At 50.4% G+C, this 70,745-nt stretch overlaps 3 protein-coding genes, 2 long non-coding RNA genes and 1 pseudogene across 6 annotated transcripts; 1 reads left to right on the top strand and 5 right to left on the bottom strand.

The window, feature by feature from the left end:
• Positions 1-23,408: 23,408 nt before the first annotated feature.
• Positions 23,409-24,529, bottom strand: LOC109768806 (uncharacterized). The gene has a single exon (XM_020327534.4). The coding sequence runs from the start codon at positions 24,471-24,473 to the stop codon at positions 23,691-23,693; it is 783 nt and encodes a 260-aa protein (XP_020183123.1). The 5' UTR covers positions 24,474-24,529; the 3' UTR covers positions 23,409-23,690.
• Positions 24,530-28,613: 4,084 nt separating this feature from the next.
• On the top strand, positions 28,614-31,449 carry LOC109768807 (uncharacterized). Of its 2 annotated transcripts, XR_002234182.4 has the most exons (4): positions 28,614-29,174; positions 29,511-29,733; positions 30,596-30,681; positions 30,992-31,449. It is a non-coding gene; the product is annotated as an uncharacterized lncRNA (long non-coding RNA). The 2 variants fall into 2 exon arrangements; XR_002234181.4 differs by having other exon boundaries at positions 29,511-30,681.
• A 2,941-nt stretch (positions 31,450-34,390) lies between these two features.
• Positions 34,391-37,290, bottom strand: LOC109768818 (uncharacterized). Its single transcript, XR_002234183.3, has 3 exons — positions 36,506-37,290; positions 36,194-36,316; positions 34,391-36,006 (listed from the first exon to the last, which is right to left on the bottom strand). It is a non-coding gene; the product is annotated as an uncharacterized lncRNA (long non-coding RNA).
• An 87-nt stretch (positions 37,291-37,377) lies between these two features.
• Positions 37,378-46,255, bottom strand: LOC109768814 (uncharacterized; annotated as a pseudogene).
• A 9,162-nt stretch (positions 46,256-55,417) lies between these two features.
• Positions 55,418-56,645, bottom strand: LOC109768808 (uncharacterized). The gene has a single exon (XM_073508226.1). It carries the CDS (start codon positions 56,584-56,586, stop codon positions 55,738-55,740), a length of 849 nt encoding a protein of 282 aa, XP_073364327.1. The 5' UTR covers positions 56,587-56,645; the 3' UTR covers positions 55,418-55,737.
• Positions 56,646-60,868: 4,223 nt separating this feature from the next.
• LOC109768809 (uncharacterized) lies at positions 60,869-63,580 on the bottom strand. The gene is made up of 8 exons (XM_020327536.4): positions 63,262-63,580; positions 63,025-63,145; positions 62,877-62,932; positions 62,743-62,790; positions 62,552-62,649; positions 61,757-61,826; positions 61,576-61,686; positions 60,869-61,126 (listed from the first exon to the last, which is right to left on the bottom strand). The coding sequence occupies exons 1-8, from the start codon at positions 63,349-63,351 to the stop codon at positions 61,076-61,078; spliced, it is 645 nt and encodes a 214-aa protein (XP_020183125.1). The 5' UTR covers positions 63,352-63,580; the 3' UTR covers positions 60,869-61,075.
• Positions 63,581-70,745: the final 7,165 nt, after the last annotated feature.

The following is a 70,745-nucleotide window of genomic DNA, read 5'->3' as shown; positions in this document are numbered from 1 at the left end:
GAAGTACGACTTCTGCCAGAGCTTCACCGACTGGATCAGCGTGATGGCAGGGAAGGGGTTGTCGGCTGCCGACCTCCGCATCGCGATGAAGGCGCCGCTCTGAGCCGGCACGCCCTGCATCCGGGTGCCGAGCTTGGATTGGAAGAATTCCCCCCAGAGCTCGAGGGTGGGAAGAACGCCGAGAAAGCCCTCGCACAAACTGACGAAGGCAGACAGCAGCACCACCGTGTTTGGAGTGAGGTGGTGCGGCTGGAGCTGATAGAATTCAAGGAAGGAGCGGAAGAAGGCGCTAGCTGGCAGGCCGAGGCCGTGCAAGAAATGCGAGCGGAAGAGTACCCGCTCGCCTTCCTCCGGCGCCGGCGTGATCTCTTTCTTCGGCGCGAGACGGACCTGCACCTGGTCCTCGCCGGGCAACCGCCGCATCTCGCGGAGGAAGTCGATGTGGTCCACGTGGACGTTCGAGCCGTCCCAGTCTCCGCCGTGCTGCATGACGGCGAGAAGCTGACAAAAAGGACGCGGCGGCGGTGAAATCACGGCTCCGCGGCGGCGAAGCTGCGGAGAAGTGCGAGTCTGGGACGGCGCGGCGGCGAGAGGCTGCTGCGATGGAGAGAAGGAAGAAGAAGATGGCGGAGCAAGGGAGAGCGGGCGAGCGTCTGGCGCTCCCCCTCCTCCCCCTACTTATAGGCTCGTGCGGCGAAGCCAAGGAGGCGAGGCGTGGGGCGGAACGTGGGATTAACTGCACCCACTCCCCCACGTCCCGCGATTATCGCGCCCTAACAACGTGCGGAAACTACCGTCGGAAGGCGAGCAGACCGCTTTGGGCCACAGAAAATCCACGCTTGGGCCTAGGCATGGGAGTGGTAGGCCCCGGCCTGCGGCGGCGTCCCATCGCGCGTGGGCTGGCAGGCTTTTTTTAGCCGGAAGGTGCCATGTGGCGCGCGGGCGGCGAGCGGCCGGCCCGCGGCCCGGCGAGCGCACCGGCTGGCTCCCGCCTTCAGACTTCAAAAATTTCGCCAAGATGGCGCACCCAACCAAAGCCGGCTCCTAGCTGCTAGCTCTTCAAGATAAGAAGCTGACCGAGCTTCTCGACCTCCTCTCAGCCTCGAAGCCCAACCAGCTTCGGGGACTACTGTCGGAGTAAATGGCCACGGGTAGCCTAACCGACTCCCCCTGGCTCTTCAAAAAATTACCAGGCCAATCGAGCCTTCAAGCATCCAGAGCACAGGGCCGCCTTCCCCTGGACGGCTATCACCCGGGCCGACTACCGGAAGGCGACCCAGCCTCAAAAACCTTCCCGAAGAGAACCACAAGATGGCCGACTCCAGGAAGCCGGCCCCAAGAGGACCGACTCCCAGAAGCCGGCCACGAAGAGGACTGACTCCCAGAAGCCAGCCAAGACTGCACCCTCAAGGGCTGCACCCACATAACGGTGATGAGACGGGGCGTTGTCGGAGTAAATGGCCACGAGTAGCCTAACCGACTCCCCCGGGCTCTTCGAAAAATTATCAGGCCATTCAAGCCTTCAAGCATACAAAGCATAGGGCCGCCTTCCCCCGACCGGCTACCCCCAGGGCCGACTCCCAGAAGGCGACCCAGCCTCAGAAACCTCCCCCAAGAAAGATACGAGATAGCCGGCCCCAAGAGGACCGACTCCCAGAAGCCGGCCATGAAGAAAGCCGACTCCCAGAAGCCGGCCAAGACTGCACCCGCTAAGACTGTACCCACATAATGGCGATAGGATGGAGTGTGGCCGCAGTACAACCCACTACCCCCGAATCCCGGAACAGGCATGGCCACAGGGCGCCGTACGGGCCAGCCATCCCCCGTCCGGCGCGGCACTGTAGCCATGTTGGCCTCGATGTCACCCACGACAGGCGCCAGTACGGCCCGCAGGCACCGGGCCCCTTTTGCCAGAGAGACACCCAAAGGCGGCCTGGCCTCCTCTAGTCAGCCAGGGGTGTGGCCGGCTCCCAATAGCCGGCTACCTCCCTCCCTCGAAGCATGCGCCCCATTAAGGAGACAAGACAAGGTAAGGCTACAGTGAGAGCTCGCAAGGCGGCGACACTGTAGCCACGCTTACCTCAACAAAGCCCTCGTCATCAGAAGCGAGGCAACAGTAACCAGCCGCCGACAAAGCCCCCAAGTGGTGGGGCCGGCGTGCCGGCCAAGAAGCCGGCAGCCGGCGGGACCCACCAGTCGGCGGGCCCCAATGACCGGCGGAGAAGCCGGCGAGCATAGACACTGACGGCGGGGACCCGCGCCCAGCTAGGTTACCATTGTACCCCTGGGGGTAGGCCTATATAAACCCCCCGGGACACCCATGCAAAGGGTTGATCTCGTAGAGTTACACACACCACATAGAGAGAAAAGGAGAGCTAGCCTTGCCCTTCTTCTCCCTCTAACCCGACAGCTCAAGGAGCACTTGTAGCTACTTGTCTTGATCTAGTGATCATGCGGAGACCCCGCAGAGCAGGACTAGGGGTGTTATCTCCATGGAGAGCCCCGAACCTGGGTAAGATTCGCCGGCGTGCATGTCTTCGCCTCATCCCGTTTCTAGGCACCGGCGACGTCTTACTGGCTCCCACAATGATAAGCCACCCGTTGGCATATGTCGCACCTACCACCCGACATTTGGCGCCCACCGTGGGGCCAGGTGCACCATCGTCCGGAGACCTGTTCTGGACGGGAACCCTTTTCCTCCCCCGCGAGCGCAGCCAGCCTGCTGCGCCCAACGACGCTTGCCCCGACGCGCTGCAAGGCGTCGACGACGCCTGCGCAGCGAGCTGCCTCGCTGATCTGCTCGGCGAGACTCGCATCTCCGACGGGCCCGCGTCCGACGCGGGCACGGACTACCCCGAGAGTCGCCTTGTCAGTCTCCTCGACCAACTTCACGTCTCCAGCGAGCCTGCTGTAGACTCGGAGTCGGTCGGCTCCACCGACCCGATGCTCGTCGACTCCGACATGGCGTTGCTCGACGCCTACCCCTCCGACGTGGTAGTCTTCAACGACCTTCTCCCTCGAGCTGACAGCGGCAGCAGCGCTGTCACTGATGTGCTGGTCATCAGCCACGTCGCTGACTCGGGCGAGAACGCCCACGATGCCCTACAAGCGGCGATGCATGATTTGACCGTCCGCATCCCGGCCGATGCCCACGCCGAGACCCTGGAGGCACGTCGCCTTGCCCTCATCGCGGAGGGTCAGAAGATAGCCTCCATGAGACGCCTCACCGAGGCTCACCAGCGCGAAGTTGACCGCGCCGCCTTCGGTACGCCGCCTCATGGCGGGCCGAGCCGAGCCGGCCTCGTCAAGAAGCGCGGCGCGGCCATAGCCAGCATGCTGGGGGCAGACCGCCCCGTCTACGCCACACCGCTCGAGAATCTGCGAGCCGCTCAGGCGGCCGCTGAAGAGCTAAATGGGCTGGGGGCTGATGAGCTCCCCTACATGACAAGGCGCATCCAGCAGCTGATCGACGCGGCCACAGAACGGCATGAAGCCGGCGCCCGCGCTGAGAGTCCTCCCCCATGCCGAGAGCATGCCGCGACATCCCGGTCGCCGACTGCGAGCGGCGCCCGCGCAAGGAAAGACAAGGAGCCGGCTGCTAGCCGCAGCCGGACTCGGATCACCATCGAGCGCGACGCGGAAGGCCGCCCTCGAGCAGTGGAGCGCCAAGGAAATCCGCCTCCTCCCCCACCTCGAGGGGAGAGATATCCCACCCCGCCGCCTGTCATGCATCCGACTCTTGGTGGCCGACTAGGCCACCGCGAAGGAGTCGGCGAGAATGATGCCCGCCACCGGATGGACCGCCTAGCTCGATCCATGGCGCTAGAAGAAGAAGACGATGCCGGCCCGCCATGCTTCCCCAAAGGGTTCTCGCTCCCCAGAGACACGCCCAAGTACAATGGCTCTGTGAAGCCGGAAGATTGGCTCATCGACTACTCTACTGCTGTCAGCATAGCAAACGGCAACAGGCGCGTAGCCATGAAGTACGTCCCTCTCATGTTGCAAGGCACGGCACGCACCTGGCTCAACAGCCTCAAGCCCTACAGCGTCAACAGCTGGCTGGACTTCACGGAAGTCTTCGTCCGCAACTTCACTAGCACGTACAAGCGGCCTCCCAAGCCCCGCCAGCTCTCCCTATGCGTCCAAGGGCCCAACGAGTCGACCCGCGACTACCTCACGCGGTGGGCCGAGTTCCGCAACCTGCGAGGGGGTGCACGAGGTTCAAGCCATCGAATACTTCACCGCCGGGTGCCGAGAGGGCACCCTCCTCAAGCACCGACTCCTCTACGACGAGCCGGCTACCCTCGACGAGCTGCTGATCATTGCGGGCAAGTACGCCATGGCCGATTCCTCGATGAAAACCGAGCTCCGAGTAGACGCCTCTGGGAAGGTGCTCGCTCCGGCTTCCAAGACGCCGGCTGGCGACTCCAATCGGCGCCCCTACCAGAACGACCACAAGCGCAAGGCCCCCATGCCACCTTCCACCAGTCGGCAGGTAGCCACAGTCGAAGACGAGCAGCCCGAAGAACGGCCCGCTCCCAAGAAGAAGGGCGGCAGGCCGGCTTGGCAGCCGGCCTTCTCCTACGAGCAGACCCTCGATGCCCCCTGCAAGTTCCACAGCGGCGCGAAGCCATCCAACCATACGACTCGAAAGTGCCACTGGCTCACACGGATCTCCAAGGGCGAGGGGCTGGTGCCGCCTCCGCCTCCAGCCCCCCAGCAGCCGGCTGCTCGACCAGCAGTCGAAGCCATTCAAGATGAGTTCCCTGATGAGCACGCCGCCTACGTCGTCTTCACAAGCCAGGTTGAAGACAAGCGCAGCCGGCGCCGACAGCACCAAGAGGTCAACGCAGTCGCCTCCAGCAACCCGGAGTTCATGCATTGGTCCGAAAGGCCTATCAATTGGAGCCGGGCCGATCACCCAGAGGTGATGCCGTCCCCTGGCTCCTACGCATTAGTGTTGGATGTCACCCTCGCAACGGAGAGGCGAGCTGCCCGATTCTCCCGCGTTCTGATTGATGGCGGAAGCAGTATCAACATACTGTACCGCGATACCATGGAGAAGTTGAACCTCAAGGCAAAGCAGCTCATGCCAAGCCGGACCGTGTTCCATGGCATCGTACCCGGCCTGTCCTGTTCCCCGATCGGCAAGATCAAGTTGGATGTTCTCTTCGGGGACAAGGATCACTTTCGCTGAGAAGCAATCTGGTTCGAGGTAGTGGATCTGGAGAGCCCTTACCACGCCTTGCTTGGCCGACCTGCTCTGGCCAAGTTCATGGTTGTGCCCCACTACGCCTACCTGAAGATGAAGATGCCGAGCTCGAAGGGGATCATCACTGTAGCCGGCGACTACAAGAAGTCCATCGAGTGCGCTGCAGCCAGCAGTTGGCTGGCCGAGTCCCTCGTAGTGGCAGAAGAGAAGAAGATGCTGGAGCGAGTTGTGGCCATGGCCGGCAAGCAGCCGACCTTGTCCCCCAACCCCAAGGATTATGATGCGCAGGGCTCCTTCCAGCCGGCCAAGGAGACAAAGAAGATACCTCTGGACCCGTAGAACCCGGAAAGGTTTGCAGTCATTGGTGCAAACCTGGACAGTAAATAGGAAGGCGAGCTCGTCGACTTCCTCCGTGAGAATCGAGACATCTTTGCATGGTCCCCAAAGGACATGCCGGGTGTTCCGAAGGATTTCGTCGAGCACAAATTACGCGTCCGAGCCGACGCGAAGCCGGTCAAGCAGCCTCTCCGCTGACTGTCAGAAGAGAAGAGAAGAATCGTAGGAGAAGAGATAGCCTGGCTCCTTGCCGCCGGCTTTATTATGGAAGTATTTTTTCCAGAGTGGCTTGCCCACCCAGTCTTGGTGTTGAAGAAGAACAACAAATCGCGTATGTGTATAGACTACACCAGCCTCAACAAGGCCTGCCCCAAAGATCCGTTTGCTTTGCCACGGATTGATCAAGTGATAGACTCCACAGCCGGATGCGATCTGTTGAGTTTTTTGGATGCCTACTCAGGATACCACCAGATCAAGTTGGACCCAGCAGACCGCTTGAAGACTTCCTTCATCACACCATTCGGAGCTTTCTGTTACCTGACTATGACATTCGGCTTGAGGAATGCCGGTGCCACTTTTCAGCGTTGCATGCAGAAATGCCTCCTCAAGCAACTCGGCAGAAATGCCCACGTCTACGTAGACGATATTGTGGTGAAGACAGAGAAGCGCGACACCATGCTGGAGGACCTCAAAGAAACATTTGCCAACTTGCGCTGATTCCAGATCAAGTTCAACCCCGAGAAATGCGTGTTCGGAGTACCAGCCGGCCAGCTTCTAGGCTTTCTGGTCTCCGAACGCGGCATTGAGTGCAACCCTGTGAAGATCAAGGCCATTGAGAGAATGGAGATTCCCACCAAGTTGCGAGACGTGCAGAAGTTCACTGGGTGCCTGGCCTCCCTGAACCGCTTTATCAGCCGGCTAGGAGAGAAGGCTCTCCCCCTGTACCGACTCATGAAGAAATTCACTCATTTCGAGTGGAATGACCAAGCAGACCAAGCCTTCCATGAGTTGAAGAAAATGCTAACCACTCCACCTGTCCTGGCGGCGCCGACTGAGAAGGAGCCCATGCTCCTCTACATTGCCGCAACTAGCCGAGTGGTCAGTACAGTCGTCGTGGTCCAGCGCCCAGAAGAAGGCCGAGCCCAGCTAGTCTAGAGGCCGGTATATTATCTAAGCGAAGTACTATCCAGCTCAAAGCAAAACTACCCGCACTACCAGAATATGTGCTATGGAGTGTACTTCGCCGCCAAGAAGCTGAAGCCCTACTTTCAAGAGCATCCCATCACGGTCGTATGCACCGCCCCGCTTGCTGAGATCATAGGCAGTCGGGATGCATCCGGCTGGGTGGCTAAATGGGCCATTGCGCTGGCGCCTTACACAATCTTCTACCAGCCCCGCACCGCCATCAAGTCCCAAGCATTGGCCGACTTCCTCGTCGACTGGGCCGAGACCCAGTACCTACCGCCGGCTCCCGACTCTACCCATTGGCGGATGCACTTCGACGGGTCCAAGATGCGCACCGGCTTGGGAGCCGGCATCGTCCTCACCTCTCCCAAGGGCGACAAACTCAGATACACGCTGCAAATCCACTTCGCCGCCTCCAACAACGTGGCCGAGTACGAGGCGCTCATACACGGGCTCCTGCTAGCCAAAGAGCTTGGCATACGCCGGATCCTGTGTTATGGCGACTCAGACTTGGTGGTCCAGCAGTCATCTGGCGATTGGGACGTCAAGGATGCAAACATGGCGAGCTATCGATTCCTCGTCCAGCAGATCAGTGGGTACTTCGAAGGGTGCGAGTTCCTTCGCGTGCCACGGGCCGACAACGACCAGGCAGATGCCCTGGCACGGATCGGCTCCACCCGACAGGCTATACCAACCGGTGTCTCTCTCCAGCGCCTCCTCAAACCGTCTATTAAGCCGTCTCCAGAGTCGGATTCTATCTTCGTACTGTCCGCCCCCGATGGAGCCGGATCCGACTGGAGGAACCCAGCAGGCGGCTCAGGGACTTCGACAAGCGGCCCGGGGACTGCCGTAGTCGCACCCGGCTCGGGGACTGCAGCAGTCGGCCCGGGGACTGCAGCAACACAAGAAGCGGTGGCCGACTCCAACTCTCCACCACCCAACCCACCCACCCGAGTCACAGTGGCCGTACTAACAGTAGAAGAAGTCACAGCTCCATCATGGGCCCAGCCCATCCTCAACTTCCTAGTCAACAGAGAGCTGCCGACTGATGAGATCTCGGCAAGATTAGTGCAACGCCGAGCCGGAGCATATGCAATAATAAACAGAGAGCTTGTCAAGCGCAGCGTCACTGGAGTCTTCCAGCGCTGCGTCGAGCCAGAGAAAGGTGTGGCAATCCTCAAGGATATCCACCAAGGCGAATGCGGCCACCACGCAGCCTCAAGATCACTCGTGGCCAAAGCTTTCCGCCATGGTTTCTTTTGGCCGACTGCTTTGGAAGATGCCAAAGAGATAGTCAAAAGCTGCAAAGGATGCCAAGTCTTCAGTTCCAAGCAACACCTGCCGGCTTCTGCACTCAAGACCATCCCCCTCACCTGGCCCTTCGCCGTCTGGGGGCTGGACATGGTCGGCCCATTCAAGACAGCCCGCGGCGGCTTGACACATTTGCTTGTCGCCGTGGACAAATTTACCAAGTGGATCGAAGCGAAGCCGATCAAGAAGCTGAACGGGCCGACTGCCGTGACATTCATTGCCGACATCACTACTCGGTACGGCGTGCCGCACAGCATCATCACCGACAACGGCACAAATTTTGCCAAAGGAGCACTGGCACGTTTCTGCGCGATGCAGGGTATCCGACTGGACTTAGCGTCCGTTGCCCACCCGCAGTCAAACGGCCAGGTCGAGCGAGCAAATGGACTCATCCTCTCCGGCATCAAGCCCCGACTGGTCGTACCACTAGAGCGATCGGCCGGCTGCTGGCTCGATGAGCTGCCGGCTGTCCTCTGGAGTCTGCGTACTACCCCAAACAAGTCAACCGGCTTCACTCCGTTCTTCCTTGTATATGGTGCCGAGGCTGTCGTCCCAACTGACATCGAGTTCGACTCGCCTCGGGTCACCATGTACACGGAGGCGGAGGCCAAGGAAGCGCGAGAAGACGGCGCCGACCTGCTGGAAGAAGGCCGGCTGTTAGCACTCAGCCGGTCCGCCATCTACCAGCAGGGTTTGCGCCGTTACCACAACCGAAAGGTCAAGCCAAGATCTTTCCAAGAGGGCAACCTTGTGCTTCGGCTGATCCAGCGAACAGCCGGCCAGCACAAGCTCTCGGGCCCTTGGGAAGGCCCTTTCGTCATCAGCAAAGCACTAGGCAACGACTCCTACTACCTGATTGACGCACAAAAACCAAGAGCACGCAAGAGGGACGATTCCAGCAAGGAGTCGGAGCGACCATGGAACGCAAACCTCCTGAGAAGATTTTACAGTTGAAAGCAGTATGTATCATGCTACCTTTTTGTATTAAGTACGAAACAACGGGTCCCCCGAGGAGCACTCGGGGACTGCCATCCTTTATCTATGAATGACAAGCGTCATACTCATGAATGTATTATTACATTTGATTTTCTGTCTGGCACCGGGTTCGACTAGTCAGCCCGGGGACTGGCTGCCTTAAGTTATATTAAAAGTTCTACCTGAAGTCAGACAAGTAGTGTGCCGGCACCCGAGCCTTCTCTTGTTGAAAGTCGCAGCTCGAAGAACCGACTGTCCGACTGGCAAGAGCCAAAGGCAGAAAGGATGCCCACACGAAAAAGGCTAAGGACTAACGAACTTATATAACGCAAGACGGCCCCCAACCACGCCTACCAGCTGTCAAAATAGCCGGCTGGCCGGCCTCCCAGTCACTTCGCCAAAATCCAACAAAGCTAGAGTACTTGCCCTCCCAACTGGCCAAGCACTTCTCCAGCCACAGATTGCAGAGCAACTGTCCGACTGGGGAGGCGGCAACCAAGGAAGGGCGGCAAAGGAAACATCAGAAGGATGAAAAGCAAAGAACAAGGGAAAGCCAAACGCATGCATAATTATATTTACACATAAGGCCCCCAACAGGTTGGCAATCAATATAGTTCGAATACACCACGAGTGGGTGGAATTGTGCAAACCTAACAAAATACTGTTCCAAGAGTGGTAAAACAGGAAAATAGAGGCAGCAGACTAGACTAAGGGCGCAGTGTGGGAGCCGGGTTGGTCGGTGGAGACGGCGCCACCGGCTGGAGGAGTGGCCGGCTGGTGGGTCTCGGCTTGATCATCGCCGGCTGCAGGCGGTGCACCCGCGCGTGCCTTGTTGCTGGAGGCACGGTCAAGCTGAGGCTGACCGGCCGCTCCACCATCTGGCCCGGCGTCTTCACCCTCCTCCTCCTCCTCCTCGCCCTCGTCGCTGGAGTCGATCTCCTCCGCCGAGTCCTCGCCGTCTGCCAGGTTCAGCCCGAACCACTCCTCCGGCTGGGCAACACCGTTGTCGTCCACCTCAGGAGCGAAGGCGCTGGTGTCGGTGTAGTCGGCGATCGCCGAAGCCCACTGGATGATAGCCGGCCGCGCCGGCTCCAGCTCCGTCTCGGCCTCCTGCCGCCAGGTGGCCACCTGGTCCAGACTCAGCTCGGGATACCAGGCCTTGGCGAACTCCAGCGCCCGCCTGGCGCCGGACCGAGGCATCGAAGCCTTCCAGGCCTCGAAGCGGCCGACCGCCACCTCCAGCAAGTCGGCAGTCCGACTGGGGGTGCGGGGAAGCACTTCACCAGGCCAGAGAGCGGCCAACACCTGCGCCCCAACACGCTGAAGCCGGCGGAGCATGCGATGAGCCGGCTGGAGGCGGGCCTGGATCGCCAAGAGCTGCTCCTCCAGCGACCGGCGAGCGTTTGGCGCGATCTCGGCGCCAACCTGCCTCCGTGCCTCGCGGTGGGCCTCGACGACCTGGTTGGCGGCGGTAGAGTAGCCAGGGAAGTACTCTGCGCAAAGAAGAAAGAGAAAGAAGAGAAAAACACCAAGTCAGAAATGAGTTAAAGCGGCAAGCGACAAGCAAGGACGAAGAGGAAGGCGGCCTACCGTCAACCAAGTCCTCGATCTGGCCATAGCCGTTGATCAGGTTCTGCTTCTCTTCGGCCCAGCTGGCCGCCTCTGTCTCATACTCGGCTTGGAGGGCGGCCTCGCTGTCCTGCACCGCCTTCAGGGCCGCCTTGTGGCTCTCCGCCTGGTCGGCCAACCTCTTGGCTAGGCGGTCACGCTCCTGTGCCAAGGCGGCAAACTCGGCCTCCTTAGCGCGGGAGGGCGGCCTGAGTCCCGCCCAGCTATTCCCTCAGACTAGCGTTGGCCGCTGCAGAGATGGCAGAAAAGAAAGAAGCAATAAGGGAGAAGTCTTCAAGGAAGATCCGACCCGACTGCTCAGCAGTCGGCCCGAATCTTGGGGACTACACCTAGTGGGTGCGCTGACGCGCCCCCACATGAGATAAAAGACGAAGCACTTACCCCGGCTCTCAGATAGGTCAACAGTCTTCTGGGTCAGCTCCCGAGCCTGGGAGTTGAAGGCAGCCGCGCGGAGGTTGTGGTAGTCCTGCAAGTCAGGCAGAGGAGCGAATGAGAACAAGAATGGCAAAACAAGGCCCGCTAGGAAGTTCCAAGCCGCCTGCTCTGCAGCCGACTCGGAACTCGGGGACTACACCCAGTAGGTGCGCTGACGCGCCCCCACGGAAGAAACTTAAATCAAAAAAGCAAAGACAAGAAGACTAACCCGAATGGCCGCCCGCGTCGCCAGGAACTCGTCATTATATTTCCTCAGCGCCGCAGCCTGGGCCTGAAGCCGGCTCCGGACATCCTGCGCTGCCACGTTCACCACAGCCGTCCCTCCACCCGGCGTCCACCCCGAGCTGGCGCTGGCCGCCTCCATGTCCCGGGCCGACGAGCTGGAGCCCGCGGCCTTCTGCGGCTCCGATGCGGCCTTCCCCATGCGCTGGCGCAAGGGCGACTGGACCACCAGATCCATCCTTGCGGCCGGCTCTCCCTCGGCCGACTGCGCAGGCGGCAAGTTAGGTCGGCCGCCTTGGGTCGCCCCAGTCGGCGGGGCCGGTGCCGCTTCCCTCTCCAAGACGTCGACGTCGTCCTCCCTCTCCACTCCCGGCTGGTCGCTGCCGGCTTCCTCTGATGCGCAGAGGGGTGACGAGCAAGGCCCCCTCCGCCATCGCCGCGGCCGCAGCCTCCGCTTGGGCCTTGGCCGCTGCGTCGGCGCGCGCCTTCGCCGCCTCCTCCTCCTGTGCCGCCTTGGCGGCAGCCGCCCTCAACTCCTCCGCCTCCCGCTCCTCCCGCGCCTCCCGCGCGTTTCGCTCCGTCGCCGCCTGAAGCTCGGCATGGGGGTCCACGCGGCGGGTGGTGCTCCCGGATCCTCCCGGCGATCCAACGACGGAGGCGGCAGCAACCCGCTCGAGCGACAGCGGAGCCCTGATTTTTTGAGGAAGGACAAGGATTCAGAAACCACCAAAGAAAAGAAGAAAGAATGCACGAAGGAGTATACACTTACGCCGACAACGTCTGCGGCTGCTTCACCACCTTGCGGAAGCGAGCCGCCTTCGCGGCCGCCTCATCCCGCCTGGTCGCCGCTGCCCCGCCCTTGGGCTTCTTTGGCCGACTGCCGAACAAGCCCGACGCGGCACGACGCTTCTGCCCGCCGCCCCGAGCAGGCGGCACGGCGGAGGAACCCGCGCCGTGGCCAGACGCCGGCTGGCGGCGTGGGACGACTTCCGCCTCGTCGTCATCCGGCCAGTCGTCGAAGCTGGCTCCAAGCCCGGAGCCGCCTGCCTCGCCGTCGGCTTGGCCGCCACCTGCCTCAGTGTTGTATCCATGGCGGCCGCCCCCAAGTCGGTGTCCTCCAGGTCGTGCTCCGCCCGGTCGGGGAGGAATCGGCGCTCCGCCTCTGACCCGGCTGCAGGTCGAAGGAGAGGGCTCTGCCGAGACATGCCGACTGGTCAGAGTTGGCCACAAGGAACTCGGCGACAAAACTAAGAGAAGAAAGGGAAAAAGAGAACATACCATGGGCGGCGAATGAGCCCGGGAATATGGCTCCTTGCCAAACTGCCATTCTGCGGAGAGCTTGCAGTTCGCAAGGTAATTCACCATATGGGCCACCTCGTCGTGCGGCATGTCCTTGGTGCACATCCGACTCGGATCGAGCTGGCCGCTCATCTGACAGATCGGGTGAGGGCGGCTCTGAAGCGGAAGCACCCGGCGCGCGACGAAGGCGGCCAGCAAGTCGGACCCAGTCAGGCCCTCCGACTGGATCATCACCCGCAGTCGGGCGACGGCTGCGGCTCCAGCCGGCGTCAGTGTCACGGCCCGATAGGACCACTGAGGCCGCCTACCCGCCGGCGGGCCAGCTACATAAGCCGGCAAGTTGACGTAGTCGCCTTGCGGGGCGACGTTCTTCACGTAGAAGTATGACTTCTGCCAGAGCTTCACCGACTGGATTAACGTGATGACGGGGAAGGGGTTGTACGCTGCCACCCTCCGCATCGCGATGAAGGCGCCACTCTGGGCCGGCACGCCCCCAGAGCTCAAGGGTGGGGAGAACGCCAAGATAGCCTTCGCACAAGGTGACGAAGGCGGACAGCAGCACCACCGTGTTCGGGGTGAGGTGGTGCGGCTGGAGTTGATAGAATTCAAGGAAGGAACGGAAGAAAGCACTCGCGGGCAAGCCGATGCCGCGCAGGAAATGTGAGCGGAAGACCACCCGCTCGCCTTCCTCCGGCTCCGGCGTGATCTCCTTCTCAGGCGCGAGACGGACCTGCACCTTGTCCGCGCCGGGCAGCCGCCGCGTCTTGCGGAGGAACTCGACGTGGTCCATATGGACGTTGGAGCCGTCCCAGTCCCCGCCGTACTGCATAGCGGCGTGAGGCCGGCAAGAATGAGCGCGGCGGCGGAGAAAAGAATGGTGGGACGGCGCGGCGGCGAGGCGCTGCCGTGAGGGAAAGCAGGAGGAAGAAGATGGCGGAGAGGAGAGGAGCGTGCGAGCGTCTGCCGCTTCCCCTCCTCCCCCTACTTATAGCCTCGTGCGGCGAAGCTGAGGAGGCAAGGCGTGGGGTGGGACGTGGGATTAACTGCACCCACTCCCCCACGTCCCGCGATTATTGCGCCCTAAAGACGTGCGGAAACCGCCACTGGAAGACGGGCGGACGGCTTTGGGCCGCAAAGAATCCGCGCCTGGGCCTAGGCGTAGGAGTGGTGGGCCCTTGACCTTCGGCGATGTCTTGTCGCGCGCGTGGGTTGGCAGGCTCTCTTCAGCCAGGGGACACCACGTGGTTCGCAGGCGGCGAGCGGCCGGTCTGCAGCCCGGCGCACGCGCCAACAGACTCCCGCCTTCCGACTTTAAAAGAATTTTCCAAGACGGCGCGCCCAACCGAAGCCGGCTCCCAGCTGCTGGCTCGTCAAGATAAGAAGCTGACCGAGCTTCTCGACCTCCACTCAACCTCGAAGCCCAATCAGCTTCGGGGACTACTGTCGGAGTAAATGGCCACGGGTAGCCTAACCGACTCCCCCCGGCTCTTCGAAAAATTATCAGGCCATTCAAGCCTTCAAGCATACAAAGCATAGGGCCGCCTTCCCCCGGCCGGCTACCCCCAGGGCCGACTCCCAGAAGGCGACCCAGCCTCATAAACCTCCCCCAAGAAAGATACGAGATAGCCGACTCCAGGGAGCCGGCCCCAAGAGGACCGACTCCCAGAAGCCGGCCATGAAGAAAGCTGACTCCCAGAAGCCGGCCAAGACTGCACCCGCTAAGACTGTACCCACATAATGGCGATAGGATGGAGCGTGGCCGCAGTACAGCCCACTACCCCCGAATCCCGGAACAGGCATGGCCACAGGGCGCCGTACGGGCCAGCCATCCCCCGTCCGGCGCAGCACTGTAGCCATGTTGGCCTCGATGTCACCCACGACAGGCGCCAGTACGGCCCGCAGGCAGCGGGCCCCTTTTGCCAGAGAGACACCCAAAGGCGGCCTGGCCTCCTCTAGTCGGCCAGGGGTGTGGCCGGCTCCCAATAGCCGGCTACCTCCCTCCCTCGAAGCATGCGCCCCATTAAGGAGACAAGATGAGGTAAGGCTATAGTGAGAGCTCGCAAGGCGGCGACACTATAGCCACGCTTACCTCGACAAAGCCCTCATCATCAGAAGCGAGGCAACTGTAACCAGCCGCCGACAAAGCCCCCAAGTGGTGGGGCCGGCGTGCCGGCCAAAAAGCCGGCAGCCGGCGGGACCCACCAGCCGGCGGGCCCCAATGACCGGCGGAGAAGCCGGCGAGCATAGACACTGACGGCGGGGACCCGCGCCCAGCCAGGTTACCATTGTACCCCTGGGGGTAGGCCTATATAAACCCCCCGGGACACCCATGCAAAGGGTTGATCTCATAGAGTTACACACACCACATAGAGAGAAAAGGAGAGCTAGCCTTGCCCTTCTTCTCCCTCTAACCCGACAGCTCAAGGAGCACTTGTAGCTACTTGTCTTGATCTAGTGATCATGCGGAGACCCCGCAGAGCAGGACTAGGGGTGTTATCTCCACGGAGAGCCCCGAACCTGGGTAAGATTCGCCGGCGTGCATGTCTTCGCCTCATCCCGTTTCCAGGCACCGGCGACGTCTTACTGGCTCCCACAATGATAAGCCACCCGTTGGCATATGTCGCACCTACCACCCGACAGGCGTGGCTACAGTACAACCTGCCACCCCCCGAATCCCGGAGCACGCGTGGCCACAGTGCGCCATACGGGTCGGCCATCCCCCGTCCGGCGCGGCACTGTTGCCATGTTGACCATGACACCACCCACGACAGGCGCCAGTACGGCCCGCGGGTGGCGGGCCCCTTCAGCCAGAGAGATGCTCGAAGGCGGCCATGCCTCCCCCAGTCAGCCTGGGGCATAGCCGGCTCCCAACAGCCGGCTATCCCCCATCCTCGAAGTATGTGCGTCATTAAGGAGACAAGACGAGGTAAGGCTACAGTGAGAGCCCGCGAGGCGGCGGCACTGTGGCCATGCTTACCTCGACAAAGCCCTCGTCATCAGAGGCGAGGCTACAGTAACCAGCCACCGACAGGACCCCCAGGCAGTGGGGCCGGCCTATTGGCCATGAGGCCGGCAGCCGGCGGGACCCACCAGTCGGCAGGCCCCAGCGGTCGGCGGTGAAGCCGGCGAATACAGACACTGACGGCTAGGACCCACGTCCAGCCGGATTACCATTGTACCCCTGGGGGTAGGCCTATATAAACCCCCCAGGGCACCCATGCAAAGGGTTGATCTCATATAGTTTTAGACACCACGTAGAGAGAAAAGGAGAGCTAGCCTTGCCCTTCTTCTTCCTCTAGCCAAACAGCTCAAGGAGCCTCTTGTAGCTACTTGTATTGATCTAGTGATCATGCGGAGACCCCGCAGAGTAGGATTAGGGGTGTTATCTCCACGGAGAGCCCCGAACCTGGGTAAGATTCGCCGGCGTGCATGTCTTCGCCTTATCCCGTTTCCAGGCACCGGCGATGTCTTACTGGCTCCCACAATGATAAGCCACTCGTTGGCATATGTCGCACCTACCACCCGACAACGGTACTGTGCTAGTCCTACGCTAGACCGTGCTAGAGACGCGAGCCTAGAATACTAACAAAATCACTGCGCTGCACGTAAACAAGGGAGGAGCACACTCTGATTTTTTTTTCTTTTTTTTCACTTTTTTTGCACTTTTTTTTGCTCAGCAACATTTTTTTTGAAAAATTCTACAAATGGTTTAAAAACTACCTAGCCAGAATTTTCCAAACTTAGTTTTTCTTAAACTGGAACTATTTTTCTTCTGCGGGTGCCACGGAAGTTGGGGGATCTGACTTGTTCATGACTCGTAGTATCGCGTGATCTGGAACTCAAAAATAAAGGAACAAATACTGGACTCGGACTAGGACTGGTGGCGGAGATGAATCTGGTGGAACTCGGACTGGTGATGGTATATCGGTGGTATATGTGGACTCGGATTGGTGGTGGCATATGGACTCGGATTGGTGGTGGTATATGGACTCGGATCGGTGGTGGTATATGGACTCGGAGCGGTGGTGGTATACGGACTCGGAGCGGTGATGGTATATGGACACAGAGAAATAGCGGATAAGTGGTGGTGGTATAAGGCAGGGGCGATGATGATGGTGCGGCGGCGGCGTGACAACTTGTGAACAGAACTCGAAACTCTAAAGAACTAGACGCTAAGAGCAGTAACTTGACACGACGATGCAACTGCAAGTTCCACAAAGAAAATACAGAATAGATTATGCAATGGCTCAGATTGGTTTGGATATGATGAACTAACCCTAAATATTTTTTTGGCTTTTTCATGAACTGTAGGTATGAAGAACAGACTCGATGTAAACTACGAAAAACTGTAAAATCTCACCGAGCAACCTGGAAATCTGATACCACTTGATAGAGGCTAAGGTGTCCCGTCTTTCGATGAGATGGTGATTATCGTTTCAGAGGAGTAGACTTTGACGATCCGACTACGAACGTGCGAGGACGTCGCACCTTAGCAATCGATAAACCAACTCCGAGAGGTTATTGACCACGCCGGAGCACGATCAACCTGACCACGAAGGTCTATTTCCCGCAAGCAACCGAAGAACAAGCAAGAAACTAAGATTACAATCTGGATATTGCGAATACAAGATGAAAGCTTTATTGATCAAGGTGGGGTTCTGTGACGTCTTGGTCTGGTCGTTGAACACAAACGAAGTATGCGAAGTTGCAGCTATGGCGAACTTTCAATCTAAACAAAACCCGAAGTCTAAATGACGCCCTAAGGGCTATATATATGGAGGAAGAGATGGGAATTTCGTGGCCCTTGAAGGAGGGGTCCGAATCAAACCCTATCTCTTGTTTCCCCACACATACGGACTCTAAAAACAGCCTATACTCAAGTATTTTGAAATTACGTGGGCTTGGCCCAATAATAAGGTGACACAGCACCTATAATAGCCTCTGGACGAAATTTGTGAAGTGGCATCTTGTATATTTCGTCCAAGCCTTCATGCACTCATTACGGTGGCTTCAAAGTCCTGAAATCATCACTTGAAACTCTGTTCTTGTTCCCCTTGCGCGTTCGATCATCTCCATGCTTGTTCTTGCTCCAATGTTCACCCTTCTCCAAGCTAGGCCCTACATTTGTAAGCAAAACAAATGTATCCAATTTAGGCAGCATCATATTCTCATGAACATTAGAATCATTACCAAGAAACAAAAGTACCTGGTAATTTAATTGGCGTGCGCGAGCTCTAGTAATTGGTCCAGTATGTATAGCAGCAGGGGCTGTGCATGTAAAAATGGTATTGATGTCCTCATCAAACATCCTCTTCATCATCTTGTTCTTCCTCTTGTCCTTCTTCATTGTTGGTGTTGTTGTTCTCTTGTGGAGGTGGAGAAGGAGGTTGATGAGGTTCATCTTGGTGTACTTTATCGTTTCCCTCATCTTGACGTGTCCCACTTGTGGATGCCTCCGAGTCAATGCGTGGTTCACCTTGTCGTGAGGTAGAGGCTTCCACTTGAACGGACGAGGTACTCTCCTTCACCTCCGTTGGGCGAATCTTGCCAATAGACAAGTCTTGTATTGCTTCCGAAGGGTCTTTGTCTCCTACATCAATCAGCAATTGCTCTACTTGCGAGCCGTTAGATTCATCAAACTTCACATCTACCGTCTCTTCAACCTTTCGGGTGAAATTGTTGTAGACGCGGTAAGTGTGAGAGTTTGGGGTTTGTTACCGGTGAGAAGCTCGTATGACATCTTGCCGAGTAGCTTGTGAAGATATAGACGATTTGTTGCATGACAAGCTGTCTCAACCGCTTCCGCCCAAAAGTGTTTTGGCGTCTTGTACTCGTCAAGCATCGTTCTCGCCATCTCAATAAGAGTTCAGTTCTTCCTCTCAACAACTCCATTTTGTTGAGGTGTGTACGTAGCCGAGAACTCATGTGAAATCCCTTCTTCGTCAAGAAAGGTGTCCACATTACCGTTCTTGAACTCCGTTCCATTGTTGTTGGGAACCTTCTTGATCTTCACTTCAAATTGATTTTGGGCCTTCCTAGCGAAGTTCTTGAAGATCTTTTGGACCTGCGATTTATCATCAAGAAAGAACACCCACATAAATCTTGAAAAGTCATCGACAATGACTAAACCGAACGAGTTACCACTGAGACTTTTGTAGGCGTTGGGACCAAAAAGATCCATATGAAGCAGCTCGAGCGGTCTTCTCGTGGTCATGATGTTTTTCACGGGGTGGCTTCCTCCAACCTGTTTTCCTGCTTGACAAGCACTACAAAGTCTATCCTTGTCAAATATAACGTCCTTAACTCCAAGGATATGATCACCTTTAATAAGCTTATCAAGATTTCGCATGCCCACATGACCTAACCTTCTATGCCACAACCAACCTTTAGATGATTTAGCAATTAAGCAGGTTCTAGGTTGAGCCTTTTTTAGTGAAATCAACAATGTACAGATCACCTCTACGTATACCGGTAAACAGCATATTACGATTATCTCTTCGAAACACTTGGCAATCTACTTCAGTAAATAGGACATTAAAACCAAAGTCGGCTAGTCTAGATACGAAAAGTAAATTATAGCCAAGAGATTCAACGAGCATATCATTTTGGATGGAGCTGTCATGTGAGATGGCCACCTTACCAAGGCCAACCACCTTACCTTTGAGTTATCACCAAAAGTGACATACTTTCGAGGCCCGTCATTTTCAGCAAGCTCACGAAACATATCCTTGTCTCCTGTCATGTGATTGGTACATCCACTATCAAGAACCGATTCCATTCCTCCAGCCATGCTGCCGTGAAGGTTAGCCATAAGACCAAAGTGTCTCATAGACTCATTGAGATCAACTTCACTATCATCATCCTCATCATATTATCCATGTTCAACATCATCTTGTGATTGATCATCACCTACAGAGAGTGATTCATTAGATGTATGACCATGGCAATGTGCATCTTTCTGAATTCTAATGACTTGAGAGATAATGCTACTAATGACTCCAACATCTCCTTTGGCACGCATAAGGTTACGAAGCTCAAATAGACAATCATCAAATTTAGGATCCCTGGGTTTCATTTTATGAAAAGCTATGGACTTTTGAAGAATCACATCTAGATTTTTCAAGGAATAGTTAGGAAACCGTTCCTCAAGAAATCTCCATACAGTGTAAGCACATTCAAGAGTAGGCAAGCATATAATCAAATTTCTAGGCAATCCTCTAATGATAAGATTTATAGTTCTAAGATTGCGGATCATGTCGAGAGACTCATCGGGGGTAGGACGCAAGGGGTCAACAAGGGACGCACAAGGGCTAGTAATGTACTTGTTCAAGTGATATTCATTGAAAATCTCAAGCATCTCATTTTTCCAAGCATTAAAGAACTCTCCATCAAGCATATGCACTCTACGTCTAAAACTCCCCATCGTAGACTCATCCATCTTCCTCCAATGGTGATTAAACCAAAGCAATGGAGATCAATTGAAAGGATCGAGAAGAGGGGTCTAGAGGGGGTGATTAGACCCTCAACAAGTAAAAGTGGCAGGTTTTAAGTTCTTCATGTTGAGGTGGAGTTTTAGCACAAGTTTAAGCATTCACAATACATTTCAAGCAAGCATGGCAAGAGTATATGAGTAACGGAAAGTAAAGCATGCAAATTGCAAGAAAGTAAAGGGATGGGATTGGAGTGTGCAAACGCAGTTGGAGACACGGAGATTTTTGGCGTGGTTCCGATAGGTGGTGCTATCGTACATCCACGTTGGTGGAGACTTCAACCCACGAAGGGTAACGGTTGCACGAGTCCACGGAGGGCTCCACCCACGAAGGGTCCACAAAGAAGCAACCTTGTCTATCCCACCATGGCCATCGCCCACGAAGGAATTGCCTCACTTGGGTAGATCTTCACGAAGTAGGCGATCTCCTTGCCCTTACAAACTCCTTGGTTCAACTCCACGATCTTGACGGAGGCTCCCAAGTGACACCTAACCAATCTAGGAGACACCACTCTCCAAAAGGTAATAGATGGTGTGTTGATGATGAACTCCTTGCTCTTGTGCTTCAAATGATAGTCTCCCCAACACTCAACTCTCTCTCACAGATTTGGCTATGGTGGAAAGCTGATTTGAGTGGAAAGCAACTTGGGGAAGGCTAGAAATCAAGATTCTTGTGGTTGGATTGGAATGTCTTGGTCTCAACACATGAGTAGGTGGTTCTCTCTCAGAAAATGAATAGTGGAAGTGTAGGAACGTTCTGATGGCTCTCTATCAAATGAAGAGGAGGGTGGAGAGGTATATATAGCCTCCACACAAAATCTAACTGTTACACACATTTGAGCCAACTCGGTCAGATCAAATGTATGAACTCGGTGAGACCGATTCAGCTCAAAATGTGAACGTTAGGCTTTTCGGTGGGACCGACATGATCAACTTGGTGGGACCGATGAGCTAGGGTTAGGGAAAAAACTCATCTTGGTTTGACCAATTACACAAACTCGGTGAGACCGATTTTGGTAATAAGCAAATAGAGAGTTGGCCAGGAAAACTCCGTGGGGCCGACTGCATATTTCGGTGAGACCGAAATAGTTGCAACAGGCAACAAAGAGTTTGCAAGGCCATCTCGGTGAGACCGAGATCCCATCGGTGAGACCGAACTGATTAGGGTTTCTGGCAGTGGCTATGTCAAGTGAATTTGGTGGTGCCGGATGAATCAAATCGGTGGGGCCGAGTTTGACTTTAGGTTTAGGACATATTTGGAATTGAGAAAGTGGTTGAGGGCTTTGGAGCATATCACTAAGCATTTTGAGCAAGTAGACCATTAAGCAACACCTCATCCCCTTTTAATAGTGTTGGCTTTTTCTATGGACTCAATGTGATCTTGGATCACTGAAATAGAAATGAAGAGTCTTGAGCTTTTGCCAATCTTCTGTCATTAGCATCTTGAAGGGGTTACTCATCCTCTTGTCCATGCCACGCCTTTGTTGAACTCCCTGAAATATACTAGATGAAAATATTAGTCCAACACGAGATATGTTGACATAATTAATTACCAAAATCACCCAGGGAGCACTTGTGCTTTCACCCTGGGAGAAGCGCTACTGCTAAGTGGGCCCCGCCATGTGGCTAGGGTCAAACTTACCTGTAGCGCCCTACCCAAAATACGCGCTACTACTATTTAGTTAGTAGTGGCGCGGTTATTGGAGGGGCGCTACTACTAAACTTAGCCTGGTGGCAACGGTGGGGCAATTTTAGTAGTAGCACTTTTTCGTTTTGCCGCGCTACTGCTATGTGGGTATCAGTAGCGCCCGTTCTGGCCACGCGCTACTGCTAGGTAGCAGTAGTGCCCCCTTTTTATCCCGCGCTACTGCTTAGATTCTGTGTATAAGGTTTTCCCTAGTAGTGGAGGGGGGCATGTGGCTGTAGCTTCTTCAGGCAAAGTACCTTCGGGGCGTGCCACTCCTAGCTTGCGAACGCGCGGAGGGTTCCCAGTTTTGGAAGTTGATCCAGAAGATCAAGCACAAGATTCGCCTGGGGTTGTCCTTCTCTATTGGTAATGATGATGGGGCCATGTTTTGGTTAGATCGTTGGGTGGAAGGAACCCCATTATGCACGGGGTTCCCAAACTTGTTTGCCAACTGCAATGATCTATTGCTCTTGGTCTCCGGGCGGTCCAAGTCAATGAAGCATCTTGCTTCGTCGTTCATTTGGGCCGAAGGAGGTGTTGGAGTGGTCCAATTTACAAGCGACCCTACCTCCCGTGCGCGGGGGAGACCTGGACTCCATGTTCTGCACTTGTCTCCCCTAGGAGATTTTTCTGTGGCTTCGGCTTACCATGCGCTATGCCATAGGCCAACAATTGAGTGGGCCACGCCCCTCTGGAAGGCACCTTTCCCTCTAAAGATGAAGATTTTCGTGTGGAAACTATAATTAAGGAATCACCTCCCATCGGGACAGAGGTGCTCAAGCGGCATGGCCCGGGTAATGGTTGTGCCTCCTGTGGGGGGTTCCAGAAACAGGGGCCCACATCCTCTTTACTTGGATGGTGGCTCAATCGCTTTGGAGCTTTGTCCAGGAGGCCCTCGGGCATGATTGGGAGCTTCAAATCTTGCCAGCTTCCTCCGGGCTTGAGCGGGGCAGGCCAGAAGGAACTGACGCCTCTTCTAGCTAGTTTTTGCTGTGATATCTTGGACGCTTTGGACGATGCGCAATAAGATGGTGATCGAGCGGGTCTTTCTGCGACGGGCCTCTGACTCTTTCTTCAATTTTCTTGCGTTCTTGCAGCATTGGCACCCGTTGGCTAGGCAACGGGACCGGGGCCGTCTACGACAGATGCTGGATGCGCTACATGACTCGGCATGTCGTCTAGGCTCCTCGGCAGCCCTATGATGTTATGGCCACTTGGTGGTCTTTTTTCTGCTTTTCTCTTCTATTTTATTTGGGCTTGCTTGTGTTGTGCCCCCAACAGACTTTTATGTCTTTCCCACACACAAAAAAAGACTTTTATGTCAGTGAGTTGCTACCCGGTGTACGGACTAGTTGGTTGCTTTATTTATAAAGCGGGGCGAAAGGCTGTTTTAAGAAAAAAAAAACTATCATAAACCGGCGCTAGCTTTTGGGTAGAGATGGTGTTATATCTTCTTATGCTTCTATCAAATCTGGGCTTTCAGGCCTTCTCTATTAAGTAATACTACAACAGACAAAAAATAATTGTCTGCTCAAGAAAGAAATTTGTCCGGAGCGCATAATGTAGCCAAAACATAAGAACTCTCTTCAGTGATGCACAAATCCAAACACAAATAGGATCCAATATAAAAACTCCAAACACGAAAACATATTTATTCATGTACATATCATATACATCATGCATACACACGTAAAGGGAAGTATGCAATAGGTTGAGCAGCTCCACCATGGAACACCACTCAGACATAACGCTGTCGTCAGGAACTGAAGCGCAGAACATGTACAACACACACATGTATAGTACATACTCTAACAATCACACACACAGTAACACACGCGTCGCGCGCACACATGTATAGTATATAGTTTAATACTTAGATAATGGCCACTATGCGGATGTAGCTCGTCCGATCATGGCTTGGCCTCAGGTTCCGGAAAGTGGAATTCAGGCTTTGGGGGCAGCTCGGCTTTGGGGAACGGTGGCATTTCGTGCTTCGGGACCTCTGGCACAGCAGGGTGCGGTAACTCGGGCTCTTTCGGCACCTCAGGGTGCAACACATGGGGCTCCTTTGGCACCTCTGGCACGGCATGGTGTGGCATTTCAGGCTTCGGCAACTCTGGCATGGCAGGGTGCGGCAACTCGTGCTCCTTTGGTACCTCCGGCACGACAGGGTGTGGCACTTTAGGTTCCTTTGTCACCTCTGGCACGACGGGGTGTGGCACTTCTGGTTCCTTTGGCACCTCCGGCACGACGGGGTGCGGCAGTTCATGTTCCTTTGGCACCTCCGGTACGACGGGGTGTGGCACTTCGGGTTCCTTTGGCACCTCGGGCATAGCCGGATGCGGTAGTTCGGGCTTCGGGAGCTCGGGCATAGCAGGGTGTGGCGGCAGCTCATGCTTTGGCATCTCCGGCACCACGGGGTGTGGCACTTCAGGCTCCTTTGGCGACTCCGGCACCACGGGGTGTGGCACTTCGGGCATGAGAGGGTGAGGTGGTTCAGGCTTCGGCAGCTCGGGCACGACAGGGTGCGGCGGGAGCTCGGGCTTTGGCAGCTCCGGGACGATCGGATGTGGTGGATACTCCTTCTTGGGCACGGCCTCCTCCAGGTACCGTGCTGCGCTGCTCATGGAGCTGCATGAGAGCAGCAGCGCCACGAGGAAGACAAGGGAGGCCATGGTGTTCTCGCGCAGCATGGTCGATCGATGCTGTGTGCTTCTGGTGTGTATCAATGTGCGAGGCAACTTCTTGCTGTGATGGCTGGGAGATAAAAGAAGGCTGGTATTTATAGTCCAAAATGCTGCACCAAGAGGGAGTAGTAGTGATCTGGCTGAACTTTGGTGCCTTGGTGGCGTGGTAGGTCACCTGCATCTCGGTGGTTGTTTACTCGCTTCAGCTTTGTGTGTGATCGATGTCTGCCTATCCATCTCTAGTTATGTGTGGTTAGATTAGTTTGGAATGTTGAGGGGACATGTGTGATGACATGATATGGCATTTCTAGAGAGCAACTAGTTAACGAGCGCTCCTTCGGAAGCCTCGCAACGATCAGCGCCACTTGGCGCGCTCTCAGCCATTCGCCATGTGTCGCGCTCTGGACGCTCCGTCTAGATTTTGTTTTTTTATTTTTCCGCACGCGTTTTTGGCTTTTTAAACGGTTTTTTTTGTTTTTTCGACGTTTTGGTTTCCTCCCGGTCTTCCTTAACTTTTCGACCAAAAAACATTTTCGAAAAAAAAATTACGTGAAAAAACGCGTTTTTTTCTTTTGCGAAAAGTCACGGTTTTTAGAGGCACGGTTGTGCTTTAGCGAGAGTCACGGCCGTGCCTTTTGGAAACAAAAAAAAACGCGTTTTATGTTTTTTTTCTTTCTTGAGAGTCACGGTTTTGCTTCCGCGAGAGGCAGGTTGTGCTTTCGCGAGAGTCACGGCCGTGCCTCTCGGAAAGGGAAAAACAAAACGCGTTTTCTGTTTTTTTTTCTTTCGCGAGAGTTACGTTTTGCTTCCGCGAGAGGCATGGTTGTGCTTTCGCGAGAGTCACGGCCGTGCCTCTTGGAAAGGGAAAAAAATACGCGTTTTTTAGTTTTTTTTCACGAAAGTCACGGTTTTGCTTTCGCCAGAGGCACGGTTGTGCTTTCGCGAGAGTCACGGGCGTGCCTCTTTCAGAAAGGGAAAAAACGTGCTCCCGGTTTTGTTTTTTCGTTCGGTTTTTTGGTCCGGTTTTTTCATGAATTTTTTTTTGTCAAAACCTATCAACATGGGATCTAGTTTTGGAGATCTCGACGCGAGGAATCCAATGGTGAAAACGGTTTGAGATTTGGAAGCACGGTTTAAGAGATAAAACATTTTGAATAAACGGATCTACAAAAAAGGAAAACTATCAGGTTGCGACAAGTGGCGCGCTGCATGTGCGCCACTTGTCGTGACCTGGGAAGGTGGAGTGTTCTTTGCAATGAGTACTCCTTAATTAGTGATTTCGGCATTTTTAGCCCTAATTTTGACTGGCAGGGAGTATTTTTTATAGATTCTGTAACAATCGTGATAATATGTACATGAAAGAGAAATGAAAACTAAGGTACAACAATAACACATGGAACTGCGCTAAATCAGACTATCTGACGGACTGAAACCAATCAACATTTTAAGCTCTCTAATTGTCTGTTGACTGCCTACAAAAAAGAAACGGCCTCAAACGCTCAGACGGACGGTCCAGGCATTGACTAGTCACGAAAATTCAACTCAGACGGGTGCCTCAAACGGGCCTCAAATGTCCGAACTGACCGGCACCTCTAATATCCAGCCCATATATGAGACGGATATGGGGCGCTTGGGTGCGCCCGTCACATCGGATTGACGATGGGATCTCACGCGAAAACAATCCAAAACCCGGCGCTCCGAAGCTCGTTTCCTCTATCGGACCGATGGCGCCGCGTGGCGACGCTCCAGCGGGCCGTGTAGTGTCTAGCCTGGCTATTTAAGCCGACCGTCGGCACCAAAACCCCACCTGTCCACATTTCCCCCCTCCCGTCCGCCGTCGCCGCCACTTTCCACTCCCCGTCCACCACCACAAGTAGCCATGCCACCACACCGTCGGGTAAGGAGCTACCCATATCTAGCGTCGGAGCGTCAGCTGCAGCTCCTTGAGCAGATCCGGGCAAGGCGCGAAGTCCGGATCGCCGCAGGGCTACCTCTGGATACAGTGGATCTGGACAAGGACTTGGAGGGGAGGGGGAGGACGAGGTTGAGGAGGAGCCGGAGGAGGATGGGAGGGACGCTGGGGACGCGGATCTGTAGACGAAGCAGCAGACCATCTTCGGTTTCCTCTGCTCAGAGTCGGATGCGGAAACCAGATGCCGCCGTCGGCAGGAGATGGAGGCAGAGCACACTGCGGAGGAGGAGGAGACGCTCGCATACATGGATGAGGTCGAGGAGGAGGAGGAGGAGGAGCCAGAGCCCTCCTATGCGCTTGTCCACCCGGCGCCTGGTACCGACGCCGTACATCTCCGACGACGAATCGTAGATAGGGTGTCGTAGTACGTATGTTTATTTTACATGGTTTGTATGGATCTAAGGGATATAATATGAGAGCCTTGGATGCAAAGGAGCAAATTTAAGGCGTGGCCGCTCACTCTCAGAGATGTGCCTAGTCATGTCCGCGGGTGTTTAAGGGGTCTGATTTGTCAAATTCGGCCGTAGATGCTCTAAGATTCTACCAGAACCTGCCGTCCAAATGTACTGATAGCAATGCATGCATGCTACCCAACCTACAGCGAACCTGAAGGGAAATGCTTTTTGGATGATTGATTCGGTAACTGGTCGGTCGGTTCGACAGCCCAGTTGCACCTATCTGGTCGACCCCGGCTGATCTCCTCCTGAAGACGCCATACATCAGTCAGAGTTGGCTGTTTGGTGACACGGACTGGGCGCGCACGCGTTCGCGTAGGAGCTTCCGTCGGCGCACCGCGGTGTCAGGTCACTGGCGCACCAAAAATACTCGTAGGTGTAGTAGTTTCTGGGGGTCAATTGCTGATGATCGGCAGTTCAACTGCAGCTAGCTGCTCCCGGTAGCAGGTTCCGGTAGTTTTCGCTACCCTTGTACCGCGCTAGACGATCGGTTGCGTGCGATTCGGCGAGGCTACCTGATCGATCCGGTTCATCTCCTGATCGAAACAGGCCGGGCACACGTCAGGGCTGGTGGATGAGTCGCGCACGCGTTCGCGTAGGAGCGTCGCCTCGTGCGCGCCGTACCGTGCAGGTCACCGATCGGCACGCGGTTCAGGTAGACGCCGGCCGTACCGGCGCCCGCGCATGGTGGCTCTTGTCAGCGACACCAGCCGGCGCAGGGACAGTGAAAGAAGTTGAGCAAAAAACGACTTGTGGGTATATTACAGTAGATGGGAATACTGAGACCAGATCGATGGACTGTTTTTCTTTATATCACATCATGAGCAGACTAGTTGAGCTGGTTGGTGGACATACGCAACGCCGTCTCGTGTCCTTGTGTTTAGGAAAACGTTTACAACGCCATCTTGTGTATAGTACTTTTTCTTTGAAACGCAATATGATAGTACTTGGATACCCCAGCCCGTGAATGCATGTCATTTTAGGAAGAACATGTTCACGAAAGCTACCTAACGAAAGGATTATATGTTTTTGGCGCATTCTCATTTTGTCATATACTTCCTCCGTTTCAAAATATATGACCTAACTTTATACCAGAGTTAGTATAAAGTTGGGTCATCTATTTTGGAATGGAGGGAGTATTACTTATGGGGCCGCTTTTACTCCCCATACAACAATAAGGATTTCCCTGAAATTTTTTCTTACAGTTTATGCAATAGAAATGAAAATGGAAATAGTCAAAGATGGTCACTAATTCATTAACACATCTCATTGTTTAGACACCAATTAGAGTATTTTTGTTCATCAATTTGGTGAAAATATATTTTTCTACACTCTCCCGTTCCAAAATGTTTGGAGCTCTAAATGTTCCAAGTTTAGAGAAAAATAAATAAACATCTACAAAACCAAACTAAATTCATTAGATTCATCACAAAGTATATTTTCATTTCATATATATCCCATAGTTAGATAACTATGTAAAATGAAGCTCCCACATTCACCGGAGCTTCTCGGCCGTTAGATCTGTTTTACCTAGCGATCTCGGCCATCAGATCTCGGGCTGGGAGGATATGAGCCATTGGATATTTTGTGAATCAACCTGAGCCGTTCGATATTTTTACTGATGGCAGTGGTGGGCAATTTGATGGTTTGGCCCGGGGTAGAGTCGGGATTTCTCATAGTGTTATAAAATGTAGGAGCTCCCTCGATAGCAAACCTAGCCGCCGCCTCGCCAGGTTCCATTTTTCTCTTTCTCTCTCGATCCCCTCTTCAAACCCTTGAAACAGCGCCCGTACGCTCCCCGCCGCGCCGCCGCCGCTCGCTGTGCTCCGCATCCTCGGCCTCACACCCTTTGCACCGTCTCCTCCTCCTCCCCACCCCTTCGGCGCTCGGCAGTAGGAGCGGCTCGCTGCCGCCCCCATTGGAGAGGTATGGCTGCCTGCCCCACCACCACCCACCGGCAGGGACCCCCGCCACTCCTCCATCGCGTCTCCATCACCGGAGGAGCGTCGTCTGCCATTCACACAGCTGCTCCGCCTGGAGGCGTCGCCATCGACGGGAAGACTCGGTGTCGTCGCTGTCATGCTCGCGTGTACTCGGCAGGAGGAGCATGACCCTTCTCTCGCGCTGCTGGTTAGCGACCAACGCATCCAGGCCCCAGAGTGGCCTCTCCGGTTCTCAGCTCCGTTCACCGACGGGGAGCCGTTGCTAGGAGTGTCGGATGCCCTGGAGATGGCCGGATCTGTGGCGCCTCCAATTTCGGCTCCATCTCCACACGTACAGGTTCACCTCTCTCTTTCTCTCTTGCTCCCCCAACCAACAGCCACAACACAGACAGAGTAGAACGCCGCCTAAAGAAATTGAGCTATCGCTTGAGCTTCTGTTGTGCCTTTGATCATCTTTGTGTCATTTGCATATAATGATCTGCATGACAAGAGTCAGTGTGTGACAGTGGAATGATTTTTTGCTGAATGACTAAAGTGTGAACTGAACATATGAGCTGCTGTCACTGAAACTACAAACTGTGAATGTTTCAGATCAAGTATGTGGATGTAGTTGCGTCTTTAGGAGGTCTGAATATGAGTTGCTGTCACTGATAAATATAGTATTTACTTGCAGGTTTTTGATAATTTGCTCCTTGGGAGGTCTGTTTCCTTCAAGTACAGCTAAATCAAAGAGACACCAACTTATTTAAGTGCTTGAGATTTCGATTAACAACCTGCAACAATGTCCATGCCCTTTGGTATTGCACTTTAATTATTTTCTTTACCCATTTATTCTCCTGTAGATAGTTTCTGTCTTAAGTGTCTACAACAAAAGGGATAAGCAGCACCACATCCGGGTACCAAAGCCATCCATGCCATTCTGTATTCCTCTCATCATACACTTGATTATAAAAATCAGTTTATTTTATTGTGGCTCTACCATTTAAGCTATCAAACTACTTTTATTGCAATTGGTCTTAAAATGCCACTATACTGTTACTACATTATTTGCCACTGGTGTATGCTTTATTCATTTGGAGGAACTTCTTTTATTAGTGAGAAAAATAGAAATATCCTATTAGTCTGCTGAGATTTCAAATGTGACTCCTTACTAATCCTACAAGTCATGTTCTTGATATTATGTTGACGTTGCCTTTCTGAGACCTGAGAGTTTTCTAATGAGAATCTTTACTAATCATACAAGTCATGTTCTAGATGTTAAGTCGAGGTTACCTTTTAAGTAATGTAAACCTGAAAGTGGAAGGATAATGTACTATGTGATTTGATTTACCGGCTTTTTACATGTTGTCCTGCGTTGATTCAGTCCCATCTTTTTTACATTACCCTTCCATTTTCAGCTGATATATGTAAAAGCTCTAATGAGCATGTAATTGCTAGCAGGGAATAAAAAGTCTTTGCCATTTTTTAACATGTTGTCGTGCGTTGATTCAGCCTAAGTGTGCCATCAGAATGACTTGGATTCTGCCGCTGTCATAAGCCCGATGTTCTGATCCTAGACCTCGGTTGTTTGGCCAGATACTAAGTCAGACCAACTCTATTTAGTTCTTGAGATTATTTTCTAGCTTTGGATTAAAAATCTGCAAACAGTACTTATGCTTCTCACATTCCTTCCTGCTCTAAAATACACATATGCTTTTCTCTTTGTTGTACTTACTACTAAACTATGTGTTTTGAACAAAGCATGTCATCTCATTTCAGATTAATGATGATGTAGTTATGGACGCCTTCTAAATGCTACACGTGTGGTTCCCAATTGGACGATATCTTTCCATGAAGATCTTCAAGTATGGCATTTGCTTCATTCTCTTACATCTGCATTTAAAGTTCCTCTCTTTGCTTCTAATCAATCTGTGTAGATACTACTTTCTTATGTTTTTGTGCAACAACCGAATTAACAGTTGGTTGCTCTGTTTACCTTCGATGTCGGTTTCATCTATATATTTCACTCGCTAGCTATTAACATGTTGTGTTAGAACAACCTACATGGCCTGAATTTGGTTTTGTGGTTGCTTGCAGTTGTCATATGCTGTAGCCTGCCCCTGATTCATGTTCTCAATGCCTTTATTTGTTTGTGTCTTTTGTGCTGTCACGCAGATCACGAGTTGCAAGTATGAGTGTGCTATTCAATCATTTACTGGGACAAGAGGCGTTTATTTATGTCCAGATTTCTGTTGGAGATTATGGTCCATAGAAGTTCTCATGTTGGAGAAGAGAAAATTCAGTATATCTCTCGATCTGGACAGTATGTATATGTTTCATACATGTTTATCCTTTAGAGCCAAAGCCCAGTTCTATGTTGATCTTTTTTCTTGACTCTTTTGTTTTGTTGATTCAGATTATTTACTGTGAAATTTTTGTACAATTCCTTGATTATATGTCAGTGTCAAGGCATCTTTTGACTATTTGGATTAATTTACCTCAGTATATTTGATGTATATCTTAGAATGATATGAAAGAATTTATTATTATGATGTTGTACTGAACTTTGAACCTTTTGGTGCATCAGTGGTATATATCATAAGAAATGCATCAATGAGATGTAATGAACCTTCCATGCTTTGGACCTTTCCATCCCGTGTAACATATATATTTTGGTTTACCGTCTTGGATATGACTGAATCAAGTTGGAATTTTGCTAAGTATCTACTATCTCTTTTTTTAGGGAAAGCATCTACTATCTCTTACTCTTTGAGTAATGCCAGATTTTGCATAATTATGTTGTTTTTATCTCTGCCAATTCTACATTTCCATCATCAGTTATATTTTTTATTACCGGGTTAGCTAAAACGAGACTAAGTGGGGTGCGGCTGGCCGCACTTCCTATCTAGTTTGATATTAATCTAGACAGTAACACACTTTTCTATATACTTGGTTAAATTTGAATAGTTTGACTTAGGACAAACCTAGAACTTTAAGTATTTTGGAATAGAGGCAGTAGTGTCTGTAATGGGGATTTTGATTTTTATTATGCTGAAATAACTACATGGTGGCATACAAATCCTATTCTCTTGTTCTTTTGACGAAATTAAAACTTGTGTTACACCCAATATTTCTCGCCTCAACTAATATCATCTGGAGGGTGAAAAATGTCTTCGTGATTCGCATAAACCTAGACTAAAAAAACAAAATAAACAACCAATTGATTTTGTACAGCTAAATTAACAGTGCACCCCTTCAAGTATTTGTATGAACTTCTCAAATATTATTCCAACGTCAACAAACATAAACAACTTATTTTAAGAAGTACCAATAGCAAATATATAGGTGATATTTTTGGACGTATCTATAGAAAGCTTTTACAACTTTGGCTTTTTATATCATTTTAAGTGCTTTTAGGAAGAAACTTATATGTAGATTTGATATTATTTTAAGTATTTTTAGTAGGAAAAACCTTGAAAAATCATATATGTAGATTTGCCAAAAAGTATTTGAGTGTTATCGATATAATATAGTAGAAATTGTTGTTTAAAGTTGCATCTTGTAGACTGTCATTGTCCTAAAGAATCATTTATGTATGACCTCGAGGGAGTAGTTTGTTTAATACTCCCTCTGTAAACTTTTATAAGACATTTTTTAACGATGTTCTAGAAAATGTAGGCCAGGCCTGCAACACATACTAATGCTACTTTGCTTCCCATATATGTAAGAAACTCCTCGCCAAAAAGAAAAAAATCTATCATAAACCGTTGCTAGCTTTTGGTTGGAGACTTTTGTTTTTTGAACAAGTGGTTCCAGACTGTTATCGTATTATGCTTCCAATCAAACCTTGGTTTCCAGGCCTTCTCTAGGAATAAAAAGACAAAAATAAGTTAATTGTCCAGTAAAAGGAAATTTGTTCTAAGCGCATAATGTAGCCAAAACATTACTCTTTAGTCATGCACATATGTTAATTCAAACACAACTCCAATATTAAAACTCAAAACATGAAACGTATTTATTCATGTGTAGATATCATATACATCGTGCATAGAGGCAAAGTGAAGTAGGGAATATGTTCAGCAGCTACACCATGCAACACCACTCAGACGTAACGCTCCCGTCGGGAACTAGAGCGCAGGCTCTAACAACATGTACAACACACACATGCAAATAAGTCTATAACAATCTCTCTCTCTCTAAAAGTCGATCGGCAGCGCGCCCCCGGAAAAGTAGGATCTAGGGAGGCGACGAGAGTTCCCTGCACGCCGCCGGTTCCCTCTCTCTCCGTCGGCCGCTCCGGCGGCGGGAGGGAGGGGGAACCTCGGGTTAGGGTTTAGGGAGACGCTGACGAGGCCGTTGCGGTGGTGTCGCGTCGGAATAAGTTTCTCCGGGCTCCGTTCGCGGTTAGGCGAGGTTTTTGCCTTCGTCTAGGAGCCAGCGGGGTTGGGGATCCCCGGATCTCGTCGAGGTCGCGGGCTATGGTGGCTGGAGGTCCATCGGCACTGGCCGTTTGGGTCCTCAGATGGGCGATGGATGCAGGAAGACGAAGACCCTTCTTCTTCCTTGTTGGTATGATTTGCTGTTGGTGTTCTTCTCCTTCCTCTGCGCTGATGCTGGTGGGAGATCCTGCTTTGGCCGGGCGGATGGCCCGGCCGCGGTGCTGGACCGGTCGGATGACTCGAGTTCTCTTCCTTCCGGAAGGGACACTTTTCCCGGTACTCAAAGCCAAAGATGGCGACGGTTGTTGCAGGTGTGTTGGATTGATGTCCATGCCCTCTCAGCGCTGGTGTCAAGAAAGGAGGAAGCAGCGTGGCGGCAATTGTACCGAGGTCGAAGATGATGACTTGCTTGCGACTGGTTGCAGATCCTTCTGCTGCAGGGGTCTTCTCTCAAGATTGAAGGATGATGACACAGGGCTCCGGAAATCTTCGTGTTATGGTTGTCTTAGGGTACTCTAGATGTTCATGGTCCTTTGTGTTTGCGTTTCAGTGTGCTTGTAAGGGTCAACTACTTTGTACTGATTCGTGATTTGAATGATAAAATTCTAAAAAAAACAAACACACACACACACAAACATGTATAGTCTATAGTTTTAATACTTAGACTAGGTAATTGCCCGTGCGTTGCTACGGGAGCAACAATTTCATCACAACAAGAGTATTATGAAATGGTGTTCTGAGGTCACCAGAACATATACCCGATCTTACAAACATGATATTTTGAGCAACATTAATAAGATGCATAAGCATTGATTTAACACACAAGTGTCAAAGCAAGCATGAATAATGGATTGTAAACACCATGATAGCCAAGTTCAAACTAAAGGAAGCAAGTTCACGTCATGATAGTCAAGTTCACCGAAACTCTATTTCAGATTATTTTTCCTATGATGGAGCTGAAATATTCCTATATACTTGTAGGAATCATAAATCACCAGGAAGCACCATCATAAATCACTATAGTCAATAGTTCCTTTGCAACAAACTGGAGCTAGTAAGATGAAGAAAACGGTACCTAATTGCTAAACCGAAGTGTGGATAGATACTTATATTTAGTATTTAGACACTTGTATGCTAAACCAAACGGTACCTGATTGTCATAAATCACTATAATCATTATTCAGTATTTAGACACTTATATTTTAAAAGGTGGATAGATACTTCAAACCTTACATATGCTAGCAACCAAGATTGCTATTTAAAATTAAGACCTCCCTATGGTCCAGCTCCTCTGTAGTATTGGCTCGCCTCGTCGTTCTCGTTCTGCACAGGTTTTGTTTGCCGAGGTGGCATCAGCTCCATGGTGGCCTCCTCCGAGCTCCTGAGCTCATCGACGCCAAGAAAAAACTGAAAAAGAATCTTGCTATTTATACATGATGACTACAACAACAATAATTATGAGGGTATACAAGACCACCATTGAAAGACTTTGTAACACTTGTTTTATGGGGGTATAAGCTCTCACATTCTGCATTGCAAGTCAGAAAGCAAAAAATGATAATTAGTTTCCATTTCCAGTATGCAAGACAGAAGTTTATACATAACTGCTTATTGTCGCTAATGTGTTTTCCGCTCCCAGCAAGAATAAACAAATGGGAAGAAATATATCTACTTACTACAACTACTTTTCTTTTCTGTCTCAGCAAGAATATGCATAAATGTGAAGAGAATATAGCTTACAGGAATATGTGCGATCATTGTTCATATACATACCGAGAAATAACGAATACCACCTATAAATTGTTCCGTACAACAATTCTGCAGTGCAAGATAATCGAAGAGGATAAACAATTGTGACTTTTTTTTGACATAACCTCGTCAGAGGGCCAGGAGCTCTGGCATTTCATTATAGAAGAAGAGAATTGATCCAGTTTATAAGGGAAACCGGATCGATAACCTAGCCGCCGCCGCCCCGGCTTACCTGCGCCGGCGAGAGGACCCGCCGCCGCCCAGCCGCAACCAGGAGTGGAGCTCCGTCCAGGGCCGAAGCCGCACACCACACGACGAGGAGGCCCCGCCGCCGCCGTCCGCCGAGCGAGATTTGCCCGTCGGCATCCCCCGGCGGCGGCAGGGGAGCGAGGAAGGAGCGGGGAGTGGGGGCGGCGGCGGCTAGGTTATCGCCCGTGCCGCCCCCCGGGAGCGACGCGAGCGAGGAAGGAGCAGTATTCAGCTTGTTCTTCAGTTTGGCTTTTTGAAATTTAAACAATTGTGACTTGATTGCATGAGATACTATTCTCATGATAGATATATACTGACCATATCACATAGATGTGGCTACATGTATGCATGCTAGCAATGGCCAGCCACATTCAAAGAATAATAACACGTACGATTCCAAATAAAATTCAGTCAGGCACATTTGGTTCAATGTATTTTTTAGTCACCTTATGTTTTTCTTATGTTTCAGGTGTGTCAGGTCATTCTTCCAGAATTGATCTTAAATATCATGCTTGAACTTATTTTTGATGAAATATCAACACTATGCCTGAATGCAATATAGCAAGACCAACTCGCCCTACTGAATGTACATGGGTACCATTAATCGCGGACCTTTGCTGAACAATTCAAGTAAGTTTAGAGGGGCCACATCTACCCGTTTAACATTTCTTTACATTCTCCAAGGCTCCGATATCTGAGTGCGATAACACATGACACAAGGTTTGTCTCAAACTCATTCATTGTGACCAGGTCCTGAAAAAGAAAATAACTTATATCAGTTTAATTTTCGCACTTCAAGAACCAGACTGTCATTATCCAAGATACCAAGGAAAAATTGCATATCTCATTTACAGAACATAAATGATGGGAAGAATGATGTATGGTGTAATCCTATGCTAGATAGATTCACTGACGAACAAATAAGAAATCAAAAACGCACTGCGGTTCTCCTGGTTCAGCAGCCGCGCCTTGTTAGACTCATGTTTCGGCAGCCACACCTTTTAGATTTGGGAGCCAATTCGCGGATGAAGATGGCAACAGAGCATGTTCTCCATGCACCATCCTAAAGAAATAACACCAAATATGATCATTAGGGAACAAATTAAATATTTGGTTGCTTTATTTGACGTTTAAGAATGAAAATTTCAGATGTAGCTGCACCTGTAACCATCTACGTACCTTGTAACACAGCAATCGACTTGATTAGAGAAGAGGAAAAAACTCAAGCAATTATCCTGTACAGAAATATTACCTCATTGTATTTCCAATTCTTCCGTCCCTTTCACTCTATCAGGGATATGTTCAAAAACCAGCAAATCCTGATTGCATCACTTGTACAACACTAAGTAAGAAAGGAATGTTGATGTGGGACATGGAGTGCTACAGACAAACGCTGCCTCATCCCAGAACAGAAGGGCCGCGGGGCGAAGGTACAATACACATGTGGTGCCACGGTGGTGTAGCTCTTCATTGGACGCCACAGAGGAAAGGAGAAGACGGCCTTGTCCAGGCCACATATTGGAGGCGGGGAGGCTGTACTGCGGGATCGCCGTGGTAGGCGGACTCGAAGACGACCGGCCGATGTTTCCTATCGCACACCCGCGAACCGTCTCACTGCCAGCAGTTTCGCCGACGCGGCCGCCAGATCTGGTAGAGAAGACAGGCTGGACCAACGTGGGGAGAGAGGAGGAGGTAGATGACCACGCCCCCATCAGATTGGTGCCCGACAGGCGGCCCCTTCCATATCCCACGTTGCAAGGAGAGGGAACAAGGTCGATCCGATGCACGCCGGGTGGATGGGGAGCGGCGGCGGCTCCAAGAGAGAGAGGGAGTATGGGAGGTGTACTCTGATGGGGTGTGTAGCGGCGGCTGTGCTTGGGAGGGGAGGAGGCAGCGCCGAGCCTGTCAGGACGGAGGTGAGGCGGGGTGGATCGGTGCTAGATGGGATTGCATCCCGACGTTTTCGGCAGGGACGATTGCGCGTGAAAAAAAAAACTTAATCGACGATGGACGAAGGCGGACGAAACGAAGGGACGTAAGAGGGAAAACGGAACCTTACGGTTCTTTTAGGTAGTAGAGATAGAGATAGAGATAACGGGCACTACGCGGATGTAGCTAGTCCTATCATGACTTGGCCGCTGGCTCGGGAAAGTGGAACTCGGGCTTCGGGGGCAGCTCGGCTTTGGGGAACGGCGTCATTTCGTGCTTCGGGACCTCTGGCACAACAGGGTGCGGTAACTCGGGCTCTTTCGGCACCTCAGGGTGTGGCACATGGGGCTCCGTTGGCACCTCTGGCATGGCATGGTGTGGCATTTCAGGCTTCGGCAACTCTGGCATCGCAGGGTGCGGCAGCTCGTGCTCTTTGGTACCTCTGGCACGACAGGGTGTGGCACTTCAGGCTCCTTTGGCACCTCCGGCACGACAGGGTGTGGCACATCGTGCTCCTTTGGAACCTCCGGAACGATTGGGTGTGGCGCTTGAGTCTCCTTTGGCACCTCCGGCACAACCGGATGCGGCAGTTCGGGCCTTGGGATCTCGGGCATAGCAGGATGCGGTGGCAGCTCATGCTTCCACTACACCACAACACTGATGCAAAGGCATGTAAACTGCTGGGAGAAATCACTTTACAGGGCAAACAAACTGTCGGGTCAACATTTCTCCCGACAGATAGAACCGCCACGATAACGGCTGCCGGGGATTACTTGTCCCGGCAGATAAACTCTTCCCGGCGGTTTTTCTGCCCTCGTCCTTGTATTTGCCGGCAGTCTCTCTTCTCCCGGCAAATTTGTCAAAACACATGAAACTTCAATTGGCGGCAGTCCAAGTGCCTGTAGAAGCTTGTTCTCCCGGCAGTTTCTATGCCAGCATGTAGATTTCAGTACCAAATTAATTTAGGCATCCCTAATGTTATGTCCATCTCATCATGTTCAAACAATCAGGACAGATCACAATATACATACACTTCAATCACGGTAACATATAGGTCTCATCCAAAAACTTCAATCAAAGTAAGATATAGGTCTCATCCAAAACCTTAAACTTCATCCGTTAAACATAACAATCATACATATATATAGAAGGAGGTTCTGTCACAAAAGGTATAGTACATATATGTTAATTGTGCCACAAAAGGAGAAAGAACATATCTTTCTGAGGGTGCCACACAACCAAAATGAGCATATAGTGGCATAACCAGCAAAATGAGCAGAGCAAGTGTCCAGGTTCAACAAACAAAGCATATTATATGATCACTGCACCAACTTAATCGTAGGTCTTCCAAATCTTCAGCACCTTGAAGATCTTCCAAACCTCCGTCAACTTCTGTAACAAAACCTGCAACAGATGGGAAATTCAAAATGGAACTTCTGTTGCAAAACCTGCTCAGTTTGAAACAAATTAGAACTTACTGGTGAAAGTTATGACTAAAACTGAGTTAAACATGTATAGCATCATCCCTGGAGTTAATACAGTACTCCCTCCGTCCGGAAAAGCATGTCCTCAGCTTAGTTCATTTCAAATTTTGCACTGGTGGATCATCCAGTTGGATTAATTGGATGTTTGTTCTGTAATTTGATGAGCGTGTAAACTGAATTGTCTATCCTGTATAGTGACTGTAATTTGGATTAATTGGAGTAACTTGGATTAATCAGAGTAACCAATGTTCAGTCTAATCTACTGAAACAAATGTTCAGTCTCAGCTACTGAAACAAATGTTCAGTCAGAAGCTTCAGAACAAATGTTTAGTACTGGGAGCAGTAGATTATCTTCCCAGGAGGATTATCATACTGAAGAATAGTGCACAATTATTCTAGCTTCAGAACATGGACCCTAACTGATTATCTTCCCAGGAGTATTTTTTAAAGCAGATAATCATCATACAGTTGTATAAATCCACTACAGCATAAGAGGAATACCAAGGTTAGAATTGGCAGTTTAGGAATGACCCAAAACACACATGGAACTGAAATAAGAAAGAACAATTTACATGCAGCACTCACCTGATATCAAAGAACATGCAAGCCAGCACCGGAGATATACATGCAGCACATCAGGTCAAGTACTGCATCATTTAATTTCAAGTCGACCAAATCTGCTGCTACTATCAATGGAGAGAAAACCAGGGATGATATGCGACTTCCATCATCACAGAGGTCTTTGGGAGAACATAACTCAGCTGCGGACCAGACAAAACAGGACAAATTGCATTCAGTAAAGCAAACTTCAAGCAGACTACAAGAAAAGAAAAGTGTGTCTATCACCAAATGTTCCTGGCTGAACCAAGGTCATCAGAGGGTGTGATTGGAATACATGAAAAGAAAAGTGTGTCTATGGATGACACATTACATAGACTGGTAACCTACATGCCATTAGTTACATATATGCACCTTCAAGCAGCACATAAATCAAAGAAGCAGCAATCTGGTTCCAGTTTAGCATTATCTGGGAGTAGACCTTTTTTCATTTTTGAAAAAAGGTCAAGCTGACCAGTCACTACTTGGCAGATTAGAACAAGCAAAAATAAAGACATGACAGTTTTAATCAAGGACCAAGTCTTAGACCCTTGATAACAAAACAAAGTACTTAAAGAGAAACAATATGAGAAAATTAGTTCTGTTAATAGCCTCTTCAACTCTGGTGCTTGCAATCTATAACATCTGAACAAGCAGTACAAATATTACTAGAATTTGCTCTTAATTTTGACAGTAAGAATAAGAATGAAAATGCAAGGAGTAAATAAGATTACAGAATGAGAATAAGAACAGTGGGCTTGAAGATGTTCCTCGAGTTCCCAACAAAAAATGAATTTGTTGTGTCGTGTTTCTGTAAGGAATAGCCATCTCTTCCTTTTAATCTCTAAGAATAGATCAATCTTGAGTCACTGAAGCATATTTTAATAATGTTCATCACATAACTGTAGTAAATTTCTATGCAACTTTGTCCAGTGTACACCCTTAAACATTTGTGATACTAAACCTTACACTTAAACAACTAATCATGCAACATGCAGTAGCCCAGGGGAGCAAGGCTAACTAATCATGCATGCCCATTTCAGACTTAACCACTAACTTACTGTAACCAATGACGGACATGAACACTAACTTACTGTAACTAGAAAACCAGACCTTCAAAGATCTGACAGAAACACCAGCTTCTTGTGTGAAAGACAAGCAACTGTAACTACAAACTTCAGTAGTTACCACTAACTTGACATGAACACCAACTTCAGTAGTTACCACTAACTTCAGACTTGACAGTAAAGACCAAAATTTCAGACTTGACAGTAAAAATATAGCACTAGCATTTATCACAATGTTTCTTTAGCACTGCATATAACTGCATTTCTTTGTCATCAGCATAAAACTTTAGCACAAAACATTTCTTGTTGATAAACTTTAGCACAGAACATTTCTGTCATCAGCATAGCAGTGCATTATCCAACAGTAGCACAAAACATTTCTTTGTCACAAATGTTTACTCCATTTAGATTGAATTCAGTCTGAGTATTTATCAGAGAACAATTCAGAGAGCCAATCAATCTTATGGCAGCAACAGCAAGATAACAGGGCCAAGGAGGAGCAAACCTTGGGGTTGGTGTGTTTGGCGGTGGAGTCTCACAGTGGCAGGCCCTCGGCGCCGGCCCTCCAGTTCCAACTGGCTGCCCCCTTGTCGCTACCCTCCCGCCGTCGGCGTGGTCGGACCTGGCGAGTTCTACCTGGTCAGGAGCTAAAAATGGGGGCAAGGAAAAGTTGGTGTGGGGGAGAAATGAAGGGGGCCCGGTAGCCGCAGCTTGCCTTGAGGTGGTGGTGCTGGATGCTTGATGTCTACTACGCAACCTTCTCCTTGTAGACGTTGTTGGGCCTCCAAGTGCAGAGGTTTGTAGGACAGTAGCAAATTTTTCTCAAGTGGATGACCTAAGGTTTATCAATCCGTGGGAGGCGTAGGTTGAAGATGCTCTCTCTCAAACAACCCTGCAACAAAATAACAAAGAGTCTCTTGTGTCCCCAACACACCCAATACAATGGTAAATTGTATAGGTGCACTAGTTCTGCGAAGAGATGGTGATACAAGTGCAATATGGATGGTATATATAGGTTTTTGTAATCTGAAAATATAAAAACAGCAAGGTAACAAATGGTTAAAGTGAGCGTAAACGGTATTGCAATGCCAGGAAACAAGGCCTAGGGTTCATACTTTCACTAGTGCAAATTCTCTCAACAATAATAACATAATTGGATCATATAACTATCCCTCAATATGCAACAAGAGTCACTCCAAAGTAACTAATATCGGAGAACAAACGAAGAGATTATTGTAGGGTATGAAACCACCTCAAAGTTATTCTTTCTGATCGATCTATTTAAGAGTCCGTAGTAAAATAACACGAAGCTATTCTTTCCATTCGATCTATCATAGAGTTCGTACTAGAATAACACCTTAAGACACAAACCAACCAAAACCCTAATGTCACCTACATACTCCAATGTCACCTCAAGTATCCGTGGGTATGATTATACGATATGCATCACACAATCTCAAATTCATCTATTCAACCAACACAAAGAACTTCAAAGAGTGCCCCAAAGTTTCTACCGGAGAGTCAAGACGAAAACTTGTGCCAACCCCTATGCATAAGTTCACAATGTTACGGAACCCGCAAGTTGATCACCAAAACATACATCAAGTAGATCACGTGAATATCCCATTGTCACCACAGATAAGCACATGCAAGACATACATCAAGTGTTCTCAAATCCTTAAAGACTCAATCCGATAAGATAACTTCAAAGGGAAAACTCAATCCATTACAAGAGAGTAGAGGGGGAGAAACATCATAAAATCCAACTATAATAGCAAAGCTCGCGATACATCAAGATCATGCCACATCAAGAACATGAGAGAGAGAGAGAGAGATCAAACACATAGCTACTGGTACATACCCTCAGCCCTGAGGGTGAACTACTCCCTCCTCGTCATGAAGAGCGCCGGGATGATGAAGATGGCCACCGGAGAGGGATTTCCCCCTCCGGCAGGATGCCGGAACGGGCCTAGATTGGTTTTCGGTGGCTACAGAGGCTTGCGGCGGCGGAACTCCTGATCTATTTTGTTCCCCGATGTTTTTAGGGTATATGGACATATATAGGCGAAAGAAGTCGGTCATGGGAGCCACGAGGGGCCCACGAGGGTGGGAGGCACGCCCAGGGGGGTAGGGCGCGCCTCCCTGCCTCATGGCTTCCTCGAAGCTTCCCTGACGTCTACTCCAAGTCTCCTGGATTGCTTCCTTCCGAAAATAACTCTCCCGAAGGTTTCATTCCGTTTGGACTCTGTTTGATATTCCTTTTCTTCGAAACACTGAAATAGGCAAGAAAACAACAATTTGGGCTGGGCCTCCGGTTAATAGGTTAGTCCCAAAAATAATATAAAAGTGTATAATAAAGCCCATTAAACATCCAAAACAGAATATATAATAGCATGAATACTTCATAAATTATAGATACATTGGAGACGTATCAATTCTGAGCGCGACAAAGGCGGCCATGAAGCCACGGCTGCCGGAGGCGAGCTCCTCGCCTGACGACCGGCAGCAGCAGCCCCTGGCAGTGGCAGGCGACCGACAGTAAGTTACACGTGTAAGTTATACACCTCCGTATCAAGATACACCCATTCCAAGCATGGCCTTATACTCTTTAGAACACAGCTAGGCATCAATGTTCAAGAAAGAATGCTAACCAGCCATGTAAACTTGAAAGTTTACTAGTACAAGTAGTATTTTTCTCAACAAGTTATACTCATGCTAGTTTGTTTTGTTAAACTCATTCAAAGTTCAAACTAGTCCTCCTAGAATTGGAGCTTGCCTGTGTATGTACAGAAACTACCCTGATGTTATACTCCTAGAACCTTAGTGTATGGCCACAAATTAGTTCTCCTAGAATTGGAGTACCTTGATGTTGAGAATGTAGAGTGTATGACCACAAATTTGGTCATTCTCAAATTAGTTCTGTCCTGGAATAATAGTATTAGCACTAAAATGTTCAGGTATTTCTAACTGAACCTAACTAAAGTGAATAACAATAATCCCCATCTCTCTTCATGGACCAGACCGAACACAATAATCCCCTTCTCTCTATACTCCAGCATAATAAAATGGATGTAGGCATCAACTAAACAAACAAAGAGTTAAAATAATTAGCTTTCTTTCATCTCAAATTAAAATGAACTCCAAAGCTCAACTAAACAACTTAGTTAGGTGTCAACAAATCTAATTAAGGTATGCAGTTATTAATCACCAATGGTCCCTGTCCTTTGATCTGAAGGGGTACTAACAGTAGTAGTGTTAGTTTTTAGACAAGCAAAGAACCTTCAAACGTGTCTGGCTCATGGTTTCAACTGTTATTAGATCAAAGCAATTCAAAATGATGATTTGTACTAACTGCCGGAATAGTTCAGTGCTGCTACTTTTCAACATTATTACACTTCTACACAATGCGTAGCTGCACATTCAGAACAAAAAAGGCAACAAAATTGAAACGAAATCTCACCTGTCAAAGAGGCAACGATGTCCAGGGAAATGATGTTGAGGAGGCAGAGCTGCTCGTAGGAGAGGAGGGTCGACGGTCTACTGCTTCGGGGGCGTGTGAAGGACGAGGCGGACCCGCTGCTTGGTGGTCGGTGAATCTTGCGGGGAGGCCTGCTCGGGGAGGAAGCGCACGAGTAGGTTGGTGGCAAGGAAGGCATTCCATGGAGGATGGTAGCCGCCGGTGTTGTAGCTCGGCGACGACGGTGGTGCTCTGCGTCAATCAGGTGCTCGGCCGCGCAGCTCTGGAGTGGGGCGATGAGGCAGTGGTCGGCGGCAGTGCGGTGGTTGTTGGGGTGGAGGAGGGTCGGCGGGCGTTGCGGTCTGGTAGAGGTAGGGCCGAGGCGTATATATCTTTCGTGCCAAAATTTTCGCCCAGTCGCGTGCTTTTTTTCCTCGCTACGCGCGCTTAGGGCCGATACTATATTCGGTCTCGCGCCGAAGACGGTCTCCGGCAGATCATGGGCCGAGATTTAGTTCTCTCGGCAGAGTTTGGGCCGTAAAGTGTACCGGCAGTTTTCGCGCCGGCGTTGCTTTAGTTCTCCCGGCAGTTGTCCTGCCCTAATGTGCTTTTAGCGGCAGTAACTGATGTCCCGGCAGATTCTTTGCCTTTAGACATGTTTTTCTCCCGGCAGTTAACTGCCCCCAATCGAGTGTTGTGGTGTAGTGTTCGGCACCTCCGGCACCTTGGGGTGTGGCACTTCAGGCTCCTTTGGCGTCTCCGGCACAGCCGGATGCTGCAGTTCAGGCTTGGGGAACTCAGCAGGGTGTGGTGGCAACTCGTGCTTTGGCACCTCCGGCACCGCGGGGTGTGGCACTTCAGTCTCCTTTGGTGTCTCAGGCACCACGGGGTGTGGCACTTCGGGTGCAAGAGGATGCGGTAGTTCAGGCTTGGGCAGCTCGGGCATGGCAGGGTGCGGCGGGAGTTGGGGCTTTGGCAGCTCCGGGACGATCAGATGTGGTGGATACTCCCAGGCCCGGCCCATAGGCCGGGCAAACGGGGCGCCCGCCCTGGGCCCCAGGAGGTAGGGGCCCCGACCCACGCCATTAAGTGTATTCCGTCCTAGGCCCCGCAAATTCGTCAGACAGAAAAAAGGCCGAAGTTAAAGCCCACTGAGATTCTCTCACGATGGAGTTCGCATCGCTACTGTATTGTCCCAAACTTTATCGTTCCTCTGCGACTCCTCTCCTTCCCCAATCCTAGATCCAATCTCCAAGAACAGCGTCGTCGCTTACTTCCTCTCTTATTCCAAGGTCGTGGTCAGCAATTAATGGGAACAGCCGGCGCAAATTTGTTCCGCAATCGGCTCACCTTCGTTTCTCGGTGTTCTGATCATTCCCATCAACTAGACGTCTGAAAGATGGTGCGTTTTCTACATTTCCTTAGTCCCGTTTCTCAATTCGAAGATTCATCCTTGAATAGCTCTGCTCTCCGGTACTCATCCGCCACATCTGTTCAGGTCTTCGTTTGGTCTTCATTGAATTTGTGTGCCAGAGAGTCATCAGGAGATTAAGAGAAGGGGAGGGGGATTTATTCAGTTCACGAGGCCGTCATTTTTTCATGGTGACTGTCGTGGTCTACGGATCAAGCCACCTACATTTGTAACAATCAATATCCAGGTGTTTTTATTCCCTGTATTAGATAGTTTTATGCAACTTGTTCATGAAATGAGAAAGTATTTATCCGATAGTGACAAAAGGGAGAAAAGAGTACATAAATAAACAGGAATAATGTCAAGTAGGATCATAAAGCCAAAAAAAAGGATCAATTGCCAAAATTTTCAATCCTAGTAGTTCTTCTAGGGATTTCCTGCTGTTTTTCAATCTATGTTATGTACCAAACATATTTTATCTCCTTGTGAAATACAAAATACTTTTTTTTTAGACAATGAAATATAAAATACTTGAAGCTTTTGTGTGTCTAGAGGGCCCCTAATTGTTGTCTTGCCCCAGGGCCCCGAACATCTGTGGGCCGGTCCTGGATACTCCTTGGGCACAGCCTCCTCTAGGTGCCGTGTTGCACTGCTCATGGAGCTGCATGAGAGCAACAGCGCCACAAGGAAGACAAGGGAGGCCATGGTGTTCTTGCACAGCATGGTTGAGGCCGTACGTGTGTGCCTCTGGTTCTTGGAGTTGGTGTGATGGCTGGAAGATAGAAGAAGGCTGGTATTTATAGCCAGAAATGCTACACCCTACATGCAGCGGGGCGGGTATACATGCATGCATGTTTGCGGTGGACACCAGTAGTGGTCTGGCTGAACTTCGGTGCCTTGGTGGCCTGGTAGGTCACCTGCATCTCGGTGGTTGTTTACTCACTTCCTCTGCCTATCCATCTCTAGTTATGTGTAGTTAAATTAGTTTGGAATATTGAGGAGACATGAGTGATGACATGATATGGTCGGTGATACATTTCGAGCTTTAATTGCTTGTTTAAATGTACTCATATCAGTGCATGCATGCTACCTACCGGCCTAGCCTACGCATCGAATATCCTGTGCTACAGCGAACCTGAAGGCAAGTAGGCAAGTGTGTCTTGGATGGTGATACGTTTTTTGTTTCTCATTTCTCTTTAGCTCTTCTCCTTTTTACTCCTTGGCCATCTTGGCCGACCTGAAACAGATTGCTCCCCCCCTCCTCCTCCCCCCCCCCCCCCCCCCCCCGCGTCGTCTCCTCTGGCGACTCGGGGGCAAGCCCTACCACGCCGCCGCCGGCACCTCCCCCCACCCCTCCTCTGCTTCGCCGCTGCCGGAGGGGACGCGGGCTAAGCCGCGCGTGCCCCTGGGATGGTGGCGGCGGGGCTCTCGCGGCTGGGTTCACGCACATCTGAGGCGGCTGACTCTCGTCGCGGTGGCTCGGGTGGGCGTCCAGCGTCGGATCCGGGGCTGCTGCCTCCCGTCGCGGTGGCCCGTGTGCCGGCTGGCTCCTGTGGCCGCGTCTTGCGGTGCAGGCAGGCCCGTCGTGGGCGCTGGGGGCGGATCTGGGTCGCCCTGCGCGAGGTGACGACGCTGGGGGCGCAGTGCCGGCCTCCCATGCTCTGGTGGTCTATCTTGGGCGCGCGCGGCAACGTCCTTCGTGTGGCCCCGCTGATCTAGATGGTTGCTGGTGGTGCGTTCCGCTGGACTGGCTGGATCCGGTTGGATCGGCTCGTGGTTGTCCGGCTTGGGCAGAGGAGGGTGGTGGTGAGTGCTGCTGGTGGAGGTGGTGGTGGTGGTGGTGGGAGGTGGTGGCGGTGCTGCTGCAACAGGTCTTGATCTCACTGCCTTCTGTTGGCGTCGCGGGCGCTTCGGTTCTGGTCTTCGACGGGTGTGCGGTGGCGCGCGTGGGGCGTGCCGCCGCACCTGATGTATGGCTCCAGCCTGGACCATGGTGGTTCCTGGCCTCGGGCAGTGCTCCTCTGCTCCTTGCCGGCATGGTGCACGACAGGGCATGGCGGCTTGCGTTGCGTTCGGGGGCCTGCGTTCGGTCGGCCGTTGATGGATCTGGCGCCTAGTGCTGACGTTTGGTGTCGGTGGTCTCCGCAGGGCGCGGTTGGCTCCGGCAGCTTGTCGTGCTTCTTCGTCTCTCGAAGGGTTCGATGGTGGTGGTGGTCAGGTGCCGTCTTGTTGTAGGGATGTGTTCAAACTCCAGGTGAGAACCCTACGTCGACTATGTCGATGCCGGCGGCAACGACGTCTATGGACGCTGTTTTCCTTGCAGGAGGTGTCGTTGTGGAGCTCCAGCACCTACAACTTTTGCTTTGTGGTCTCCGGGTGAAAACCTAAGATCAGGCAATGCCGGATCAGATGGCGGTGTTGTGTCCTCGGCAACACTACCTCCTCGGAGGCGTCATCTTGGAGACCCAAACGACGTCTTCTGTTGTTGCGTGTGGTTGAGGGTGGCCCGCGTGCTGGTGGAGCTGGGGCCTGCTCAAGACCGATGGTGGTGTGTTCTTCTTCATGTGTTTCTCTTCGGCTGTCCTACGTGTGGTCTCCGGCCTGCTTCTATGCATGCTCATGACCCTGTTCTGTTGAGGCGAGCCTCGGGCTCTTGGTCTCGTCTTGAATGATGACGCAATGACGCCTCCCCGACTTGCTAATCGTCCTGAACTTCCGTGGCGGAGCGCTCAGTCAAGGTTCGTGTTAAGCTTTGGCACAAGGTTCGTGTTAAGCTTTGGCACTCGTTGATTGTGGATGCTCCTCTGTTGTTCCGTGGGGTTTGATATGCACGCTGGTGCGGTGCGTTAGGCTGTTTGTAGAGTCTACGCACCCCTCATCTACTTGGTCCTGTTAGTATGCTAGCTAGGTCTTGCCTTATGTTGGGCGTCTTGCTCCTCTCCTTTCCTTGTAACACTTGTTACTTCTCTACTTTTCGGCTCGGTTTTCCTCATAAACGGGGTCAATTTATTAAGGTTTTCAATCCGGTTTTTCTTATAAACTGGATCACTCTCCTGGCATTATGGCCACTTTGAGCAATATATTTCGATGGAGGGACTACTCCTCCGGTGATTCTCAAAAAAAAAAAAAAATCTTGGTCGACCTGTAAATTTGTTTTGCATCTGCCTGCTTATCAATATAATCTATCCAGCGTTGCTGGCTCCTTAAAGAAAGTGTTTCTTGGATGATTCGGTAATTGGTCAGTCGGTTCGGCAGCTCAGCTGCACCTATCTGGTCGATCTGGCTGATCTCCTGAAGACGCCATACATCAGTCAGAGTTGACGGATTGGCTCGGTCACGCGTTCGCGTAGGAGCGTCCGTCGCCGTACCGCCGTGTCAGGTCACTGGCGCACGGTCGTCGTGGTACGGCAGGTGTTGGGTCACCACTCGCCAGCGAACGGATAGCTGAGGCATGTTAATTTCAGTGGGTGTGGTCAGGAAAAATAACCCCGGCCGTGCGCTTGTTTTGATTTCGATATGGTGGAAATGGAAGCATGTTGTTTGTTGTCGTCGCATTTTAGAGAAAAGGCGTAAAGCCCGACTTCAAATTAATGAAGCCATCAACCGGCTAGGATACAACAGTGCTGATACAAAGGCGAAAGCTTGAAGAAAACTGAAAGATAAAAGGCGGCGTGCACACACATTACAGAGCTAAGCAGAGCAATGGCGAGCAGGGCACCACCACAGTGAAAACAGGATCAAGCTGCCGGAGAACTCTACGCAAGCTAGAACAGCGGAGCAACTGCAATCAGTACACTGCACAAGTGAAGGCCGAGAGGACCCGGGCTGCGTGAAGAAAAGCATGGCTCCAGATCTGGCCACCCCGAGCCTTGCCGGAGGGGAGATCCAATCGGCCCTACGTCCGAACCGTGCCACAACACGCGGACGCCGTCCACCGACCGGTTGTCCAGAGCCAAACAAGATGAAGAGTCGCTGAAGGATTGCAGGGGGGCCACCTCGACACCACCATAGCCGCCATCCCGAAGAGCAGAGCAACGCCGCCGCCACCAAGCACCTGCCGCGAGACCACAACCTCACCCTCCCTTGAACGACGCCTCCAAGGAGGACCGAGACGCCACAGCGCCACCGCCGTTCGGCCAGCAAGGCCAAGGCTTTCGCCCGGGATCGTGGGAGAGGAGGAAGGAGGTGACGAAGAAGCCCGACACGCCCTCAGGAGGGTGATCGACACCGGAGCGCCGCCGTCATCGGGGTCGACGGGAGGTCGACCAGGGGTTTCCCCCGTTCTAGGAAGGCCACCACCCACCCTCATGTGCCAGATCTGGCAGCCCGGAGGAGCAGCGCCCAGATCGGCGAGGGAGGACCACAGCAGAGGAGAGGAGGCAGGGAAGCAAGCCAGCCGAGGCCAGCGGCGCAGCCCGCAGCAACGACGAGCCTCCACCGCCCCACCGCCGCGCACACGGCCAGTGGGGACGGCCAGCACCGGCGGCGCCATCCGCCGGACGAGATCGACGCCGCCCTCGCCAATCAGGGCCGCCACCCTGAGATCCAACGCCCCCTGCAGCGCAGAGCAGCAGAGCCTCGCTGCCACCTCACCGGCAGCCGCGCCGGCGAGCGCCTCGGGTGGCGGCGGGGCGGGGAAGGGGGGAGGGAGGGGGGAGGCGAGGCAAGGGTTAGGTTGCTCTCGTGTCGCCCGTGAGGGGTGACACGAGAGCCGCGGGGGACAATGGGTTAGTACAGTGGCGGCTGTGTTTGATTAGGGCTAGCTCTACGTCATTGTAATTAGAGATCGCATGCAATCTATCATGTGGGATGTGTCTGTCGGCAAGTCCACTGCTCGGTTGCAAGTTGAGCAGAAAACGACTTCCGGGTATATTAGTTGGGAAATACACCAAATCAGCAGGCCTTTTTTTTCTTCTTTCTAAATCACATGAGCAGACTTGCATGTCAAGGACAAGCTGCTGAGATACAAAGTAGTGCATGAAGTATATTTGACTTCGCTAGCTAGCTCCGAATCGAGTTGAAAATGACCGTTCCATTACGCCTTCCATTTCTTATGCTGGCGTGATCATTCTTCAAGCAACTTAACCTATCTAACTCTTCAGGTACCAAAGCCACACACACATACCAAAAAAAATTCAGGTACCAGCTACTTCATAGTCTGGATTTACTTTTTTTAAACGAGACAAAAGATTTGTCATTTTCACTGATTAAGAAGAAGAGAGTTTTCCGGTTAATTAGAGGAAAACCGGGCGAAAACCAAGATTACAAACCCCACATGGGGCACCCGCGGACAACCTGGCCATAAACGCCAAACAGTCGACCGAAGCATCGATGACATGATAGCTTCGGTTTTGCTGACAAGTTTCATAGGATAAAGTTGCAAGACTCGCATCGACCTAGTCCAGCGCAACATCCGGAGAGCACCGTCCACTGAAAACCGCCTTCATGGAGTCATCGTTGCCGCAGTGGCCCCACCGCCCGCAGCTCCGACTTCTCTGTCACAGCCAGGAACCAGTATAGGCACACCCATTGGTGCACCGGACCTTCGACATCAGAAGGACAAGCCACGACCCGGCTCTGCTCGCCACCATCGTCGTTGCCCGACCCGGATGGCTCTAGGCTTTCGCCCGAAGAACCAGATCCGGGAATGAAGCATGTCGAAGAAACTCCACGACGGCGCCTTCAAGAAGGGAAACGACGCCCGTAGGTGCCGCCACCGCCGGCCGGCGATGGCCGGGCAAACTTTTCTCAGAGCAGACTTGACAGCACTTTTGAATAGTCCGGATTTACTAGGCTTCCTGGATCAATTTTTGACTATAAATCTGAGTTATACGTTGCAAAATAGTACCATTGTAGACTACTTTTGAATACAAATCAAATAATATAAATTTTTCTGACACATAACTCATATTTTTGCTAGCCAAATATATGCTTAAAATTTGACAATCCACGTTGGGTACTAATAAACCTGGACGAAACGAGTAGTAATAATAATACTTGATACCGCACGTCGCATTTGGAAAAGTACGCTAACTTGATTTTAGTCTTTTAGTATTTGGATCCAAGCATGGATGAGGCTAATAAATTTTAGTCCCACTACTTTTAGTCATGAAACTAAAACGTATCAAGCATCCTCTTAACAAAAGGACTATGCATTATTAACTCCTCGTTTTGGTGTACATTACTTTGGGGGCCGCTTTTACTCCACGTACAACAACAAGAATATTTCTCGCATAAAAAAGTATATTACAACTTACAATTTATGAAAAATAAATAATATTGGAAGTTACAGTCACTAACTTCAATAGCACATCTTGTTGGTTAGATCCCAGTTAGAACATTTTCGTTAATCAAATGGGTGAAGATATATATTTTGTAAGAGCAACTCCAATGGGGCGACCCATTTTCTCCGCTGCCGTCCGTTTGGGTCGGCGCGAACAAAAAGCCGGCCCAACGCGTCGATCCAAACGGACGCGCGTCCGCTTTCGTCCGCCTGCCGACCCATTCCCGATCCATTTTTGAGCCGGATATGCGTCGGCGCGGACACAAGACGGACGCGCGCGTGCTCGCCCTCTCTCCTCCACGGGCCCGCTGGTCGGTGGCACATTGGTCTCTCCACATCCAACAGCACACCCTCACCCGCCTGCTTCGTCGCCGACGCCGCCGGCCATTTTTTCGATAGAAAAAGGATACATAGATAGTTCTAGCGTACGCAGATAAAAAAAGATCAACTACTCGTCGCTTTCCGACTCCGACTCAGTATTGTCCTCCTCCGACATCTGAATGTAGGCGTCAGCATACCGCTCGTCCTCGAAGTCCCACCCCGACATTTCTCGTAGCTTCAGTTTCAATTGAGCGGCCTGCTTTCGCGCACGCTTGTCCTCCCGATAGGCGGCTCGCTCCGTCCTCCTCGCCTCTCTCTCCGTCCTCCTTTGCTTGTAGAACTGGCGCTCATCGACGATGTCCTGCGGGAAGCGTTCGCGCCACACCACCATGGCTTCCATGTCCATCTCGGCGATGGCGAGGCGACGCTGCCGCCTCCGGTGGACACGACGATTCTCGTCGGTGAAAAGCCGTGGGAGAGCCGCGAGATCCTGCGCCCGCTGGCTCGACACGTCGGGAAAATTCATCTCCCGATGAGGCCTCAGGAGGCGCCACGCCGCCGCGTCATGCGCGCGGTGTTGGAAATATGCCCTAGAGGCAATAATAAAATGGTTAGTATTATATTTCCTTGTTCATGATAATTGTCTATTGTTCATGCTATAATTGTGTTATCCGGAAATCGTAATACATGTGTGAATACATAGACCACAACATGTCCCTAGTGAGCCTCTAGTTGACTAGCTCGTTGATCAATAGATAGTCATGGTTTCCTGACTATGGACATTGGATGTCATTGATAACGGGATCACATCATTAGGAGAATGATGTGATGGACAAGACCCAATCCTAAGAATAGCACAAGATCGTGTAGTTCGTTTGCTAGAGCTTTTTCAAATGTCAAGTATCATTTCCTTAGACCATGAGATTGTGCAACTCCCGGATATCATAGGAGTGCTTTGGGTGTGCCAAACGTCACAACGTAACTGGGTGGCTATAAAGGTGCACTACGGGTATCTACGAAAGTGTCTGTTGGGTTGGCACGAATCGAGACTGGGATTTGTCACTCCGTATGACGGAGAGGTATCTCTGGGCCCACTCGGTAATGCATCATCATAATGAGCTCAATGTGACCAAGTGTTTGGTCACGGGATCATGCATTACGGTACGAGTAAAGTGACTTGCCGATAACGAGATTGAACAAGGTATTGGGATACCGACGATCGAATCTCGGGCAAGTAACGTACCGATTGACAAAGGGAATTGTATACGGGATTGATTGAATCCTCGACATCGTGGTTCATCCGACGAGATCATCGTGGAACATGTGGGAGCCAACATGGGTATCCAGATCCCGCTGTTGGTTATTGACCGGAGAGTCGTCACGGTCATGTCTGCATGTCTCCCGAACCGTAGGGTCTACACACTTAAGGTTCGATGACGCTAGAGTTGTAGACATATTAGTATGCGGTTAACCGAAAGTTGTTCGGAGTCCCGGATGAGATCCCGGACGTCACGAGGAGTTCCGGAATGGTCCGGAGGTAAAGATTTATATATGGGAAGTCCTATTTTGGCCACCGAAAAATGTTCGGGATTTTTCGGTATTGTACCGGGAAGGTTCTAGAAGGTTCCGAAGTGGGGCCCACCTGCATGGGGGGACCCACATGAACGTGGGTAGTGGGGGCAAGGCCCCACACCCCTGGTCAAGGCGCAACAAGATCCCACCTTAGAAGGAATAAGATCATATCCCGAAGGGATAAGATCAAGATCCCTAAAAAAGGGGATAACAATCGGTGGGAAGGGAAATGATGGGATTTCTTTCCCCCACCTTTGCCAACGCCCCAATGGACTTGGAGGGCAAGAAACCAGCCCCCTCCACCCCTATATATAGTGGGGAGGCGCATGGGAGCAGCACCCAAAGCCCCTGGCGCCTCCCTCTCCCTCCCGTGACACCTCTCCCTCTCGCTGAGCTTGGCGAAGCCCTGCCGAGATCCCCGCTGCTTCCACCACCACGCCGTCGTGCTGCTGGATCTCCATCAACCTCTCCCTCCCCTTACTGGATCAAGAAGGAGGAGACGTCTTCCCCAACCGTACGTGTGTTGAACGCGGAGGTGCCGTCCGTTCGGCGCTCGGTCATCGGTGATTTGGATCACGACAAGTACGACTCCATCAACCCTGTTCACTTGATGGAGCGCCAAAACCAGCGCGTGCTAGGCCGATTTTCCCCCGTGCGCGCGAACCTTTCCCGCGCGCTGGAGCGCCAAAACCAAGGCGGCGACATGGCCGCTGGCATGATCTAAAGCGCGCGCGGTCATGAAATGGGTCGGCGCGTTGGGCGCACTGCCGACCCAAATCTAAAAGAGGGCGGACGCCGGGTGGGCGGCCGACCCAAACTGACAAAAAGCGGACAAAAGCGCCGTCCGTTTGGGTCGGCCCGTTGGAGTTGCTCTAAGTACCTTAAATGGAGATTTTTTATTTTTATTATGTTGGCATAACGATATAACGTTGCACACTTTTTTAGTTGTTGCGACAATGGTTATAAAGATATGTGGATATAAGATAGGTTATAAAAAATCTATTGCCCGCAAAATAAAAATTCTCATTCGTTTGTTCCTTGAATGAAAATAAAACTTGATTTCCATCCAATATTTCTCGCACAAAACCACTTGGCATGAATCATGAGCTATAAAACTCAAGAACTTTGGCTAGAAAAAAAACAATTTACTCTGTATAGCAAAATTGACGCCCCCCTTCCAGTTTTGGCATGAACTTCTGGGAAAAAATGTTCCCATAAAAAAATATCCACGAAAAAACTTATTTGAGAAATAAAATCACCCATAGTACTATATTGGACGTATGTCTAAAAGGTTGTTAAAACTTTGACTGTTGATATCATTTTAGATAGATTTGTTGAAACTTATTTTGAAAATATAATTATTTTATTTTACTTTTACTAGCTAAGCAGGTGCTCTGTCGGTTTCAAAGGCAAAAAATTACGGAATGACCTGATTTATTGAGGAAACTAGGGCGAAACCTAAAAAGGTAAACAACACTGCTACGCATTGGCCAAGCTAGATCACCAGCACCAATGTGAGCAGAATGTTTGGAAAACGCCTTCAATGAGGAAAATAACGCCGTCATCACTAGCATTGACCCCTGTCGAAAACCAAGCTTTCGCCCAGAACTGCACATAACCATCCAGCCAAACTTTGGAGAAGAGTCCGGTCACACAAACAGCCAAGCTTTCAACGTCGTTCTGGACTATCAATTAATGTCCAAAGCATCACTTATTTGTGACATGAAGCGGGTAGTTTGTTTAAGATTTAACGATGGTTTAGAAAAAGTAGGCTATGCCAGCAACACATGCTAACGCTATTTCATTTCTCTTATATGTAAGAAACCCCTAGAAATATATTTTTTGTAATGAACCAGTGCTAGCTTTTGGTTAGAGCCTTCGTTATTTTATATTATACATGCTTCCGATCAAACATGCATTCTTGGGCCTTCTCTGCCACTACAAAAAAAAAGCAATTTTATTGTTTGATGCGCATAACATAGCAAAAACATAAGAATTCTTTAGTGGTGTACTACATAAGTAAATCCAAACACAACTGCAATATAAAAACTCCAAACACAAACATATTAATTCATGTGCATATCATATACATGGTGCATATACATAAAAAGAACAGATTGAGCACCTACACCATGCAATACTACTCAGACATAACGCTCTCATCAAGAACTAGAGTGCGGGGTCTAACGACATGTACAACACACACACACACACACACACACACACACACACACACACACACACACACACACACACACACACACACAAACACACACACACACACACACACACATGCACGCACGCACGCATGCACACACAATGATACCTAGATGACGGGCACTGTGCGGATGTAGCTAGTCCGATCATGGCTTGGCCTCTGGCTCCAGAAAATGAAGTTCGGGCTTCGGGGGCAGCTCGGCCTTGGGGAACGGCGGCATTTCATGCTTCGGGACCTCTGGCACAGCAGGGTGCGGTAACTCGGGCTCCTTCAGCACCTCTGGCACCTCAGGGTGCGGCACATGGGGCTCCTTTGGCACCTCTGGCACGGCATGGTGTGGCATTTCAGTCTTCGGCAACTCTGGTATGGCAGGGTGCGGCAGCTCGTGCTCCTTTGGCACCTCTGGCACGATGGGGTGCGGCAGTTCGTGCTCCTTTGGCACCTCGGCAACCGGATGCGGCAGTTCAGGCTTGGGGAGCTCGGGCATAACAGGGTGCGGCGGCAGTTCATGCTTTGGCACCTCGGGCACCATGGGGTGCGGCTGTTCATGCTTATTTGGCACCTCTGGTACGATTGGGTGTGGCACTTCAGGCTCCTTTGCCACCTCGGGCACAGCCGGATGCGGCACTTTAGGCTTCGGGAGCTCGGGCACAGCAGGGTGCGGTGGTAGTTCATGCTTTGGCACCTCTGGCACCATGGGGTGTGGCAGTTCGGGCACGAGAGGGTGCGGTGGCAGTTCATGCTTTGGCACCTCTGGCACCATGGGGTGTGGCAGTTCGGGCACGAGAGGGTGCGGTGGCTCAGGCTCCGGCAGCTCGGGCACGGCAGGGTGCGGCGGGAGTTGGGGCTTTGGCAGCTCCGGGACGATCGGATGTGGTGGATACTCCTTGGGCAGGGCCTCCTCTAGGTGCCGTGCTGCGCTGGTCATGGAGCTGCATGAGAGCAGCAGCGCCATGAGGAAGACAAGGGAGGCCATGGTGTTCTTGTGCGGCATGGTGTTCTTGTCTATGTGTATCGATCAGAGAGAGGCAACTTGTTGCTGTGATGTCTTGGAGATAGGAGAAGGCCCTTATTTATAGCACTCCAAAATCAAAACGAAAAAAAAAACTCCAAAATCAAAACGGAAAAATCGCTGCATGGGGGTAGACATGCATATGCATGTAACTTTCAGTAGACAGTAGTAGCCTGACTGAAACTTTTGGTGGGTTAGCTGGCAGATCACCTGCATTTCGGCTGTTCGTTTATTTTTTGACGAACCGGTGGTTGTTTACTTACTTCTGTTTTGTGTCTAGTTATGTGTGGTTAACTTAGTTTGGAATATTGAGACGTGAGTGTACCAGATATGGTCGGTGATACATTTCAATCTCTAACCTGAACAAAGATATGGCTACACAGCGAGCCTGAACGCAACTGTTTTGGGGATGATTCGGAAATTGGTCGGTTCGGCAGCTCAGCGGCAACTATCTAGGTCGATCCGGCTGATCTCCTGAAGACGCCATATATCAGTCAGAGTTGACGGATTGCGCCCGCACGCGTTCGCGTAGGAGCGTCCGTCGCCGTACCGCCATGTCAGGCCACTGGCGCATGGTCGTCGTGGTACGGCAGGTGTTAGGTCACCATTCACCGGCGAACGGCTGATGCAAGTAAATTTCAGGGGCTGTGGTCGGGAAACACCCCCGTGCGCTTATTTTGAGATGCTGAAAATGGAAGCATGTTGGTTATTGTTGATGTGGAGCCTGGACGCTTCTGAGCTTTTTTCTTGCATTTGCGGTGGTTGTGGTTGATTGGGGCTCCACGTAACCCGGTCTGGAAATTAGGGACAGCATATATCACAGTCGTGTGCAGTACATACTAAAAGAAAAAACACAGATGAAACACACAGACAAAGACTATGCAAATTTTCCCTAGCTGGACAACTCGCTCTTTAGTACTCCATAATACATTGGTATAATTTTTGCTCCCGCCGCAGTCAGTTTCGATGGTTAAATTTATGGTCAAACTTGGATCTCGTAAAGCGCGGGCGCACTACATTGTGGAATGGAGGGAGTGCAAATTATGCTCTCGGTGCAACACACATGCAATTACCTAGTTCAGAGGCGGAGGACGAAAAAAAATTAAGGTGTGGCGAACTGTCATCTTAAGGAGCCGGAAGTTGCCGGACGTACCACGGTGGTGTCCAGGCCGGTGACGACGTCCCCCGCGGCAAGGACGGGAGCGCTCTTCCGGAGCTGGCGGCGGAGAGCCTGAGAACGGCTGCGGAGCGGGCGCGGCGTGGGAGCGCGAGACGGACGGCGCGGAGGAGGAAGAAGAGAGGAGATAGCAAATGGATCTGGCATGGTCTTCGGGGTGGATTTGGTGCAATTTGGGGTAGGGTCGGGTTGTCGGGTCCGACATGGCGGGAGTGCCTGGGCGTCCCATATCTGCCTCATATTTGGGTTGGATATGGGGGGTGCCGGTTAGCCCGAACGTTTGAGGGTTGTTTGAGAAGCCCGCCTGGGTCAAAAAATCGTGATCGAGCAGTGACCGAACGACTTGCCCGAGCGTATGAGGCGGGTTTGAAAGGTCCGGTTGTAGATGCTTTAAGGGGTGCAGCTGAAGCGAGCTGGTTCACGTACGTCTACAGGGTGAGATGTGCATGTGCTATGCAGCACATCAATCAAGTTGCCTGCTTATCTGCTTCTGATCTAACTTGTGTGCTTCCGTCTAGCTTTGCTTGGGTGAATCGATCTAGTGTGATCTAAAACAAACAAGCAGTATATGCTTAGGTATTCTCATGAAGAAAAAGTGTATGCTTATATAAAAAAAAATGGTGCCGAATCAAGGTGTGGCGGCCGCCACACCTTGCCCACTGGGCTCCTCCCCCAGTGACCTAGTTCTATGTAACAATAACGATTAATTACTCATGCTATAAAACAGGCTTATATTTTATATTTCTTACCGTTTCGTGTGATGGTCACTGCAAAGTCACTGTGCCGGCGACGGTTCCATGGTGGTGTGTGGGGTTGTATCCCGCATCCTCATCGTCCTCTGCGCACAATTGCGGTTCTCCAGTCGCTGACGCACTCCTTTCACCTTGACGACGCCCTACTCCATGGATCTCGAACCATGGGACGAGGACGAGCGGGAACTCAACATGGAGGAGGAGGTGCTCGATGAGCACATAGTCGACGAGGCGTAAATGGCCTCATGAGGAGACGAGGTTATGCCCCCCCCCCCCCCCCCCCCTCCCCGCCATGTAGACTGATTCCGAGGTCCTCGAGGAGCACCTCGCGATCGAGGCCTCTTCCAAAGCCATGCGACTGTCATCGCCATCCCAGCCACGTGTGCGACCAAGCAACGGGATTGAGCAGAGTTCAAGACATATCTCAATGCCGGTGGTTCAAACCCCTTCGCCGATGAGGCCACGCCAAAGGGCACGCATGACGACGGGCATCAGGCTCCGACAAGGGGAAGGAGCCCATTGCCATCTCCCCCTCTGGCGATTAGCTTAAATTAGGTTAGCTAAGATGTAATTAAAATTAATCAAGTTTAGCTTATGTTAGTTCCACCATGTTTAGTTATGTGATGTTTAATTGTGCACTATTGTGATATTTAATCAATTTGTTAAGTTCATATCATGTTTGAATGCTGAAAGTTGTGCAAAATTAAGGTTTGGGGAGTAGTTTTTAGGGGACCGACTGTCCTAAAAATTTATGATTGAAGGAGTTAAGTTTTGGGAGGTGGTTTGGGGAGTTACAATTTCATGAGAGATACTCCCTCCGTTCCTAAATATAAGTCTTTTTAGAGATTCTAATACATTCGGATGTATATAGACGCCTTTTAAAGTATAGGTTCACTCATTTTGCTTTGTATGTGGTCTATAGTAAACCGCTAAAAAGACTTATATTTAGGAACGGAGGAAATAGAAATGTAGGCTTGCAGGTGGACGCATCCACTGTAGACAAAGAGGCAATAATTTGCTGATTTTGCTGTAATTACATAAAAAGTTGTAATTATTCTTACACGGACAATAACCTGATTTCTTTTTCTACTTTCTATGCGTATGTGATTTACTTTTCCTCTACGCCACTGCTAAGGAGTAAGACATGTGGTAAATTTTACATATCTATCAATTAATGTTCTAAAAATGTACAACCATACTCTCTAACTTTGACTATCGACATATAAACCGACTATTATGTTAAAAAGAAATTAACATAATTAGTTTCGCATGAAAATATTTCATGATTAAGCATTTTTAATGACTAGCAAAAGAGCCCGTGCGTTGCAACGGGACCAAAAAAATACTCTTAAGCCAATAACCACGACTCGAGACCCTGATAGGTAGACGTTCTTTATTTAAAATGGCATCACATTTGTGTTCCCGGCGATGGTCTCAATGCTCACACAACAAAAACACATTTGAATGTGGTCAGTCCTAAGGCGTCTCTCTCTCTCTCTCTCTCACACACACACACACACGCAAGCACGCGCGCGTGCTCGCACGCACATAATCGCTCAGAATAAGATGAGAAAAATGTTATTTTTTCCTGCCAGGTTTTCCAGAGTTGTGCATGCGTGGTTATCAATATTTTTTCCCTCTCAATCTGGTTTTAATGTGTGTTTATTTGCAATTTGGATCGCCGCCAGTGCGAAAGAAAAAACGGACCGTGCACTATGGATTAAGTTTGCACCCAAATTAATAGTTTAGAAATATTTAACAGCTAAAAGTAACAGCATATTTAGATTCTACACATTTTTCTAATCAAATTTCATATATAATATGTTCAAATCGGAGTTACAGTTTAAAAGATATGGATAATTTTGTTTTAGATAAATTGCGGATTGATTAACCGAAAGGTCAGGGGGTTTTCTGTTAAAACACAAAAAACGATTCGTATGACTTAAATATGGATGGCGGGTTGATTACCTGAAACGTCAGGGGGTTTTTTGAGAAAATTTTAAAATGGTTAGGCATGACTTAAAGATGGACTGCGGATTGATTTCAACAAAAGGACTTTTTTGCAAAAAAGGGCGACGGACGAACCCTCCATGCTTTATTATTATTAGGTAGAGACAGAGATAGAGATGATAGAACTACCGATATCCATATTTAAAACATTGTGTATATAAAATAACTACTCTCCCCATTCCAAATTATATGGTGTACTTTTTTAAGTCAAACTTCTATATATCATCAATACTATGAGGTAACAGCGATGGCATGAATCAGCATTAATTTTACGGTGCGTCTGCATTGACAGATGAAGGATGTAAAATATCTATAGTGACGCAGGTAAGGAAGAAAGTCATTCATTTTCCACCACATATTCATGCTTCTTCACCAACATACATCAGTCACTTACCTAATACAACATCCACTGAAGACATGATGCAAAACAGATGTACGAAACCGCCATCTCATCCTCACCAAAAATAGACCAGCCATGTTTAACTCAGCAGTCCCGTCACTCCCACTGGATATCCATCTGCATTATGTATAGCTAATCCTCATCAAACTTGATCTTCTTAGCTGAAGGCTGAACGCTCCCAATCTGTATAGCCAAGAAAGCATTAGCAAGCAGGCAAATATTTTGTTATTACCTCACACACAATAGAAGCAGAAAAAAAAAAGCTAGAAAACAGAAGCTAATGTACTAGTGATCAATATCAACTGTTTATCCGTTAAGAACAATTGAAGCACAGCTCATAATATGATTAAGCAAAGTCTGGGACGAACAATGGTGCTAATACATAAATTATTTCAGCAAGCAAATGTAGATAAGAATAAACAAGCAGTACTCTAATTATCAAGGACCTACACAGTAACACATGGCAAAATTGGCTTCTAGAAAACTACAAATGCATGCCTTCTGCCAAAGATGAAAAAAGAAGTTGAAATTTTCCTAATACCATTTCAATTCTGTGGCGAATTGCTGAGCTATTTCAGATCTGATTAAGATAGATTTAGTAAATCAATGAACAGCATCAAAGTGTTACTTACAAGGGGTGGACACTCATAATCGATGCCAGCAGCCTTGATTCTTTTGCGACGATTCTCATCCCGCTTTACAATTCCTTCAAGCATCCTCTTATGCTCTTCTACTGTTTTATCCTGGTAACACAACAGCTAATATTAATCTACAGCGTTAAACTTTTGCGTTCCAGTTGTCGTTAGCAATTACCTTACTAAGCTTATTCCGTTCAATTGCTACCCGGTCAACTGGTACAAATCCCTTCCGCACACCTTTCCATCTAGAAGCGATACAAGATATGGACATTGTAGATAGTAAGAATTATGTTCTCATTTTAATCAAAACGCAAGAAACAGCAACTATGTACAGCTATATGTTACGAAAGTACAGGGAAACAAAACTCGAGTGCTGTAGAAGAGTTGCTGCAACCACCGTATTAAGTACACAAAAAGAACCAAGGATTCAATAATAAATACAGGCACACAAATGAAATCTAACACAAGACGCTTGCAAATTCTTGCAAAGTTGCAAGAGATTGCCATCAATGCTTCAGTTATGCACTTATCAATGCAGTGGTATATATACCAATTCATATTACTGTCACAAATCCTTGACTTCATAATTTAGTTTTGACATTCACATATCACTTACTATGCCTACTGATATATATTTCTAACATGACTTACAGTTTGCATAAAGCAATCAGAAAGTATCAACACCAATCTATGTTACCCCAATGAGCTTGCATCATTACTAGCTGTGCAATGCAGTGGAAGAAATAGCCTAGGTAATATCAAGTAAATGTATGTAGCCTGTTCGGAGGGTATGTCACGGTAAACAGTATTCCATGACAGAGAAACACAAAGTAGACAGCATTTGCCCAAGAATATATTGACCTCATTTAGTGGTGATTAATGTGTACTCCTAAACAGAAGATGAAGGCTATGTTTCTGTTATCAAAAAGCAAAAATAAACAGAATTAAGCAGCACAGTCATGGTGATTACAATTTGGCATGAACTTTCTCCAGTGGGACAGGCGCAATTTGCAGAGTGTGCTCAAACAAGAGGTAGTTATTCATCTCATCAGCTACAATCTTCGCCACCTGATATACCAAGAACATGCCAGGAATCTGTAAGCAGGCAACAAACATACAGTGTGCCCTGATAATCTGATATATCCCAACGCACGTGCTTACCTCAGGGTTCTCAAACTCAATGAAACCATAATGCTTGGACTTTCCTGTCTACACATACCACCAAACAGCAAGTTAGATGCTCGCAGAAAACAGCACACAGATCATCAGATACCTCGTAACGCAGCATACGATACCTTGCGGTTCCGGGCAATCCTGACCCTCTTAACAGCCCCAAACTGCTGAAAGAAACCTGCAAAAATCAACCAAACCAACAAAGACTGTATCAGAACCAGACCCATCGCACCCCCTGCGCTTCTCTGAGCTCTGCTGAGAGAGACAGACCTTGCATCTGGTCCTCGTAGAAGCCGTGGGGGATGTGGCCGATGTACAGGACGGTGGCCGTGTTCTCCGGCTCCTCGGGCTGCTGCTTCTCCCGGATCCTCTGCTCTTTCCCCTCCAGCGGCTGCGCCAATCACAATTCACAACACGGCGTCAGGGACAGCGACCAAAAGGATGCGTGCGTGTGTGTTTTCTCTCTGTTGGGGTTTGATTTGGTTCGAAGGGGAGCAAAGCACGCACCAGGAAATCCTTGCCCTCGCCGGTCCGGGGGCCGGCGGAGCGCCGCGAGAGCACACGCCTCTGGTTCCTCTTCTTGTCCCTCAACCCCATCTCGCTCGAACCTCGACGTGGGTTCTAGAAGAAACCTGGCTCTGGCGTGAAAGGGCAGAGGTGGAGGGCGCTTGCTCTGGCCGTGGACGACGGACGGCGATGCCTCGAGCGGGGGACGGGGAGCAGGGAGCACGGGGAGCGCGCGACTGCTGGCGGCTAGGGTACGTACCGTAGGGATGGGGAACAGAGGGGAAGGGAGTGTTTTACTCTGGTGGGCTGGGCTAAAACCAAAGAGACTATGGGCTGCTGGGCAGAGCTGATGTTTTTTCTTACTCGAAAAAAACAAGGACGTCGATAACTACCACACGTGTGATAGGAAGGGAGACGCACCACTCGTCTCTAAAGCGAACAGATTGCCACGTCATCGCATGAATGCATGTGAGAATCTTTTTAGATTTTGAGTTTTTAAAACGTTTTATCTCTTAAATAAAAAATCCGATTGAAGATCCGTTTTCACCATTAAATCCATCGCGACGAGATCTTTAAAACTAGATCTCATATCAATATGTTTGGACCATTTTTTTACGGTTAAAAGTTGTCATGTCTATTGCACATGAATTGCCATGGTGTTTACACTGAAGTTGCCATGATATGCTTAGTTATTTTTTTTCTACATACAAACGTAAATTTTGACATCATATAAAACGGAGAATTAAGAAACTAGACTTGCCATGAATCATAAACTAAAATTACCATGATACATGCACTTCAAATTGCCATGGCTTATAAAAAAAATAATTTTCATGGTCAAAGTAATGGAAATACTATGATCTATAAACTAAAATTGCCACATGGCAACTTTAATATAAACACTATGGCAACCACAATGTAAACATCATGGCAACTTTTGATTAAAAAAATCGTCGAAACATATCAACATGAGATCTAGTTTTGAAGATCTCGTCGAGGCGGATTTAATGGTGAAAATGGATTTTTAATTGGATTTTTTAATTAGGAGATAAAATATTTTTAAGCCGAAAACCAAAAAGATTCCCGCTGATGTAATCTGTTTTGACGTGGCAAAATGAATGGTAAGAGCAACTTCAATGGGGCGACCCATTTCGTCCGCGGTCGTCCGTTTGGGTCGGCGCGGACAGAAAAGGCGGCCCAACGCGCCGACCCAAACGGACGCGCGTCCGTTTTTCGTCCGCGGGCGACCCATTCCCGGCCCATTTTTTAGCCTGATTTGCGTCGGCGCGGACACGGGACTGACGCGCGCGCGGTCGCCTACTCCTGTCCCCGGGCCTGCTAGTCTGTGGCACATTGGCCTTCCTCCCCCCGGCCAACAAGCAACCCTCGCCCCCGCCTCCTCCGTCACCGACGCCGCCGTCCAATTTTGCGGCGACTCTTCCAGCTGCCGCCGCCTCCACATCCGCCCAGCAACGCCGCCCCTGCCCCCAGTTGCCCGCCGCCGCCGTTTTGCCGCCGGGGAGCAAACTGGTTCCCGCCGCTGCTTCCCCCACCGCACAGCCGCCCGCGACCAAGAAGACGCCTCGCCGCCCCCGCCGCATACGACTGGCACGCTCGTCGGACGCCGTCACACTCGTCGGACGCCGGCAGGGCAGCTAGCTGGTCTGTGCGCACCGCGTCTTCCCTCGCCGGCCGTCTCCTTCTTCGACGCCCGCAAGCTGTTCGACAGTTTGCCAAGGTACGAAAATGGACTCCGCCGACGAGTTCTTTTTCCACAATTTCATTTGCGACTCCGACGATTCGTCTTCCGACGACGAGGAGGAGATATTGGCTGCCGTGTTGGTCCATCACCACATCAACAACCAGTGGCCGTTGTTCCGTGGCTCCATTCCGGGCCACCTTCCGGCGTTGAATCGTAACCGAGAGAGTGGGCATTTCCTTCTCTGGAAGGACTACTTTGATACAACAAACCCATTGTTCAAACATCACAAATTCCGCCGCCGGTTCCGTATGAGTAGGCATGATTTCAACCGTATTAGAGAGGGAGTGGTCGGCTATGATGACTACTTCGAGTGCAAAGAGGATGCCGTCGGCAAGATTGGTTTCTCCTCTTATCAGAAATGCACTGCCGCCATCTGAATGCTTGCATACGGAGTGCCCGATGATCTCATTGACGAGTACGTCCGTATGAGCGAGTCTACATGCCTAGAGTCCCTGTATAAGTTCTGCAAGGCTGTGATTGATGTGTTTGGCCCTGAGTACTTGAGAGAGCCGACAGCTGCAGATACAGCCCGTTTGTTGGCGATGAATGCTAGCAGGGGCTTCCCGGGGATGCTTGGCAGTATAGACTGCATGCACTGGGAGTGGAAGAACTGCCCTTCTGCTGGGCAAGGGCAGTATAAGGGACATGTCAGGGCTTGCACTGTCATACTAGAGGCCGTGGCGTCTCAAGATCTCTGGATCTGGCACTCTTTCTTTGGCATGGCTGGATCACACAATGATATCAACGTGCTTCAGCGCTTGCCGGTGTTTGCTAGGCTTGCCGAAGGCAACAGCCCACCGGTGAACTTTACTGTCAACGGCCACAACTACGACAAAGGGTACTATTTGGGTGACGGTATCTATCTTCAGTGGACCACTATTGTAAAGACAATACCCAACCCTGTTGGAGAGAAAAGGAAAAGATTTGCCCAAGAGCAAGAGAGTGCTAGAAAGGATGTCGAGCGTGCCTTTGGTGTTTTGCAATCTCGATGTGGCATCGTTCGGTATCCTGCTAATACTTGGAGCACGCAGAAACTATGGGAGGTGATGACTGCTTGTGTGATCATGCACAATATGATCGTAGAAGACGAGCGCCCGGAACGTCTGTACGATCAAGGCTTTTAGTTTCAGGGTGAGAATGTTGTGCCTGAGCATGGAGTAGCGGCAACATTTGAGCAGTTCACTCAGTTTCATGAAGACATGCGTGATTGGGAAACTCACGTGCAACTACAAAATGATTTGGTTGAGCATATGTGGACTCATGTTGGCAACCAATAGATGTATCTTCTTTTATTCGTTTGCAAAACTATGTGAAATATTTTTATTTTTATTTGGCCTGTAAAACTATACTATTTATTTGGGCGGACTATTTTGTTTGTTAAATTTTCTTTCACAATATGTTGAATGCAATGCAAAATTGGGCAGCCAGCCGGCCACGCCTGCACATATGGGTCGGCGCGTTGGGCGCGCTGCCGACCCATATGAAAAACAGGGCGGATGCCGGGCGGGCAGCCGACCCAAACGGACAAAAAAGCGGACGAAAGCGCCGTCCGTTTGGGTCAGCCTGTTGGAGTTGCTCTAATGGGGGCGTTTGGGCCATGTTGCTTCGTGCCACACGTGTGGCGTTAACATTTGGGAAAAACAAAGGTGATGCTTTTTTTGAAAAAAAAGAAGCTGATCGCTGGTCTGTTCATGCTTCGGGCTATCCGGGTGCCGAGAGAAGAAAACCCAAAATTTTCGAAATAATTCGGGTTTTCTTTTTGGGAAATGATTCTAATCAGCCGCCAGATGTAGCACGGGGCGTCCGTCACCTCCCTTGTTTGACACGTGTGCTGCTTGACCACGCATGTCTCTCTCCCTCATCTTTTCTTGCAACAACATCGTTGTTGCAAAATGGTGGCAACGGTGGCAGCGAACGATGACTGCGCGAGTGCGCAACGCAGCTGTAGATGTGTTGCAATTTTTGCAACATGCACCTTGTTGCAGAAAATTAGGTGCGGCGGAGATGTTGTTGCAATTTTTGCAACAAGGGTCTTATTGCAGAAAAATAGGGAAGAAGAGGTTGTGCAGCATGGGTCGTGCTGCATGAGATTAGAGAAGAAAAGGTTTTACAATAAGGGTCTTGCTGCATGAGATTAGAGAAGAAAAAATTTTACAACAAGGGTTCTGTTGCAGAAAATTAGAGAATAGAACATTTTACAACAAAGGCCTTGTTGCAAGAGGAACAACGATTAGAATCACCCGAGTGATCACGACTGTAGTTGCGCCACACGCGCAGCCGTCAGATACAAGTTTAATTGGGCGTCGTGCAGCCTCTATCAGCCGCCCAAGACCTACGTCACTGGACGCGAGCCTCTGCCATTTTTCTACATCATCTGGATTGCAGAAGTCATCCCGCAACAACGTCCATGTTACATAAACATTAAGATGAGAAAAAAATTCTGCAGCATCATCTGTGTTGCAGAAGTCCATCCGCAACGACACACATGTTTCAAAAAAGTTAATGTGAAAAAAATCTACAACAAAATCTTTGTTGCAAAAGTTTCCGCAACACGAGATATGTGCAAACGGTTTCGCAACACTGCCTTTGTTGCAATTATGAGGAAAGAGCCGGGCCGATGGATGCGCCGGATCAAACAGCTGTTAAGGTGGTGGATCTTTCGAAATAATCCGCCGGCGGACGCGTAGCGTCGCCCTTTCTTTTTTCTGCGAGGAAAATAATAATTTGGGTTTCTAAACTTGGTAACTGCAACTGTTTAGGCTTTGGGAGACAATTGTTATAGTTTTTTTTAGAATCACAATAATGCAGACATTCACACACACACGCTATCACTATAAGCATTTTAAAAGACCGAGGGCATCTTTAATTTGCAGGGTTCTAAAAGCGCAGGAATAGAAAAAACATAGGATTAGGATGTCATGCCCATCTCAATTCTACTGGATTTTGATTTGTATGATTGCATCATAGAAAAAAGAAAAGGATCCAATGTGAAGCAGTACCTTTAGAAAAAAATCTATAGGATATAATCCTATGGATCAAACATTCAACGTAGAGAAACTTCTTAAGGATTCTAAACTTCCAAAATTCATATGAAAATCCTTCGAATCAAGGAGCCCTGAGCCGATAGATCTTGATATTGACGAAGTCGTCGTAGATGGTTCATGGTTGATGGGCATGCCATACCATTGAATGAATATCGTCGAAAAGCCTGAAATAAATTCACAATATATGATTGCATATATCAAGTCTAGAACTTGAACCTGCATCTGCAGGTTTGATCGCAAGAGACCAGCCATCTGGTGCTCAGTTTGCAACAACTATTACATAAGTACTCCCTCCGTTTTGAAATAGATGACTCAACTTGGGTCATCTATTTTGGAAAGGAGGGAGCATGTTTGTAGTAAAGGCATGACGGTTTTACACGTGATGGCGGTTTAACTAAAGGCATGACAATCTGAGAGACGACCGACTATACACACACACGAAATCCACTTTATTAAATACAATCTCAAACACTCCCAATAGCTCAGCAGGTACGTAGTACAAACAAATCACGGATGTCAGGCATGCCACGGTAGCTCGTCATAAATGGACACAGGACTCAAACATATCATGGACCATGCATGGATTCGTCGGTGGTTGAGAGTGATCATGGTTTTGGCTCCGCAGGATACGGCAGTGGCGGCTGCGCCGGCTTCGGTGGAAGCTCACCGGTAGGGAGTGGCGGCAGGTCTGGCTTCGGTGGCAGCTCGACGTCCGGCTTCGATGGAAGGTCATCAGTCGGAAGTGGCGACAGCTCCGGCTTCGGGGGCTCCTCTGTCTTGGGTGGCAGCTCGACCTCCGGCTTCGGTGGAATCTCGCCGGTGGGGAGTGGTGGCAGCTCTGGCTTCGGTGGCTCGTCTGTCTTGGGCAGCAGCTCGGGCTCCGGCTTGGGCGGAAGCTCGCCTGTAGGAAAAGGCGGCAGAACCGGCTTTGGTGGGATCTCACCTGTTGGCAGCGGCGGCAGGTCCGTCTTCGGCGGCTCCTCACCCTTGGGCACGGGTGGCAGCTCCGGCTTCGGTTCCACGTCAGGTTTGGGCACCTCCGGCACCGTCGGCGGGACCTCCGGTTTGGGCAACGGCGGCAGCTCCGGCTTGGGCTGCTCGTCAGGTGTGGGCAGTTCCGGCTTGGGCAGCACGTCGGGTGCGGGCAACGGCGGCTCTGGCAACACGTCCGGTGCGGGCAAAGGCGACAGCTCCGGCTTGGGCTGCTCCTCAGGTGTGGGCAGCGGTGGCAGCCCCGGTTTCGGCAACACCTCCGGTGCGGGCAACGACGGCGTCACGTCCGGCTTGGGCAGAGGTGCCGGGAGAACAGGCGGCACCGGTGGGTACGCCGCCTCCTCCAGGTGCCGCGCCGCGTTGCCGACGCCGCTGCGGGAGAGCAGCAGCACGGCGAGGAGGAGCACCGCAAGAGAGGAGGACATGCTGGCGATCCCGGAGGCCATGGCTGGCTCCGATCGCTGAGCTAATCAAGAAGAGGAAGGGTGCGCGTTCTCCTTGCTGGGGTGAAGAGAAACGAAGGCGAGGGCGAGGCATTTATAGGAGGCGTTCGCTCATCGTACGGAGCCGATCGTAAATTCGTAATGCGTTGCACTCAAGTTCAGTACGTTAGTTGGCAGAGAAGACGGATCACCTGCGTTGCGTTTCTTCCTGGCACTTAATCCGTGGTACGTTTCGTACTCGCCCCGTGTGACGGTGGAGAATCGGGCCAGCCGGGCCGATCGACCGGATCGGTTGCTCCGGTTATACACTACTGCGACGTTGCCTACCCAGATGGTTAGTGGCACGTTATCTGCACGCGGGGATTGCCTATCGTCCTGTCAAAAAAGGAGAGACAAAATGACCTGACGTTACAAGCGTCAAAAGGTCGGCACTTAACTTTCTTTCCATGGATTTATTGCGACAGAAGTTTCTGCAGACTCACGGTTTTTTAGAAGGTGCAAGGTCATTTCCTAGATATAAAAATAAAAATGAATAGAGGCTGCAAGGTCATGCCATTGGTTGCTTATAAGACTAGCTACTTGCCTAGTACGGTTCACGCTTTATACTGACGAACTAGTTCTACTCCATGAGGTTGATCGAGCGACACGAAATCGGTCGACCAACACGCACTATGAAACGTACGTCGAGATTATTAGTAATTTATTTTTTGAGAAAAACATGGGAGCAACTAGTTAATAAGCGCTTCTTTGGGAGCCTCACAACGATCGGCACCACCTGGAGTGCTCTCAGTCGCCCGCCACGTGTCGCGCTCTGGGCGTTTCCTTCGGAAAAAAAATTCGCACGCGCTTTCGGCTTTTTAAACATTTTTTCGGTTTTTTTATGTTTCGGTTTTCCACCGGTCTTCTTTAGTTTTTGGATCAAAAAAATTTTGCGAAAAAAACACGTTTTCTTTTTTTTTCTTTCACGAGAGTTATGCATTAGCTTTCGCGAGAGGCACGATTTTGCTTTCGCCAAAGTCACGGCCGTTGTTAGGACCGAGAGTATATCGACCAGGGGGGGGGTGAATGGGAGATTCAAATTTTCTTTCAAAAGCTTTGAAACTTATCCCACTCACAGCAGCGGAAGTAGTACCAAAGGAAATAAACTTAATTAGTCTTCTTCGTCAGAAGCATATTCATCGATGAAAGCATTGACAATAGTATGAGTTTGATGAATCACATGTTTAACTACGATGAGAGTAA

This window comes from Aegilops tauschii, chromosome 2, assembly GCF_002575655.3.
Source record: "Aegilops tauschii subsp. strangulata cultivar AL8/78 chromosome 2, Aet v6.0, whole genome shotgun sequence".
In the NCBI taxonomy this organism is placed as follows: Eukaryota; Viridiplantae; Streptophyta; class Magnoliopsida; order Poales; family Poaceae; genus Aegilops; species Aegilops tauschii.
The sequence above is the reverse complement of the archived record's forward strand: the minus strand, read 5'-3'. Positions and strand labels throughout refer to the sequence as shown.

Excerpts from the sequence above, each read along its gene's own strand:
- LOC109768806 (XM_020327534.4), bottom strand. The coding sequence starts at position 24,473 with ATGCTGCGCGAGAACACCATGGCCTCCCTTGTCTTCCTCGTGGCGCTG.
- LOC109768808 (XM_073508226.1), bottom strand. The coding sequence starts at position 56,586 with ATGCCGCACAAGAACACCATGGCCTCCCTTGTCTTCCTCATGGCGCTG.
- LOC109768809 (XM_020327536.4), bottom strand. The coding sequence starts at position 63,351 with ATGGGGTTGAGGGACAAGAAGAGGAACCAGAGGCGTGTGCTCTCGCGG. Across the intron at positions 61,827-62,551 it reads GAGAAAGTTCATGCCAAATT|ATGGAAAGGTGTGCGGAAGG; the intron begins GTAATCACCATG and ends TATCGCTTCTAG. Across the intron at positions 61,127-61,575 it reads ATTATGAGTGTCCACCCCTT|ATTGGGAGCGTTCAGCCTTC; the intron begins GTAAGTAACACT and ends TTGGCTATACAG.